Source organism: Tauraco erythrolophus, chromosome 1 (assembly GCF_009769465.1).
Source record: "Tauraco erythrolophus isolate bTauEry1 chromosome 1, bTauEry1.pri, whole genome shotgun sequence".
Taxonomy (NCBI): domain Eukaryota; kingdom Metazoa; phylum Chordata; class Aves; order Musophagiformes; family Musophagidae; genus Tauraco; species Tauraco erythrolophus.
In genome coordinates this window covers 2,151,489-2,212,436 of record NC_141465.1, presented here as the reverse complement: position 1 = coordinate 2,212,436, position 60,948 = coordinate 2,151,489, and the positions used below count along the sequence as shown (strand labels likewise).

General features: G+C 44.5%; 2 protein-coding genes across 2 annotated transcripts; one reads left to right on the top strand and one right to left on the bottom strand.

Moving 5' to 3' along the window:
* The first annotated feature begins 1,839 nt into the window (after nt 1-1,839).
* On the top strand, nt 1,840-10,046 carry GSTK1 (glutathione S-transferase kappa 1). Its single transcript, XM_086616788.1, is given in 9 exon segments — nt 1,840-1,905; nt 2,719-2,800; nt 3,583-3,633; nt 3,636-3,710; nt 4,418-4,518; nt 4,795-4,830; nt 7,636-7,752; nt 8,284-8,377; nt 9,563-10,046. Coding segments are annotated over 9 exon segments (672 nt in total). The 3' UTR covers nt 9,613-10,046.
* Nucleotides 10,047-11,028: 982 nt separating this feature from the next.
* On the bottom strand, nt 11,029-51,578 carry LOC104380643 (rap1 GTPase-activating protein 1-like). Its single transcript, XM_086622686.1, has 24 exons — nt 51,535-51,578; nt 47,507-47,600; nt 46,821-46,856; nt 43,710-43,757; nt 42,526-42,564; nt 42,253-42,444; nt 39,285-39,388; nt 38,009-38,087; nt 37,678-37,731; nt 37,504-37,587; nt 36,907-37,007; nt 36,201-36,330; nt 35,789-35,944; nt 32,124-32,195; nt 31,868-31,954; nt 31,090-31,224; nt 28,024-28,170; nt 26,666-26,769; nt 24,055-24,171; nt 19,093-19,219; nt 18,902-19,004; nt 12,897-12,982; nt 12,214-12,289; nt 11,029-11,072 (listed from the first exon to the last, which is right to left on the bottom strand). Exons 1-24 carry the CDS (start codon nt 51,576-51,578, stop codon nt 11,029-11,031), a joined length of 2,259 nt encoding a protein of 752 aa, XP_086478812.1.
* Between the last annotated feature and the right edge of the window lie 9,370 nt (nt 51,579-60,948).

Genomic DNA, 60,948 nt, shown 5'->3' with positions numbered 1-60,948 from the left:
CTGCTTTTGTATCCTGATTGAACAGTGACTCTGTAAATAATTGAAAGATTTTGTAAATCTTTGGAAGATTTTGTAAATTTTGTATTCTGTAAATATTTTGGAAGCCTGGAGAAGAGAAGGCTCCAGGGTGATCTTAGAGCAGCCTTCCAGTACTTAAAGGGGGCTACAGGAAAGCTGGAGAGGGGCTTTTTACAAGGGCATGTAGTGATAGGACACGGGGAAATGGCTTTAAACTGAAAGAGGGCAGATTTAGGTTAGATATAAGAAAGAAATTTTTCCCTCTGAGGGTGGTGAGGCCCTGGAACAGGTTGCCCAGAGAAGCTGTGGCTGCCCCATCCCTGGAAGTGCTCAAGGCCAGGTTGGATGAGGCTTTGGGCAACCTGGTGTAGTGGAGGGTGTCCCTGCCCATGGCAGGGGGGTTGGAACTAGATGGTCGTTGAGGTCCCTTCCAACCCAAACCATTCCATGATTCTATGATTTCCTGATCTTCACTGTTTAAATAAAGGTCCAAAATTAATTCCTTGCTTTTAAGAACTGCTCAAGTCATTCCAGCTGCAGTTTGCCATTGTTTCTCTACGCCTTATTACAGCACTGCAACTTTATTAAGGCTTATGAGCCAAATTTGAGATCTCAAATGATTTGACTCCTTTCTTTCAAATATTTACGGAGATTTTCCCTAAGAACATTCTACAAGAAGTTCAGGAGTGTCTGGCTCCAACGCTCATTCACACTCTCCAGATTATAAAGGCTGAATGTTATATTATATCATTGTTATTATATAATATAATTATAAAAGCTGAAGAGGAACAGGCCCATTTTCAGAGCTTTTGAGTGTTTGGAAACCCCTAACACCCAGTGAGAGATGCGTATCCAAGAGCTGAATTTATCCCCACGTATTCCATATGGTTCATTGATGTAAGGGAGGAAGTAAAGACCACAGAGCTGAGTCTGTAGATGCACCTCAGTTACTTCAAAGAGAAAATACTCAGTGGTGGAAGAAGGTGGTAGGGGAGCATACCACACTTTGGATCAGGCAGCATGGAGACGAAATTCCCTTTGCTGAAGCCAGATTGTGATTGCCTCCGAACATGAGGAGTCACCTGCAGCGAGAGATGATGGAATCAGCCCAGTGCTTTTGGAGGAGCTGGCTTTGTGCTTTGTGTGTGCACAAGCCATGCTGAAAATCGTGAAACAAACTCACGGAGTGTGGCAAAAACTCACAGGAAGCAGCAAGATAATATTTTGCCACCGTATGCTGTATGCTTCAGTGGGAGATTGGAATATTCTTGACGGGACTTGTACATGTCATGAAAGGAAACAGCAGCAGAGTTACAGATTATTTGATTGATGCGTGTAGCGTAATACAAAAAAAAAAAAAAAAAAAGAAACAAAAAAAAACACACACAAAAAAAGAAAAAGCGGTTCTTTGCTTTAGATGGCAGCGTAAGAAAAGTCTTTAAAATAACGTCAGCGTATTTAGACAGAACGGTTCGTAACTGCACCATTTTCCTGGCCAGCAAGAGCTTCAAAACTTTTTTTTAATTTTCTTTTTTAAAACCCATTTTCCATCCCCTCCGCGGGCTCCGGCAGGGAAGCCGCGCTCCCGGGAAAACATGCCGGACCGCTCCGTCGGGTCAGCGCCCGCCTTCCCTCCGCTGGAGCCTCCGCTGCTGCCGCCCGGCCACGGCCAAGGGCACGGGCTGCCCCCGGGCTGCCGCCCCTCCGCCTCCGCCCGGGGCGGGCACCTCGGGGCGGGCACCGGCGCAGGGGGGCGGCGGGCGGAAGCGGCGGGCGGCGCCGGCAGCGGAAGGGCGGAGCGGCGGAGCGGGAGGCGCCGGGATGGGGCGGACGGTGGTGGAGCTGTTTTACGATGTGGTGTCGCCGTACGCCTGGCTGGGGTTCGAGGTGAGGAGGAGGAGGAGGAGGAGGAGGGGAGTTGTTCGGGAGTTACTGCCGAACGTTTTGGTGTCGGGACAGGGTTGATGTTTACCAGGCGCACGCGAGCTCCGTCTGTTCCTTATTGACCCCCGCTTAGAGTTGTGGAATCGTGATACCAGTGCAGTCATAGAGTCGTAGAGTCATGGAATGGGTTGGTTTGGGAGGGACCTCAAAGATCATCCAGTTCCAACCCCCCTGCCATGGGCAGTGACACCCTCCACTACACCAGGTTGCCCAAAGCCTCATCCAACCTGGCCTGGAACACTGCCAGGGATGGGGCAGCCACAGCTTCTCTGGGCAAACTGTGCCAGTGCCTCACCACCCTCAGAGGGAAAAATTTCTTCCTTATATCCAACCTAAATCTGCCCTCTTTCAGTTTAAAGCCATTGCCCCGTGTCCTGTCACTACACGCCCTTGTCCAAAGCCCCTCTCCAGCTTTCCCGTAGCCCCTTTAGGCACTGGAAGGCTGCGATAAGATCACCCCGGAGCCTTCTCTTCTCCAGGCTGAACAACCCCAGCTCTCTCAGCCTGTCTCCATAGCAGAGGTGCTCCAGCCCTCGGATCATCTCCATGGCCTCCTCTGGCCCCACTCCACCAGCTCCATGTCCTTTCACTTTTCCTGAGATCGGAGCTGTCTGGCAGCCTGTAGGAAAGGATTTTGTGCCTATCGCTGCTCGAATAAAAAAGTATTTACCTCTGGTGTCTGTTTCATGCCTCGGCTTGTTTCCTGGCTGCGCACATCCCCTCTGACTCTTAATCCATCGCTGCTCCACGTTGCAGGTGCTCTGTCGGTACCGGCACGTCTGGAATATCGATCTGCGCTTTCGTCCGGCTTTCCTTGGGGGCATAATGCAGGCAACGGGTAAGCTGTGTGGGGAGATGAGCTCTGTAGGGAAATACCTTCTGCCCTGGAAGGACACTGGTGGGCAAACTCTTAGTGAGTGCAAAGCCCGCGGAGCCAGCAGTAAACTCAGCTTTGGCACCAATAACAAATTAATTTGAGGATTGTGGAACTCGGTATTTCCCGAGAAGTCGGCCACAAAGAGTCTCAGATTGTGGCCACTACACAGCCCCGTGGTGTTTGTCCTGTTTGTGGGACGTAGGCCCTACCAAAGTTCGTCAGTTCTAAAATAGGACAATAATAATTCGATACAAAGTGTTTTCCTAAAAGTCTGGCGTTGAGTTCGAACTAGAATTAATTTGTGCTACGCTTGAAGTTTGTGATATGCACGAAGGATCCAAGCGCGCCATAAAATAGTACTTGTGGCCTAATTAGGATAAATTAATCACTTAGGAGACTTACAACTCATAAATCACAAAATTAACAAGTCTCTACGTTTGTTTGCCTGTGCGTTAGCAGTTTAGCTTCAAGGTCATCTGTCTGAAGCAATAAAAATCCCTGCCAGGACGTCTGTACCTTGGTTTAAAACTGGTTCTGCTAAACTTAAAGGGTTGATCTGTGCAAAACCAAAGTAAATCATCAGTTCTAGTATTATCTTTGGAAAAGCTGTGTATGTTTCAGTAAGCCAATATGAAATTTTACTCTTCCTTAGGCACATGTATGGATGAGGTGTAATTTGTCCAGTTTTGTTTTGTTCCAGTGTTATTATAACACAGCTGAAAATCTCAAACTTTTCCTGAAAGGTAACAAGCCCCCAGCAATGTTACCCAAGCGTGCGGAATACATGCTGAAGGACATAAAAGGATGTCAGAATACTACCAAGTGCCCCTACGAATTTCAGAAGACAGCTTGCAACATGTCCTTCGTCAAAGTAAGTAAGAGACTTAGCTTAGCTCGTGTCTTTCAACTCTGGCACTTCTGGTTCGAGCTGTCCGTAACAGTGAAGGTAAAGATTAATTTGCTGTCCACAGCCTCCTCGTGTTCTCTGAGTGTGTTTTGAACCATAAACGGAACTTCTGGGGAAAAATGCTCATGAATGATGTTAGCGTGGAAGATACTGCGAATCAACATAAGCTTTAATGTTTGGGGACTGTTACAGATGGGGTGTTCAGCCTGGAGAAGAGAAGGCTCCGGGGTGATCTTCTAGCAGCCTTCTAGTACCTGAAGGGGCTACAGGAAAGCTGGAGAGGGGCTTTGGACAAGGGTGTGTAGTCACAGGACACGGGGCAATGGCTTTAAACTGAAAGAGGGCAGATTTAGATTGGATATAAGAAAAAAAATTTTCACTCTGAGGGTGGCGAGGCACTGGCACAGGTTGCCCAGAGAAGCTGTGGCTGCCCCATCCCTGGAAGTGTTCCAGGCCAGGTTGGATGAGGCTTTGGGCAACCTGGTGTAGTGGAGGGTGTCCCTGCCCATGGCAGGGGGGTTGGAACTGGATGATCTTTGAGGTCCCTTCCAACCCAAACCATTCTGTGATTCTAAGACCATGCTGTTCTTAGGTGGCACTTGTGCAGACCATCTCTGTTCCTGATCCTGTGCCTTTTTCAGTGCGTTTCTCTGTCTCCCCACTGATCCCAGGCACTCTTGGGGCTATGCGCTTTATCACAGCCATTGATATGACACAACCTCAATACCTGGAACCCTTATCTAGAGAATTCTGGATACGTTTTTGGTCACAGGTCAGTATTTTGTGAAGCAAACTTCTTGATCCTTTCTCTGTCACCCTTCCTGTCCCACTTCATTCAAATGTGGAATTTAAGCAAGAGAAAGGAAATGTCTTTTCACTAGAAGTCATAGCAGGAAACTTAATGTCATAGCAGTTCAGGAGCTATTACAAGAAAAGAACTAGCTTATAGTCAGCTTTAATTTGCCTTTTTCTTTGAAAAATTGCTTTTAAGACCAGAGCTCAGCTTTTGCTCTTTAATACTGAATTACTTATTTTATTCTTTTACCAGCATGAAGATATCAGTCAGCCGGAGAATATTTTGGCTGTAAGTGTCTCCTTTTTGTTACAACTTCTGCATTTCTGAGACAGATTCTTATTGATGGTTTGGATAAGTAACAGACATGAAAACAGCTTAGTCGAAGGATCACTTAGAGTTTTGAAAAATTGCAGCTAGAAAAAAGTGGATTTGATTTCCCTAGCAGCTCTGAAATGATTTTTTTTTTTTTTTTTTTGGCCATACTTTGAATGACACTCAGAACCAGAATGTCCTTTTTTGTTAGTTCATATGGTGAGATACCCAGGATGGACAATGGATTATCTGTTGATACTGTTTTATGAGCAGCAGTGAAGGTATGAGCAGTGTCTCCAGAAGGCATTGAGATTTTGCTGCCATATGAAATCTTCAGGTGAAATGCAACACTTTGGGGAAGTTGACTTTTCTTGGAGTGATGAAGCCAGCCTTACTATTAAATTCAGTGCTGTGTTGCCCTTTTGGAAATTGTACTATTTTGATGTATTTTCTTTTGCTGTTTGGATTACAGTAAAAGTTGTAATGGCGTGTAAGTTAGCATACCCTGAAATCCTCTTTAAGGGCTCCCATTTCTACATTATTTTATTTTTTTAAGTTCTTGGAATATGAAGAAAAGAGAGGAATTGTCCATGACTAGTCTCTGCTATCCAGCATCCCTATTTGAAACCTGAAACTTGTAGTCTGGCTGTTTCCCTAGAGTCTAGTCCTTGCACTTCAACTTCATCTTAGTGCACCTTTTTCACCAGAATTTCGGCAAAAGTTTGCATTTCATCTTTTCAAGAGGCAAGATTTGAAGGATGCAATTAAACCATGGTGCATTAACCCTGGTAGGCAGCTCAGCACCACATAGCCATTTGCTCACTTCCCCCCACTGCCCCATGGGACAGGAGAAGAGGAAAAAAAGAAAACAAGAAAACTTGTGGGTCAAGATAAAATTGCTTAATAAGCACAGGAGAAGTGGAATGCCAGAGAAAGAAAACAAAAGAAGTGATGCAAAGGCGATCACTCAGCACTTCCCACAGGCAGACCAATGCCCAGTCAGTGCCCAAGCAAAAAGTGGCTAACCTCCCCTGAGGCTTTAAACCGAAAGAGGGCAGATTTAGGTTGGATATAAGGAAGAAATTTTTCACTCAGAGGGTGGTGAGGCAATGGCACAGGTTGCCCAGAGAAGTTGTAGATGCCCCATCCCTGGAGGTGTTCAAGGCCAGGTTGGATGAGGCTTTGGGCAACCTGGTGTAGTGGGAGGGTGTCCCTGCCCATGGCAGGGGGGTTGGAACTAGATGATCTTTGAGGTCCCTTCCAACCCAACCCATTCTGTGAATCTATGATGCTGTGTTATATGGCATGGAGTGTCTCTCTGGTTAGTTCTGGTCCTGTGCCTTGTTGTGTCCTCTCCCAACCTCTCGTGCACCCACAGTCTATCCACTGCAGGGGGAGAGTGAGAAACAGAGAAGGCAACAAACACTGTGCAAACACTGTTCAACAACAGCTAAACCATGAGTGAGTTATCAGCATCGTTTTGGTCACGGATCTAAACCACAGGACCATACAAGCTGCTGTGAAGACAATTAACTCCATCCCAGCCAGACCCAGTCCATAAATATATACAGAAAGTCCTTGCGCAGACTCTGAATCCATCATTATTTAAATAAAGCAAGGACATGCTCCTTCAGAGAAATAAACTTCATACTCAAAAAGATCTGTGTGTGATTTAGTCACTGTTTAGTGGTCTGGGAGGATCTACCTACGTTCAGCACGGCAGAGAGGTAGACATCTCCTTGTTTGCTTGTGTCTGTCATCCCTGCAGCAAGTACTAGACCTTCCTCTCTTGTGGAAAAACACCATCCAAAGCTGGGTGAGGGCTTCAGCTCTTTCACCTGAGTGTGTGCAAGTGACTTTATTTTACACATCAATTAGAAAAATTGAGTGTTGTTTACTTGATACTGTTCCTTAGTGGTTTTTCTTTTTTTTAACTTCTTTTTTTTTCGGTGAACAGTAACTTCACATAAATTACTACACAAGCAAAGTGTTTGAATCCTGCCCCAGTCCAGTTAAATACCTGAACACCTGCATGTGCAGGATTACTGGTCTTTGTGCAATATTTGAAACATTTTTTAAGGTTTTGGGGTTTTTTTAAGGAAAAAAAAAAAGGTGTGTCATTCAGGTAGATGGCATGGAAGTTAACATTTTTTTTGTGAAATACTTTATTCACATAGGTACTTGTAACTTTGATGTTACCCAATAGACATTGGACCTTTACTTTTGGCCACATTATCTCATCCCTGTGTGGCAGAGGTACAGAGGAAGCTAAAAAAATAGAGTAATAACACTAGCAACTGTTGAACCTCTTTGAGTTACAGTCTCTTTCATGCAGTATCACTTAAACTTCCTCTGTGACCACATTTGTCATACAAACTGGTTTGGTTTTGCTGGGCTTGTACAGTAAGATTTTCAGAACAATTTTTTTTTTTTCAGTAAGTTATCTCTTAAGTAATTGGATCAGAGGTTAAACTTTTTTTTTCCCTTTGTCTTTTTTTTTTTTTTTTTCTGTTTAGGATCTCCTGGGGGGGAAAAAAAAAAAAAAAGTGCAGATTTGGGCTTGGAATTTTAAAATATCCCTTCTGCTTTGTATCTGAGAGTTGATAAATTACGAATGGGTTGGGAATACAGCAAGACAATTGTGCGAGAAGTGCTTCAAGGGTTGTAATTTCTTTGCTAATAGACCTTGAGTGCTAACACTGAAGATGAAATTAATTAAACCACAGTAGGAATTAGAATATCTAGCATTAGAGTACTCCTAATTATATCATCTCTTCTCAGGTTGCAGGACAGGCTGGGCTATCATCAGAGGTTGCCCAGAAGCTACTTGAAATGATATCATCCCCTGCAGTGAAAAACCGACTGAAAGAGACAACAGAAGAAGCAATAAAACATGGGGTGAGATGCTTCCAATGCCATTTGGCATCACAGCTGTGCATTCCTTCCCTATTAAGAATAGTAGGAAGTAAGGAACAATGAAGGTGGTGATTAGAAAGCACTATATTGCCCGTCTCTCTTAGGTGGTCTTTGCTTTTTAGGCATGTGAATGCCAACTCACTGGTGGTGGTAGTTTATCACACTGTCACCTGGGAAACCCAGGTTGACCCATTCAGCTCATCTCAGCTGGACAACAAGGACTGGGAGCTACAGGACCAGTACCAAGTGATACCAGGATCACTACTTGACATAAAACTGTGAATTTATGAGGTTGCTTTTTTTGCTCCTTCAAAGGGGCACACAGGCTCTGGAGAGTCCCCTACTTTCTGATGGCTCCATTAGACTCATCTTTAAGAACGAAGAAGGTGGAAAGAAGGGGAGGGGGGGGGGGAAAGTGAAAGTTTTTGCTTTTTATTCCTGAAGATTGATGATGCATCCGCAAAATTTTCTCTCATTGTAACATTCTCTGTTTCATCTCCGTGGTGTCAATAGGCATTTGGGATGCCAGCTGTTGTGGCTCATTTTAATGGGGAAGCTCATCTCTTTTTTGGCTCTGATCGTTTAGAGCTGCTGGGCAGCATTATAGGTGAGTAAGAACGTAACTTTTTGTTTCATGCTTTCACCTTCTTTTAATGAAATACCTAATACAGCTAAATAAAACACTCCTAATGTGTTTCAAATATTAAATCGTGTTGGGTATCCTCATCGGATGAAACTGCTGGCTGGAACGTATCTCAGTACAGTCAGAGTGACCAAAGATGCAGTCCTTTTCCAAACAAAAAGTAACTTGAGCTCCTCATCGTCTTCTGATATGTTTCAAGGCTTTGTGCTCCACATGCCATTCTCAAATTGCTACTGAAACCCTTTAGTTTTCAAAAATGTTCATGTGTAACCTTTTGGTACTGGGCATCTTTTCATTCTTCTATTGATAGAATATGAATTTTAAATTTTTAAAGAGAATTGGAATAGGTTCTGATAGCTGATAAAACTCAGTCACCTGCTAACATGAGTTAGAGGGTGTTTGACTATCTCAAGATTTGGCACTTGAGAGAGTTTGTCACCAGGAAGAGTTATGCACATAATTAGCTCTGATGCATCTTGTTGACAAATTTCTGCAGAAAATTAATGTAAATTAAAATCAGTCATAGGCTTAAACATAAGGTTTTTTTGAGGTTTATTTTCCTTTCTGGATGTGTTTCTGATTCTGTGGAAATATCCTTGATGAAGATCAGAGGGAGGAAGATGAATACCCAGCACTCACTATGATGGTCACTAATCCTAATAGGAATGTTATGGCCTGGTTTCTAGTCTCAACTCCAAGCAGATTTTCTTTTTGTTTCTCTTACTCTCCAGCCCCCCACCCTTTTTCTCCTCCTTACCCCCAGCCCCTCAAAAAAGGAAATCAGTGGAAACGAAATGCTCAAAGCCTTAGGTAATAAAATAGTAATTAACCACTACTGAGATAAGGAAAATCAAAAAAGGAGAATTGGCTTCACCTTCATGTGGAGTGCCCCAGACCTGCAGAGTCTCTCACCTGTGACCAAGGAAAATTATTCTAATTCTCATGTGTAGCTTCAGTTGTGACTAGACAGTGAAGGATTTATGGAGCTGGCTGAAGCATGCCAAACGAGATAGAAATCTGTATTACATCATCCGTGGTGACTCTTCAAAAGAGGAGTAGGAACAGTCATCCTGCTGCAGAAATGTGACTGGCCAGTCACTTCTAGGTATTAAATGTTAACTTTCTCTTCCGTGCTGGTTTGTCTTGCAGGTGAAAAGTGGCTGGGACCAGTTCCAACAGTACCAAGCCCCAAGCTGTGAAAAGTCCTGGGGAAATATTTAAATGAGTGAAAATACATATATACATGGTCAAACTTTGGTGATTACCTGACTCTATCCAATTTTATGGAGAGATGCCTTTCTCATCTTTAACAGTGACTTCACAGTTCAGTCTCATCTATAATATTACGAAGAAGCTCGAGGTTTGCCACTATTATGAGTCTGGTGAGGTCTTTACTAATACAAATGTGCTTCTTTTCTCTCAACAGATTGATGATTAAATATTAAATATTGAACTTCTGACAGATTAAACATTCTTCTTTCCTGATTAGTTCTCTTTCTCTTACCCTAAGAGCACGAAGATTAAATTGTTGTGGGACTGCAGTCTCTGGATTTCTCATACCTTCCTGCTTGTCCTTCAGAAACACACACACGTACAGCCTCAGAGAAGCTGGCCACATTCTCCTTTTTTTTATTTCAAGTCCGAGATACCACATAGACACTAGAAGCACAGGACAAAGTTTTCATTGCTTGCTTTTACTCTGCAGCATGGCAGGTGGAGGGGACACGAGAAAGAAGAGTGGAAGAGAGAGGGACAATTCAAGCCCAAAGAAAAACCTGGAGACCCAATCAGGTATTTCAAAAGGAACTGTCCCGCTCCTGGACAGTATTTTGTACACTTTGCTCTGCAGTGCCTGGCATTTGAGGAGACCATTACACACATGCTTTCTCAGGCACCAACCCCAGACTTTGTAGGAGTCCTTAACTAATGCCAGTTTTTCGGTAATGTCATAGAATCATAGAATGGTTAGGGCTGGAAGGGACCTTCAAAGGTCATCTAGTCCAACCCCCCTGCAAGGAACAGGGATATCTCCAACTAGATCAGGTTGCTCAGGGCCTCGTCCAACCTGGCCTTGAACGTCTCCAGGGATGGAGCATCCACCACCTCTCTGGGCAACCTGTTCCAGTGTTCTACAACTCTCATGGTAAAAAATTTTTTCCTAATATCCAATCTGAATCTGCCTCCCTCTATTTTAAAACCATTACCCCTTTGTCTTTGGAGAACAGTGGTGAAATCCATGTAGGTTTAACTGGTAACTGACCAAGACCATGTTTTGCTTCCTCAAGGATGGCCTAATTGCTGCCTATCCAGAGGTGGTTTGGATATGGCTATGAGGGACTTCCCATCGTATGGTCTGCAGAGGGAAAGATATGCAAACAATAAAATTAAAACCAAACCACTTCATTTTTCACTCTCATCTCTGATGACAGTAGTTAGAAATTTCACACTGAAATAGTTTGAACCTGGCCCTGTACTGGCTGAATAAGACACTCAAATTAATTTGGTTTGGATGAGGCTTGATTTCTCAATGATTCTTGGCTGTCTCTGACGCATCACTGAAGGAAGCAGAAGAACTAGCAGCAGCTGGAATTCCGTTTTTTGTCTCTTTCTGGACTTCAAGGTAAAGCATATTCATGCTTGTTCACTTGAACAGCAAATCCTGGAACAAAAGCATGAGAAAAAAAAAAAACTTTCCTTCATGTTCTTACAGCTGTGTTGTGGGAGTATAGTTTGTTCTCCATTTCAGAATTTTTCTTTCTTACACCTCTTTCAGCTCTTCAGGAAATATCCTATAATTTGAGAACTCCTTCCTCCTTTTCACCAGTGCACCTATTAGTCTTTGGGCAAATTTAGCCTGGAATTTAAGGAAATCTTTGTGAGGCCACATTCATTTAGGAGTTAGAACGACAGGGAAGTTGTTATGTACGTGGATGCCATATGTTTTTTTGAGTCCCCTGAAGCCATATCAGAGAAATTTTTTACCATTTCCCCCTCCGAGATTTTCTAGTCTCCAGGCTGTGCTGTCAAACTGATCCCAAGATTGTCATAGAAATGGAATGACCGAAACATCACTCTAAGCCAGATCACCCCAGTGACCTGGGGCCACTGCCATAGGCAGTGCTGCCTCAGAAATGGGTAAAATGCACCTTTGTGGAGGTGATGAACTCTGGTGGGAAGGTGGGAGAATGCGAGGAACATCTTGAAACAGTCTCATGGTGAAAGCCAGGGTCTCATGGAACTTCATCCTTTGACCCAGCTTGACTGAAAAAAAAAACAAACCAACCACCAGCCTTTGTGACAGAATGTTGTTGATTTGGCAGATGGACCAAATGAGATGGATCTTACCGACTGCTGTATTTCCCAAAATGATGTTAAAGGCCTTTAGACCTACTTGAAATCGGTGGCAGTGAATGGCTCTGAATGCCACCAGGTGGCAGCTAAAAGCTCAGCATTACTTGAAAAAACATCACAGGTCTAAGCTGTTGTGGTTTTTTACCAGGCATGAAGGTAGATGCTCAGCAGTAATAAGAACTGCCAGATATTTAGGAATAGCTGGAAAATTCTGTTACAGATAGGTGCTACCTCTTCTACTTAGCCATATACCAAATAGTTCCTGAGAGCCTCACATCCACATCACTTTCAAGGTGGCACGCTGTTTAACTGTCCAGCCAGAGAAGATGCTGGGCAAGGAGAGGGACTTTGAGCTGAAGGAGAGACCCAGCGACGCACGCCAAACTGGACTACGAACTCTAGGGAGCAAACTTGGAGTTGTGTTCCCTTTGCTCTATTACAGACCTCACCAGGAGATCCAGTCCCACTTCCTATTTCTGGAATATCTGTGAAACTTATGGAGAAGTAGGTCCCACGAATGCTAGGCTGAAAGCAAACAAGCAAGCATCTAGAGAGGCACAAAGTCACAAAATGAGCAAAAGAAAGTGTTTCAGTCAAATAACGAAACCATAGGAAGCAGAGGATAGATGCAGAGAAAGCTAGGTGGCATCTGAGCAAAGGAAAATGAATGATGAAAGGAAAAAAGAAGAAAACTGAGCATGGATTAGGGCAGACAGAGGTGTCTTAATGGGAAATGCTGTTCCCTGAGAAGGAGCAGGCAGCCAAGAAAGGCAGAGCTTGGGTAGATGAAGCAGGCCAGAGTCAGCCAGCCATGGGAGATCATTTGGGGAAGAAAGGATAGGATTAACTCTGTTTACTGTGAAGCTGTACCCTCCACCCTGAGCCACTGGCTTGGGGATGCTCCTCACCTAGCGTGTGCCAAGGCTGTCCTCCAGCGGTGACCTCACACGCAGCACAAAACGGAGACCTGCAGAACAAGGCAGTTCTTTAACCTTCCCCTGCAAGCACCTTCTTCTTGTCCTTTTCTTGTCCTCTCAACCCTCAGCAAGCAGAGCCTGCTGGATTACGTCTCTTATTTTCTCATCCTTACCTCTGTGCAAGTGAGAAGGAAACGTTTTATTAAAGCACTTACTGGATTATGGTGCCGAGCATCTGCTTTGCTGCCTTTTCCTTTTCCAGTGGAGCCAGCAACACTGCTGGAAGGAAGCAACCTACTTCCTAGAAGGGAACCAAGCACAGAACAATAAAGAAATAATCAAAAGAGGGTATCCCAGGAGCTGCACACATAGCTGGTTTTACCCTAAACTTCTCAGAGATCTGTGCCTCATCTACAGGTAAGAGTGAAAGGGATGTAGCTACATCCAACTTGACTAACGTTACCTGGACCTACTGGATGAAATACTTTGCAAAATTCACAAAACATCCTTCTGCTTTCTGTAATCATCTGTTTATACTCACCATACACATTTCACAAGAAATTAGTATGATGTCCTTAACACAACAGCCCTCTGAGACAATTCTAGTTCATTCTGAGGCTGCTCTGCATCCTATGCACTAAGGATGGTTTAACATTATTAAATATAATTTATATTAAATATAAGTTCTGGGAGTTTATGCATGGCTGTATTGCCACAGTAAATATTATAACTCTTTCCTTTGAATCAGAGGAAAATGGAAAGAGTGAACGAGGGAGTTGGTGTCAGTGTGGAATGTGCTAAGGGGGCAGAAGGAGCAGACGAATTCCTTTGATGACATACCTGTCCACCAGTCAACCAGGAAAGTTAAGCCAGCTGTAAAATTCAGCTAATGAGGGATTCCTGCAATCAGATGGCAAGCCAAGATCTTCACAGGAACATTTTTTTTTTTTTAATTTTGGAACTAAACAGGATCATACCAATATTTTCTAGAGAACAGATGAGATGCAACTGTGCTTCAGCAGTTTTTCAAAGGCAGACTATCCCCTTTCCCAGTTTCGTGATGTCATTTAAAACTCTGAGGTTTAAAACCCAAACTGGTAAATCACTGCCATTTGTTGCTAAACTGTGGCTTTAAACAACATGAATTTGCAGTACCATGGTTCTCCAATTTGTACACATCCCAGCTGCAGTACTCTGAAGTTTAATTCTTGTGTATGTTCGTAGGTAGTGACTGCATTAAAACCACATCTAAACCAACTATGCATAGGAACTAACCTAGAAGTGTCTTACAGAAAGGGTTAAGGAGGGTTCTACCTGAATTTATATCCTGGCCTTGAGGCTAGAGGAAGTCCCCTCTGCCTCATGTGATGTGCACTAGCATATGAGATACGTGTTGTGGCTGCCCCATCCCTGGCAGTGTTCCAGGCCAGGTTGGATGAAGCTTTGGGCAACCTGGTGTAGTGGAGGGTGTCCCTGCCCATGGCAGGGGGGTTGGAACTGGATGGTCTTTGAGGTCCCTTCCAACCCAAACCATTCTATGAGTCTATGACATGTTAATGCTTTAAAACCAACTCAGAAAAATAGCAGTTTTGGCACTGACAGCTCTCTGTGTCTCTCTAGCTCTGGCAGCACAATGACCACAGACTGCTGCCAATTATTTTTTTTGTCTTTTCAGTAACTTTGCTCTCACAGTCTGAATGGCAATTTGAGGAATCCAAGAATGTGTACATGGGTTAGGAATTCTAGAATCATTCAGAGTTATGGTGGGCATCCAAAATGCGTTCGGTTTCTTCATAAAAAATCAGTTCAGTCTGATTTTACACAGCACATTCACTGTGGCTGAGTAGTTAATGTATAGAATCACAGGATGGTTTGGGTTGGAAGGGACCTCAAAGATCATCCAGTTCCAACCCCCATAGCTCGCTGAAGGGCAAAACTGAACCACCTGGATGCCTCTCTGTGCCCCAAGATGTTTTCTTTGTTTTCAGTTTAGCTTAACTGTGGCATTGCTTCAGTTTGCTGCGCTTGGTTATGGATAATTACAGTTCTTCCTTGCTTCCTTCCTTCCTTAGAATTAATTCTAATTAATTCGGATTAATCCGAATTATCAAGGTTCATTTAAATGTAATTTTGTCTTGGACTGTTAACATATATTGCCAGCCTTGATCTTTTGGTGATTGGTCATCTATCAGGACTGGCAGTAGTACATGAATAGAAAATTTTTTAGTATTTGCAAAAATCAAAATAAATATATCATCCCTGTTTTTTTCCCTTTTTTTTTAATTTTTTTTTTGGCAACAAATTGCTCTTAATCCTACCTCTTTCTAGCTCAAGAACTATCAGAATTTCTGGGAAATAAATAAATTGCAAAAACTTTGAAACTCCTAAGGACAAGATTTCACTTTGTGCTTAGAAAACGCAGGCTCAGCTCTGCTACCTCATGTACCTCGCACGCACGTGTAACCTTTGATTTCCTTCCTCTCTGCCCCTTCGTCTGTGACACAAACACGCTCTAAATGGTGTGGATGGTGACATCATCACGCTTTCTTACACTCAAGACTACATCTCTGCAGGCTCCTGATGGCAGCTAGTCAGAAAAGTATCCACTATGTTTTAACCATGGCTCTCCAGGCATAGTCCATATAGAAACCTGCCTGTTTGTTGGTGTACCTTTATATATTTTTTTAAATTTTTTTAAAAATCTCTGCACTGAAGATTTAAGGGTACATATGGCATAGCAAAAAGATCACCTCTCCTGCAGGGTGCAGCTGTCTTCCCATGCCAAGGTGCTGAGAAACCGCAGTGAAAGTTGTGCAGTGCCAGTACCAGATCTCTGCTGTTGACAATGGAGCGTACAAAATCTCAGAATTATGTTGAATTTTACATCACATCCTCTGTAATGATTATTCTCAGTGCTGTGTATTAGTGATGCATGTACCTGTGGGGCAATAAGGAGTCAGCAGACAGGAAGAACTATCTGGGAAGAGCAGCAGAGGCCACTGGAAAGCACGCCTGCTTCCAGTATCCTTAACAAAAGGGGAACAGCTAGGTGGAATAACCCAGCACTTTTCTACTGGAATGTATATGGAGCCAGCAGCTTTTCCCCATGGTGGCAAGCTGGGAGCCCAGAGAGAGCTGGGTCTGTACTATCAACCTAGCACCTGGATCTGGATCAGAACTTTCATAGCTCAGCTACAGCTCTACAGTCCAGGGGGATTTTCTGGAAACAAAAAGAATGCAGGAAGGAAAACGTTGCACAAGGGGTAACAGAAGAGAGAACTCAAGCCAATGTAATACAAGTCAATAGTGGATCTGTTCCACTGGGCTTGATGTGATGCAGGTAGGTGGGAGTGATAAGTGGATTTGTGGAAAGATCACACTTGGATTAAACTATGGGCTGTGGTAGGGAAAGCGTTAACAGCTGTTAGACAGCACTGCAGTACGTCTGTGCCTGGGAATGCTCTTGGAGAAACGGAGGGCAAGGGGAACTGCAGTTGCCCACAAGGTCAAAAGAATGTCAAATCATAGAATCACGGAATGGTCTGGGTTGGAAGGGACCTCAAAGATCATCCAGTTCCAACCCCCCTGCCATGGGCAGGGACACCCTCCACTACACCAGGTTGCCCAAAGCCTCATCCAACCTGGCCTTGCACACTTCCAGGGATGGGATCCATCAAATCCTTGATGACAATTGGCCAAGATGGCCAATAGCATCCTGGCTTGTATCAGAAATAGTGTGGCCAGCAGGACTAGGGAAGGGATCGTTCTCCTGTACTGGTGAGGCCACACGTCAAACACTGTGTTCAGTTTTGGGCCCCTCACTACCAGAACGACACGGAGGTTCTGGAGCATGTCCAAAGCAGAGCAATGAAGCCAGTGAAGGGTCTAGAGAACAAGTCCTATTAGAAGCAGCTGAGAGAACTGGGGCTGTTCAGCCTGGAGAAAAGGAGGCTCGGAGGAGACCTTATCACTCTCTACAACTACCTTAAAGGAGGTTGTAGCCAGGTGGGGGTCATTTTCTTCTCCCAAGTAACAAGCGATAGGATGAGAAGAAACGGCCTCAAGTTGTGACAGGAGAGATTTAGATTGGATATTAGGAAAAAAATCACTGAAAAGGATGCCAAGCATTGGAACAGGCTGCCCAGGGAAGTGGCTGAGTCACCATCCCTGAAGGTATTTAAAAGACGTGTAGACGTGGCGCTCAGGGACATGGTTTAGTGGTGGACTTGGCAGTGCTAGGTTTACGGTTGGACTCAATGATCTTAAAGGTCTTTTCCGACCTAAGTGATCCTATGATTTGTAACAGATAATTTCTGACACTCAAGTAAAACAAACTAGTTTTCATTTACACTAATTTTCCACTCCTGTTAATGTTTCTCATCACGAGTAAACACAAGCTCTTCACTTTTGACAGAGGACCATCTTTCACACCTGCTTGGTCTCAGTGCAGTGCCATGATGGCAACAGGAGTGAATAAAGCTCAAACATTTGTGAGGGGAGCTGTGGCCTGCTCAGGATAAACCCAGACCTGTGGAGATGGTGGCCAGGACAATGCCATGGTGATGCAGTGAAAACCCTCGTGCCACCAGGCACAAAGCAGCTATTGCCTTTATGGTGTCATTTCCAGGTCCCTTCAAAAAGAGACAATTTCATGGTGTTGGGCCTCCTGGCCTTCAAGTATTTCTTTATCCCTCCTGCTCTGAGCTGATGATACTGGACTCCTTCTTCCTAGCCTTCAACAAAAGGATCTACAGAAGCTCGTTCCCAACTTCTGCCCTTTCATAGCAGCTCATCAGCTGTCTTCTACTCTGAAGGTTCCTGACATGCTGCTTTTTTATGAAAAAAAATCCCATGTTTAACACCAGGCAGGCTCTGTATACAGGACCCCACTTACTAATTACAACACACAGCATGGCTCTCTTCTTCCTCTGCACAATCAAAAACTCCACTTGTTTCTCCTGTTCTTCCAGGGTTTCAATACCAGCCCCTTGGGTTCTCCTCTGCCTCTAAGTATACAAGCACTCATGCTGTGAGTTGTTCTGCAGAAGTGGAAAAATCTCAGAGAACCTCTCACAGAACAGAGGTCTCTGCAGACCATCTCCAGTATGACGTTTCCATTCCTGTTGCTGAGATACAAGGAATTTTAAGCAGGGATCTGATGGCCATTCTTGGTATCTCACACTGGGCTGCTGCAGAGATTGAGACCTAACTCTGTCTTTCAGGTAGACTGTCTCCACTTTCTGACCCTTGTAATCTTTTTCAACAATCCCTTTTCAAACCATACCTATAAAAATTTTGCTGTTCTTTCCAACTAACTCTCTTCCTTGCCATCCACGTAATCCACATTTCCACCTGCTCCTACTCCAGAATCTTTTAGCAACAAATGTTGTTCCACCTTCCACCGTTCCTAATGACTTCCCAATCTCAAAAGCTTAATTTTTGTCCATGATAATTTCCCAAGACCTCACACAGCCCCTTCAGCCTCATTCTCAAAACCAGAATGAAACTGATTTAAGTTTTCCGTAATTTTAAGCCTAACTTTAGGCTGATGCTCAGCAAGAAATGCCTCAATCCAAACCAGTTCATTTTAACAAAGTGAAACACAACTGCAAACAGGGTCTGAGATCAGGGCAGCTGCTAGAACCTCAACAACAGATACTCCCATAGTTCTTTCTGCTACGGGACTAAAGAGAATTTACAATTATAATCTGCACTGTGAATGGATCCAAGCTGGCTCCAACTACTCCAACTTCAATCAACTACTACCCGAAGAGCCTAGTCTTGCCAGTCAAAAAGCTCAGTGCTGGCTAGCTACCTGATTACCCACCTTCTCAGGTGTGCAGGAAGCACTGTTTCCATAATTCCCACATCCAAACTATCTCGTTTAGAAAGGGGTATGGGCACTGCATTCGGAAGAGCAACCATTGAGACACACGCTCTCCACAAAAACACATTAATTCTTTGCCATCTACTACAACTTCTCCAGTGTGTAGAGCACTATTGATCCGTGCTAGTGAAACACACTTCCCCTTCCCATTCTCTCTCCGTTACAGCTTGCACACTAGCTTCTCTCCTCGTTTTTCTGAGCTGATCATCTACCTATGCTTCTCAAATCGCAGCGTACAAAAGGCTTCGCCAAACGAATGTGGCTCAACATCACGTATGTTTCTAGAAGCATAAGCAGAGGATTTTTTTTCGGTGGTTTTCTTTCTTTTTTTACCTGGTGAGCTGGAAGTACTGGGGGTGCAGTCACTGTCATCCAGCCACATACTCTGAACCATTGAATCCTGTTTTGGAGGGCCCTCAAGAGAGCACGTCAGCTCCTGGAGAGGGCAAAGAAGACGTGTTTTAATAATGCACTTGGTAAAATCAGGGAGGGGAGCCCGTTTGTTAAAGAGATCATACACCCACCCTGTCATTCTCCTCTTCCTCAGGTGTCTCATTTTGCCTCAAACCACTACAACAACTGCTTATACTGGATGAAGAACGTGAGAATGGCTGCATCACACAATATCCTGCAGGGTGACTCCTGAGCATTCTGTGAAATGCAAGCATTCAACATCAGCGTGCTTATTGTTATACGGAGGCTTGTGCTTTTGCTGACACAGCTTTATTACACAGCAGGCAGAAACAGGAAGAAGAAATTATTCATCCCCAGCGAGTTTTCCCAGCTCAGAACAGAATTCAGCTGACCTGGCTTGCATTCCTTAATTTCTAGTTGCTACTTCATTTAGTAGAAATGCCATTTCTTGTTTCCCTTCTGGGTAACTGTACGAAAGGACAAGACTAACCGAATTTTTAAGTCACGGACCTCAGTGTCTTAAAGCAGGGTGAGTCGAACCGCCTGCGTTTAAGCACTGTTTACCCCTGGAGACCTTCATTAAAATCAGCAGATGCCTTCGTTTTGCAGATCAGAGAGATTTTAGGAGCCTAAATACAACACGATGAGGTATTAAACTAGTGTAAAGGGAAGGCACTACCCAGCCTAAGCCACCCATTCCCACAGCCACTCTCAGCCTATCATGTTTGGTCTTCTGTGAAATTCCAGACAATTCCAGAAATTCCAGTACAAGGGGACTATAAAAGCACATTTTTCATGTCATAGAGCTTATCAACTGTTAGTGCTGTGTTTCTGGATGGTCGTTAACGGGAGGAGGAGTCATGAAAGCACATAGACATTAATCAGTGTCACAGAATGGTTAACCAAGAAAGTTTAAGGAAGCAATAGGGAGGTAGAAACAAATTACTGAGATCCGTATTATTTTAGGATGTCTCAGTGTCAAACTATCAGGATCAAGTGCCAAGCTCTTGCACAGACAGGTCAGAACCCTCCTACTGCTTACAGGTAGGAACATACCTAGGTAAAGATGCCCATCCTGGTGATTTTGCATGTGCCCAGTTGCCAGTAGACTGGCTCCTGTAGGTCCTTCCCACTAGACTTTTAGCTCCCACAGGGTCATTACGAAGGGAACATTCGAAGCAAACTGTATTGGACCACCTGACCACTGCTCTCTCAAATGTCATGGATACCGAGGTAGCCCGGTGCATGTATCATATCTATCAAGACAGACCCTGAAGGTCGGCTTCTCCCAGCTCAGAATTTGTGACCACGGCTTGCAGTCATCTAGGAGAAAGAGCAGCCCATGAGGCTGATATGCTTACGTGGTGGAAGGTGCACTGTGCACGTAAGCCTAATATTTATGGGGAAATACTCACTGCCTGCACAACAGACCAGCCAACAAGAGAGAGAAGAAGTGATTAAAAACGTTAAGGAACCCAAAAAAGCTAAGAGAGGCAAGAAAGATAAGACACCTTTAACATACTAAATATATTTATTCCTTCAGAAACACTGCAAAACGTGGCCAGTCTTGACCTACAAGCAGTAATGAAACCTAAAGTCCCAGGCATATTACATGCCAGCATGCAACAGGAAGAACGGTAAAGATAGGGCCAGGATAGGCCAAAGATATTTCCTCAGGAGATTAGGAAATATATTTTGGAGGAAATGAAGGCCAACATGCTTCTCCCTTGGCAGAGCAAATCAATACGTAAATTTAAGTGAGCTGGGACCTAGATTTCCACAAATCATCTCCTTCTCAGCATCCTTCCTCAGCAGGTTTCTCCATCCTCATTCTCTGCACTGTCCTTCCTGACCTATATCATCCAAAGGCACTAGACACAGAGGTGGAAACATGTTCTTCTGCTCTTGCTTTCTTGCTTTCTGCAGGCCAAGCTGTTCTCTTCTTGCTCATCTGAGCGGATGGGAACGGAAGGGGAGGCACTCAAGGTGGCCTCCTTCCCCCATCACTAGATGAGGCTGGTTGAGTGGCTGCTGATTGGGATGGGAAGGGCAAAGAGCCAAAGTGCTCCAATACGAGCTATCTGTCCATCTCCCTCTCCCAGGTTTCCTGCTCCAGGAACTGCCAGTGGAGCGTTATTTGGTGCCACTTGGTCTCTCCACAGTCCTTGAGGTCCTCTAAGTAAGTTCATGCTCCTCTTAGCCAGGACTCTCATTTCACCCCAAAAGTCTTGCCATTATCTTCAGTGAGGTAACCAGTGACTGAGTAGCATCCGGTCCACTCCTGATTGGCTTCGTGTCCCCACTCAGATGTGTCTGAGGAGGGAAAACACACACACAAAAAACCCATGTACTTCTCCTAGGATTTGGACATACACAGTACAGTGCTTGATTTTTCAGATGCAACCCAGAAAGCCGTCTGACCCTGAGGAGGTTTGCTACCTGGTTACTTAGGCTGGGCTCATTTTTTTTTCCTTCCCTCCTTGGGAAGAAGGATTATTTGGAAGGCTACCTGGACAGCAGAGCAGAAAAACCAAAGACAATTGTCCCTGCATGTGGGAGAGAAGACACCGCAGTTTTATGGATTTTATGATTTCTGATCACCACAGAAGGGCGTGCTGGAAATCAGCGTGCGAGGAAAGAAAGTAAGCGCTGATTTGTCTCTACTGTGAAAGAATTAATCTATTATTTTTCTGTTTCCTGTGCATTTATTTCCAGGTTGGTTTTAGTAGAACGTAGATGAAGAGTTTGATCATTCAAGTCTGGAATCTGAAAGGACTGGACTTTTTTGCAACAGAGAAATTTCCTGTGATGCTACTCCCTGGAGGGAACCAGGAGCAGACTGATGACATAGTACGAGGGACAACATTTTTAATACAGGCTGCGTAATTTACTCCAGCTGGAACTCTTTTTGCATTAAAAATATGCCTATATCATGATCCTGATTTGTGGTTCCATGATTAATGAACAACAGATGATTTCAGTAGAACTTCAGTAGAACTGTCTCTGAGACAGGTTGTTAGAATTACACTTCTGGACTGTTCCTGCAACACTGTGCTTGGTGAAAACGGTACGCTTTACGTGGTGGAATTACGTGTCCTTGATTCCCTGCCCCAGATAGGATGCAGAAGGTATGACTGTACATGGGCTGGTCCCTAACTCTGAAATCACGACTCTAACTCTGGCTCATCAGTTGTGCAAAACTCCATGCTGCATCCCACCTCGTAAACAACCCATCCAGGAATGGGCTAAACCACCACAACTGTGAAAAGACTTTCTGGTCGTCATACAAGTGGTTTTGAGTCCATGACTGGAAAAAGATACATAGAGAGAATCCTGGGGCAGAAGTAGACAGACTGCCAAATCATACAGGTCATGCCTTATGCACACAAACAATACTCATGCAAGTATTGTTGGTGAGATCCCATGCTACGTTTGCTTTCTGAAAGCGTGTGAGATCAATTTGAAACAGCCATGGATTGCAGCAGGCTCACCTCCTCAGCTGATGAATGGAGAATGAAGGTTGGGAAGTGGGAGAAGCCCACAATCAAATGCAGAAATCAGAAACAGATGTCAGGAAAGCTTCGTCTTTTTTTTTTTTTTTTTGTCGGGACATGCACACATTCTACACCGGGGTCGTGAGGACTAGCTGAGTTATGAGATATTGTCTTACTAGACAGAATTCTTGCTGGTTATGCAAGGTGACTTCAGCTGCCTAATCAGAGCAAGAGTCCCTCACATGTGCCTAGCCAGGAACTTCTAGTTCACTAACAAGGTCCCAGGCAGGGTGAGGATGGGGAGGTAGAACGCTGAAAAATAGGGGTTGCTGACCACTCAGCAGTGCCATGTCCTGCATTCTCTCTTGTCCTTGGCTGCCAGGGCTATCTTGTTAAATGGGCTGATCTCCTAGCTGTGCTCCCATCCTCCTCTCCACCAAAATTTTGGACACCCACCCAACCCAAAAACTAGTATCACAAAAACGTACTTACCAGAACTCTGCACCTTAGCTGTGACAAAATTCTGGACAGTCCTACAGCATGCCATTGGGTTGCTGAACTATTGCAGATAGTCACCAGCCTGGAATTCTTGGTTGGAAGGAAGGCCCTTCCTTGTCAGACCTGGCACCGGGAGCAACTACAACCATAGAGGCCTGGCTCTGGGGCACCTCCTGAAATTTTCCTAGAGCACCCCCAGTCCTACAAAAGGGACATGCCCTACTACAAAGTACTCGGTGCCCTTTTTGCCGCAGTTGTCAGATATCAAAGATCAAGTGTGGCAAGCTGTTCCAGAAAGTCAGCTGCAGTCTTGGATTTAGAGACAGGCTGCTCTGGAATCTTGGAAATGCAAGTATGTGATTGCCATGAAGTCCTGAAGTATCCAAGATAGGATCACATCTCAACATAATACAGCTTAGCAACAGCGAAGCTGCACTACCAGGAAAGTGCGTTTTTCCAGTTTTGACCACCAGAAACTGGAGAACTATTTTGCAGACTACTACATGGAGTGTTTTGCAGGAGAACACTGGCTGTGGTATGGCGTGCTTTGGCAATGGAACACTGGTGCAAGACATGAGACCCTGATGTAAGACTTTGGGAGGACTGAAGACAGGCTAGTTCACGCTGGTTGGGAGGAGCAGCATGAATCCTGCTTACAGGGGCAGAACTTGAGTACAACCCAACATTCCAACATACCCTTGTCCAAGCTTCTCCATGAAGCTCCAAAATCACTCCAGAGCAAACTATAGAGGAAACATATACATGAGTAAGCATGGATAATTGGACAGCTAGGGCTACGTGTGTTCTGTTGGATGCAAGCTAACGTTACAGTAAAGATATAGCCAAAAATCACCTTTAAGTGGTCAAATCTTTCTTCACTGGCTGTTTGAAAAAGCTGAGTTCCTTCCTTACATGCTCTGAACTCCTGTGCCACGGCCAGACATCTAACTTTTAAGATGCTGCAATGCCTGATGTGGACAATCTCAGTAATGCCTCCAACAGAGCAAGACATGCACCACACTTAAGCCAAGACCAGACACAGTGAGCATCTTTCAAATACTAAAATTATTTTTGTCTCACTTGCTCTTTCTGCTGGGGAACTCTGGGGAGCTGGGACTAGATGATCCATCAGACTTCAGGTCAAAGAAAGTTCCTGGACTGTCCAGCACCTTCTGTATCCTCTCCGCAGTGTCTCTGCTGGGACAAAAGAGAAATCAGCTATTATACTCCAGGGTTTGGAATACTCCATGTATTCCAAGACTTCCCTACAAGCCACAATTGAAAAAGGTGGATGAACTACTTAGGGATATGGTTTAAGGGGAGATTAGGGACAGTTGGACTGGATGATCTCTAAGGTCTTTTCCAACCTAGAAAATCTATGAAATCTATGAAATACAAAGCTGGATCTCTCGTATCTACGTGAAAGGGAAGCAAAGGCAGTTGTGTTGAAAAGGGCAGACTCCTTAGATGCAACCTGTTGAGGGCAATATATTAAAAATGGCCAAATTTAAGCACCTTTTGAATGGATATAAAAGCCTAAATTAATTTCAGTACTCTCCTTCAATTCTTGTACTTTTCTTCTACCCATTTCGTTGGTCGTACGAAGCTTTAGGACTGATTGGAGAGTTTATCTATTTATTGCATAAAGAAAAAGGATTCAGCAAACGTCCCTGTTTCAGGATGGTTACAATAGTTTTATTGCTACTAGTACCTGCAAGATACTTCCGAAGAAAGCTGAAAAGTGAGTAACTGGAAAGTGGGGTATGTTTAATTAAGGATTGGAAAACTCAGCTTTTTGTTGGTTTCGGGGTTTTTTTTTTGTGGCTTCAGTGATGGAGTTCATAAAGTTCTCCTTTGCTGTCTTGGTCAAATGTTCCTACCTGTACTCCTCCCATGACAGTTCCTCATGCCCTCACTTGTGCTGATACAACCGTTTGTGAGACTGGGAATTATCCTGACAAAAAAAAACCAAATCTGAAACTAAATGCCTGAAACTTCTACGGCACCTGAACAGGCAGGATGGACTGGGTCAGCTGTGTCATCAAAGCATGCATATCCTTAAACTATGGGTGAAGCTTCAGGGTGAAGCCACACATGAGATGTTGAGCTCTCTGTTGCCAGGGAGAGAGCCCGCTCCAGCCTCTGCCACTCTTGCTGAGTGTACCTTCCATCCATCCCAGTACCCATCAGACTTCTCCATGAGCCAGTTCATGGCAGAACCTGGCAGACAACCCAAGGAAAGAAAGTGGACACTTTTTCTGTTAGATTAATGGGCTGAATCAGTTCCACGAAGGGTCCACTAAGCACCTGAGTCATCGTAAGGAATGGGACAGGGACTGGGCAGTTGAAAGAGACACTGGGAGGGGGAAAGTACAATATCTGCTTTCAGCAGCAATGAACTGTTAGGATAGACCAGTTGCCAGTGAAACTGCACCTTCCAGAATCACCCAAAAAGTCTTTCACAAAACACAAGATGAGGCTCACTGTTCCTCACGTCTAAGACTGCAAATATGCAAAAGGAAAGCTAAATTAACCCAATAGCTACCCAACTCCCTCCTAGCAAAATGCAGGAAAAAAAAAAAAGATAATAAATCCAGGGTTTTTCCTCGACGTAGAAGACTTTTACAGATCTTTTAAGGGGTCAGTGAAGGATGTTGTACCCAAAGTAGGGGTGCAGCTGTGTAAGGTACACAACTAAAGCAGTGAGAAGCTGTGGCTACTGTGTTGGCTCAGACTGTTACAGGGAAGTTGTCTCAGAAGATTTTCTTTTCCTCCAAGAAAGTTCTATACTATTTTTCTTCAGATTAGGTCACAGGTACCTCATTAAGGAAAGGTCCAAGAGAATAACTGGAAAGAAGGGAATATGTAGTAATTCTCCCTGTTGTGGAATCACTAGTTTCCGCATTAAAGATAGCTTTTCCCATTTTAGACTGAGTCTTTAGGCTGTTCCCTGGAATTCTTGCAACTGGGAAAACTATATTAGATGCAGAGCACTCGTGACTTTTGAGAATACAATGTTAAAAAAGTGTCTCAGCTAGAGCTGAGACGAATTTATTGATTTAACTAAATAACCTCTTGTCACCAGTAGATAACTTCTGAATGGTTATAATTCCATCCACTATGCCAAATCACTCCTTGAACCTGTATGTTAACCCTTAATTGTAATTATTTCTCAGATCATCTAACTTAAACTCGAGTCATTTTGACTTAAAGCCTTTTTTAAAAAAAAAATAATTTCTTAAGATATCAGAAGTTTTGTCTATTTGAACTTGTTAACATGAAAACAAGCAAACGAAGAAGCAAGCACCCAATTCCCCCTTCCCAAGGAAAAGCCTTTCATCTGACTCTTATCCAAAAGTGGTAAATACAGAGCAGGAGAACCAAGAGTCCCAGATCATACTGCACAAAGTTTAAGAGCAATCTTACTATGTTCCTCCACCCATCTCTTCCCTTCTTCCCCAAATATTGATTCTCCTTGTTTCCAAATGTCCTTTTTATTTTTTTTTTTTCCTGTCATTTGTCCATTTCTCCATTTGCCAATGATCAGGCTTTTCTTCCCCTTCCAACCATTTCCATTTCAGTTCTCATTCCTGTTGATCTCCCTTTTCTGCCCTTATCTCCTTTCTATCTCCCTTTTCTCATCTCCTCCTGGTTTTTTTCTCTCTTTGTCTCATCTTCCCACGGCTCATACCTCTTTTCCTCCTGTATGTTCTCAATGCCAATGGCACTACTCCGTCGCCCATGGAAGCGGCTGGCTCGAGTATGTGATGGGCTCCTACCAGGCAAGGCAAAAGACTAGAAAAAAGGGAAAGTGTGACAGAAAGGAGGGAGGGGAACAAGACAGGAAAAACTGGGGAGAACTGGAAGCACGGGAGAGGGAGTTTGCGATGTGGATCCAGATCTTCTCCTTTACTCTGCGATACAACAGCACGGCCCAGCTCCACCGGTGCGAGGAGGAGTACTTTCCGTCGGTGAGGAAGAGAAGCTAGGGCTTGCAAAGGTGGTATGAGACAGAGAGACATAGAAACAAAGGCAGAACAAGACACACAGCCAGTATACAGAGAAAGAGGCTCGGGAAGGGAGGTATCCCCATGGGATGAGAGAAGGAGAGGCAGAACCAGAAAGGCAGAGAAAACTGGAAGTTAAAGGAGAGGAGGAGGCAGCAAACTCAAGTCATGGCTGTTCTGCGACTGTGTTGTGGTGACATAAAGCATACAACTGAGTAAACTGTCACCAAGAAACTTCCACGCTGAAAGGGACCTTCTTGGCTTACTAAGGTCCTTTTCTTTTGTAGTTTGCCTGTATGGACATCACTGGTGCAGAGACCATAATCTGCTGGATGCACTTTGGCCAAGGTAACTACAATTCCACTATCAGAAACATGGATCCTTTTGTGGAAACGTTTGTCATGCATTGATTATGCTCACACTGATCAGGTATGTTTAGCATCCCTATCAAATAAGAAAGGCTTTGATGGTGACTAGAAACATTCTTTTCTCACCCCAAACTTCATTAATTCTGCTGTTTGTTCCCAACATGCCAATTCCAGTTACAGCAACCTTGAAGGTTCAGTTACCTTGAATAAACACTGTGCACCCGTTTATATTACAGAAAAAGAATATGATTGGTGAAATTGAAGAAAACAAAACAGATTTAGGTCCTTAAGTTCTCAGCTCTTGCCATACGACAATACAGGACCATTGTATTTGACTGGTTTGACCAGTCAAACCACAGTGCATGCATTTTTTTAAGCTATGGCCACGTACAGGATCTAATCCAGGATAGATGTCTGATGTGGAATCATGTTTGGCTTTCTTCTCCCAGTCTGCACCAACCTCAGCTCTAGTTTACGGATGAACTGGGGCTAGAGACAGGCACAGACAGAACAGACCCCAACACGTGCTGTCACCGCTCATGGAATGGGATGACACGACAGAAGGAGATTCACAGGAGGACAAGAGGGCAAACAAACAGGGAAAAAACAAAAATGTATGGGTGGGTCATGAAGGTACGCCAGGTTTCTTCTTACTGCCCCCTCGAATACCTTACCGCAGCGATGGCCTTGGGGCCCTCGGCGACGCTCTGGCTGAGGGCAAGGCCAGCTGTAGGTGGGCGGCTGGGCAAGGAGGCTGGCTGCTGCTTTCTCATGGCTATCCCCATGGTATCCAGGCTCTGGCTGCGGCCTCTGATCACCCGCTGAGCAGAAGGGAGGCAGGGAAACAGACAAACACAGGTACACGTGTAGACATGTGCACAGCAGGGCGGTACGAAAAGCACCACGGATTGGGTGGAAAGTTGGGACAGACCAACAGCAGAACCACAGAAATCCTAACTCCCAGATGGCAGCATCTTAGATACTACACACTTTTGGTCCTCACCAATTCATGGAGCTCGCTGCCAGGAAAGAACTCTTCCTGAAGTATAGACATATATAGACATTCCCTACCAGCATCCCAGCACACTGGATAAGATAGCATCATCTGGAGCAGCCCTACCCAGCACAGGCTACAAAACACAAAATCAAACTCCTGTTCAAGTCTTGCATGAACTCAAGTGCTGGTTCCAAGAGGAAACGGCCATATCAAAATCTGCAGCAATTGAAAAAGCCATTTTCTGAGTTTGCTCAGCCTTTTCCAGCCAAGGCCATCTGTGTACACGACATGCAAATCGCAGCAGCTGCTAGAAGCCAGAAAAGGACATTTTGGGACAATTCGTGTAAGACATGGATGGGTATGGAATTCCTGGTTAGCAGCAGAGGCAAGTTTAGCCACTTGTACATAAAAATACACCTCATCAAAGCGTGCCAGCTCTGCCCAAAACTACACATGTAGCTACCAAACTTATATATTAATGGATTAGTTTCACAGCCCTTAACGACTCTAACCAGCCCACTACACAAAACAGGTGGGAGTCATCTGAAGAAATGCTATTTATAACACACCTCTGTCCACACAGATACCTGGTTATGCAAAAGAAGTGTCCTCACCATCCATGTAGTAAAGAATTTCGTCCTTATATCCAATCTAAATCTGCCCTCTTTCAGTTTAAAGCCATTGCCCCGTGTCCTGTCACTCCATGCCCTTGTCCAAAGCCCCTCTCCAGCTTTCCTGTAGCCCCTTTAGGCACTGGAAGGCTGCAATAAGATCACCCCGGAGCCTTCTCTTCTCCAGGCTGAACAGCCCCAACTCTCTCAGCCTGTTTTCACAGGAGAGGTGCTCCAGCCCTCGGAGCAAAATCCCCTCCCTCGCCCTGCTGCCCACGCTGCTCTGGATGCAGCCCAGGACACGGTTGGCTTTCTGGGCTGCCAGCGCACGGTGCCGGCTCATGTTGAGCTTCTCATCCACCAACACCCCAAGTCCTTCTCCTCAGGGCTGCTCTCAATCCATTCTCCACCCAGCCTGTACTTGTGCTTGGGATTGCCCCGACCCACGTGCAGGACCCTGCACTTGGCCTTGTTGAACTTCATGAGGTTCTCACAGGCCCATCTCTCCAGCCTGTCCAGGTCCCTCTGGATGGCATCCCTTCCCTCCAGCGTGCCCACAACACCACACAGCTTGGTGTCATCTGCAAACTTGCTGAGGGTGCACTTGATCCCACTGTCCATGTCTCCAACAAAGATGTTAAATAGCACTGGCCCCAGTACTGACCCCTGAGGAACACCACTCATCACCGGCCTCCACTGGGACATTGAACTGTTGATTGCAACTCTTTGAGTGTGACCATCCAGCCAATTCCTTATCCACCGAGTCGTCCATCCATCAAATCCACATCTCTCCAATTTAGAGACAAGGATGTCATGCAGGACAGTGTCCAATGCTTTGCAGAAGTCCAGGTAGATGATGTCAGTTGCTCTTCCCTTATCCACCAACACTGTAACCCCATCATAGAGGGCCATCAAATTAGTCAGGCAGGATTTGCCCTTAGTGAAGCCATGTTGGCTGTCACCAATCACCCCCTTATTTTCCATGTGCCTTAGCACAGTTGCCAGGAGGATCTGCTCCATGATCTTGCTGGGCACAGAGGTGAGACTGACCAGCCTGTGGTTCCCTGTGTCTTCCTTTTTTCCCATTTTAAAGATGGGGGCTATGTTTCCCCTTTTCCAGTCTGTGGGAACTTCACCAGACTGCCACAACTTCTCAAATATGATGGATAATGGTTTAGCAACTTCCTCTGCCAGTTCCCTCAGGACCTGCGGATGCACCTCACCAGGTCCCATGGACTTGTGCACCTTCAGGTTCTTTCGATGGTCTCGAACCTGGTCTTCTCCTACAGTGGGTGGTTCTTCATTCTCCCAGTCCCTGCCTTTGCCTTCTGTGACTTGGGCTGTGCAGCTGGAGCTCTTGCCAGTGAAGACTGAGGCAAAAAAGTCATTGAGTCCCTCAGCCTTCTCCATATCCCGGGTAGCCAGATCTCCTGTTTCATTCCAGAGAGGGCCCATGTTTTCCCTAGTCCTCCAGTCCTCCTTTTATCACTGACGTACCTATAGAAGCTTTTCTTGTTGCCCTTGATGTCCCTGGCCAGATTTAACTCTATCAGGGCTTTAGCTTTCCTAACCTGATCCCTGGTTGCTCGAACAATTTCTCTGTATCCCTCCTAGGCTACCTGTCCTTGCTTCCACCCTCTGTAGGCATCCTTTTTGTGTTTGAGCTTGTCCAGGAGCTCCTTGTTCATCCATGCAGGCCTCCTGGTGTTCCTACCTGACTTCTTCTTTGTTGGGATGCACCACTCCTGAGCTTGGTGGAGGTGATCCTTGAATATTAACAGCTTTCTTGGGCCCCTCTTCCCTCCAGGGCTTTCTCCCATCGTACTCTAGCATGAAGTGCTTTATGCATGAAGCATAAAGAGTTTGACTTCTCAGGGACAGATTGGAATTCCACCCTGGACCACCCTATAGGTCTGTAGAAAGGAGCACAGGAAGCAGAAAAAAATGTCTTTTCTTGAGAGATATGGTAAAGCACAGTTGAAGATGCTCTGAAGAAAGGCTGCTGAATGGAAGACTTTTATTCTGTCTGACCCTACACACAGCTGTTCAGCAGGATGAATATTCCTTAGAGGGACACACAGTGAGCTTGAGAAAAGCACGAGTAACTGGGTAGGGAATAAACTATGGCTCACCTTGAAATTCTCGAGGAAGCCCCCACTGCCATTCTCTATCTTGTCGTCCTCCCCTACGGGCAATCCCATCATACTGCGGCTGCGAAGCTGCAGCTCCTCAAAAAGGCTTTCCAAGAGGGCACTCCGGGTTCTTTCCTACATCAACATTGGGAATGAAAACACAGCTCTTATTGGGAATGGAGGGATTTTTATTTTTTTTCCTGTTTTTGCAGTCTCTCACCAAAAAAAAAGCCACCATGAAAATTAATTTAAACAGTATAAAGTAGGTTTAGCTGTATGGTTATGGAATATATTTCCGTAATACCCAGCCCTTTTAAACTCTTCCCAAAGCAAGTCATAAAGGGTATCAGTACTTTTCTACAGGTGATGAAACACAGGCATGGATTGAAGGCATTTTTTTTCTAGATCAGGCAAGCAGCAGAGTCTGGAACAGAATTTTGGTACTTTTAACCAAAATCAGTGTTATGGGTACGCATCCTGGAGCATAATACTGAGATTCAGTTAATACAGATTTTCCTCCAGCAAGATATATGCATCACATTCCCATTCTTACTTGAGGATTAGATCTGTAGCTTAGAATGTACCTGTTCATATTCTATCACACCTGCTGTGACACACCAAGTATCATAGACCAAAGCATCATCACATTCCATCTTCCTTTTTGAAGCACCACAAAAGCAGAAGTAGAAGAAAGTAAAAAAACATAACTGTGTTTTCTTAATCTGGTAGTAATATAGTTTCATCATTTTTAATGGCAGGAACCAGGTAATAGACCCACCTCTAATTTTGCAAATTTCTCAGCTCGATAGCAGCTGTACTCAGCATTGATGAGCTTGACCAGGAGAAATTCACGAAACTCTGCACTCTACAAGACAAGAGGAAGACTAGACTGGACATGAAAACAGTAATAAAAATATCCCATGAGAAAAGCTTTGCCTTCCTACTCTTTAGACCTCCAAAGTCATCTAGCCAGACAATACTGACTCAGAACACCATATTGCCCTGCCATCTAACACTGGACCAGAGAAACAAACCTTTCTAAATATGGCTGGGTTTGGCAGAGGGGGTCCAAAGAAAGGGACATCATCTCGGGCTGTGACTGAAACCTGAAACAATACAAGGGGGAAAAAAAATAAGTGTCATGACACAAGTGAGACTATCAAAGCCTTCGAACGACTATGGTATATCTGATCTCTCCTGAAGCATTTCCATGTTCAAAAGGGATCTAATATGCTGTCCCGTGCATCCTTCTGTTTCTGAACTCAGAGAATGGATGTGCTGCTTTATCTCCCAGAAATTCAGTCAGCAACATGTGCACACAGTGAGAGCAAGGAAAATAACTGAACCAACCACTCTCTAAAAAATATTTTCATGCTTTTTTAAAGTAAGGACCAGTGTATTTAGAACAAAAACCCCAAGATGCTTCTATTCAGCCTGCAGGATTTACCTCCACGAGAAGAACCTTTGTCAATATGGTTGTACTGACCTATTTTTTTTGACAGTGACTCCTCGGTGGAGATACACTGCACACTAAAAGGATTATCTCAGTGACACCACCTGAGGCACATGTGGTAAACACACAAAAGCACTTTCCCAGTAAGAGATAAGGAAATCTGTGCCTTTTTGTTTGGTTGTTTTTAACATACTCTTACCTGACATACCAATGCCAAAAAAAGTAACTGTAATGCAGTCCAGTTTTCACATACTGGCACTTGGCTCTTCCCAGCACTTACCTATAATCATATGCAGCTATCTTACTAGATACATACAGCACTTCAGAACATTTCACAGTGATGCCATGTTTGAGATGGAATAATACCATTATTTGCCATTTCATAGAATCATAGAATGGTTTGGGTTGGAAGGGACCTCAAAGATCATCCAGTTCCAACCCCCCTGCCATGGGCAGGGACACCCTTCACTACACCAGGTTGCCCAAAGCCTCATCCAACCTGGCCTGGAACACTTCCAGGGATGGGGCAGCCACAACTTCTCTGGGCAACCTGTGCCAGTGCTTCACCACCCTCAGAGGGAAGAATTTCTTCCTTATATCTAATCGAAATTTCCCCTCTTTCAGTTTAAATCCATTGCCCCGTGTCCTGTCACTACACACCCTTGTCCAAAGCCCCTCTCCAGCTTTCCTGTAGCCCCTTTAGGCACTGGAAGGTGCTGGAAGGTCTCCCTGGAGCCTTCTCTTCTCCAGGCTGAACAGCCCCAACTCTCCCAGCCTGTCTTCCCTATTTCATACAACAGGGAACAATGTCAGAACAACTTAAGAGCAACTGCCTCAACACAACACTCCAGTGTAAATGTAACAGAGCCAATGAAAGGTCTGAGTTTAATGAGGGGAAGAAGGAAAGGGGCCCTCGAATTAATTCAGATTTCTCATACTGTAGACCAGCTCGCCTAATTACAAGGCTTCCCTCTCCCTCCCAGTAGACATCTACTAGTTAAAACCCTGCTTTTCATTTTTAATTTTCTGATTGCAAAAACTCATTCAAAGAAACAAATGCCATTAATAGCCCAATTTAACCACTAGGCAGTAAAGCTTAAGTAAATGGAACGATGGATGGAAAAAAGTCTTCCCAAACTGCAGTCTCTTAGGTACTAGAATGCTCTCAAGGCAGAATGAGTTAAAACACCTTTGGCAAAGCCTTTAGAGAAAGCTCTGCACTGGCTCTAGGATCCTGACTGAGGCTGCTTGTTTTTCATGGAATTATACAGGCAACCCTATTACACTGACAAAAACAAGGGCATTGCAGACAGGCAGAGTCCTACAATAGTGGGAAGAGGCAAGACAAATGGCAAGCTTCCCCAGCTCTTTCTCTTGACATTAAAAAAAAAATCCAGGGAATTTCTGTGATCTACAAAGCAGAGAGTGAGAGGAGAACTGGAACCCCGTGCCCCTGATTAACGTGAGGCTATTGTGTCATTACAGACCCGCTGCCCATAGAATCATAGAATGGTTAGGGCTGGAAGGGACCTTCAAAGGTCATCTAGTCCAACCCCCCTGCAAGGAACAGGGATATCTCCAACTAGATCAGGTTGCTCAGGGCCTCGTCCAACCTGGCCTTGAACATCTCCAGGGATGGAGCATCCACCACCTCTCTGGGCAACCTGTTCCAGTGTTCTACAACTCTCATGGTAAAAAATTTTTTCCTAATATCCAACCTGAATCTACCTCCCTAGCATTGTTCCCTATGCTTCCCATAGCACAGGGAACAATGGAAGGTGGTTGTTCTGCTCCCAGCACCCTCTTTGGTGGGAGAGGAAATGAGGATCCTGTTCTAATTTTTTGTATTCTTGATGTTCTCGTAGACCTCTGAGGCATAAGGATCACCAAATCAGAATTCTTATGTAACACAAGACATGGCACTTTGATTAAAACATTTCTACAATGGAAAATGCATCATGGAACGCAAGCTTCTATGTATTTTCTGCTCTCTCAGCATGACTGAAACTTAAACATAAAGTTGTATAGACATTCACGTAGACATTCAGTCGCGTGACAGAGAAAGAGCTGTCTCCAAAGGCTGCAGAGAGGGAAGCTCATTCTAGTAGGGCTCATCTCAACTGGAGGGCCCTAACAGGCAGCACTTCCCTGCCAGATGGGCATCAGTTCTGGAATCTCCCAAAGCAGATGTAGCTGGTTCAGATTCCATAGATTAGGCCAACCAGCTGTACCTCCCCTGCAGTCTCAGGCTGTGCAAGCTGTCAGCACTGTGCTCTGCAGGCATGGCTGTCCATCAGGTGAATGAGTTTTACCTGACTTATATCATGCAAGACATTCCCCCAAAACAGCATCAGTTGTTCCTTGTGCTCTTTGATGTAAGCATGTTTTTATCTGATTTTGTCCTGCTTCAATTCCCGAGCTTTGAACTTCAGAAACCCATCAGCTACTTTGAAAGACTTACAGGCACATTCATGCATAGATACTTAACAAATTGATCAAATTGTTCTTTATCCTTCTATTTGCTAGGTAGAGGCAGGAAGCAGTCCTGGACTCCTTTCAGTAAAATACTTGCCTTCCAGAATTTTAATCATTCTCAGCCTCACCTCCCAGCCCCGTCCAGCTTATCAATCACAGAATCATAGAATCATAGAATGGTTTGGGTTGGAAGGGACCTTAAAGATCATCTAGTTCCAACCCCCCTGCCATGGGCAGGGACACCCTCCACTACACCAGGTTGCCCAAAGCCTCATCCAACCTGGCCTGGAACACTTCCAGGCATGGGGCAGCCACAACTTCTCTGGGCAACCTGTTCCAGTGCCTCACCACTCTCAGAATGAAAAAATTCTTTCTTATATCTAACCTATATCTAACCAATATCTTCATGGAATCTGAATGCTCAACAAACATGAACACAGATTGAATAGGAGCAACCACACCAAACAGACAGGACCACTGCAAACCTATAGAACAGAGATCAACACAGCAGGGAGGAGACTCCTGGTCAGAGATCAAAGAGCAGGAGAAGGAGAGCTGGTGGCAGCTACTGGATTTCTAGGTTTACTGGTAATAAATCTAATTACTGCCTTTCACTGAAAACATTAAATCGGGTTTGCTAACAGAGCAAGCAAAGCTGTTAGGATGACAGCTGGGTTTGCCTATGCCTCTACCAAAGTCCCAAACCCAGGTTTCCACTTCTAGGATCAGCATCAGTGAATCACAACAGAGGGACCTGTTGGTTCCGTTTACCTTGTAGAGAGTGTCCCCAGCGGTGCCATGAGTGAGCTGAACGACCACGTAGGCGTGTAGGAAATTAGAAGCAATCATATCGGGGACAAAAGGCGTGCTCTCATCCTGGAAGATGATGGCTACAATGTCATTCCCAATGTGACGCTTCCGCTGAAGCTGGAGAGGAAAAAAAAAAAGATAAATGGAGAACACAGGTGAAAAAGAGCAGAACGGTAAAATGAGGCCTCAAGCACCAGTCTGTCCAGCCTCTCCAACCCGCCTGGTCAACCAAACCCCCCATCACTACTGTCACCATTACTCCAGCCATAATTCCCAACATACAGTTAGGTGTTCTCCTCTCTAACTGGCCCCCCATCAGATACCCCTCCCCTCTTTGCCATGCTGTTGTATTCCATAGTTCTCCTTCCAGTACCTGCTGGGAATCTCCCTCTGTGAAGGGCAGCTTTGTAGACACATGAAACATGATCTCCTTGCCCCGGAAATTTGTGTAGACCGACTCAGTGCCCGTTTGACCTCTAGTGACATCCAAGCCTCCCCGGAACCTGAGCAAATCCATACCACGCCATAGGTCAGGCAGGACAGAGATTGGAAAGTGGGAAGAAGAAAGACAACGCCAGTAACATCAACATTAGCAAAGGTAATTTTTAAGGAACCAGTGATAGTGGAGCACCAAATCTTCTCCAAACAAACGCACTGACTGAAGCTGCACGGTGTTCCAGCTGATGAACACACTTGCTTACTAAAATCTGTGAAGCTAAACCAGGGATCCTAAAGGATCCTACATTATTTGGGATTCTTCTGAGAAACACAATCCATAGTTGAGCACTACTGAAAGGATGGGCTGCCTCACAGAGAGACTAAAACAATACTGACCCCTACCACTGTGAAACAAACTTATATCCACACAGTCAAATAACATTATTTTTGGCTGATACTGTGGGTTTTACATGAAAATACCAGCAGAGACCTAAGCTCCCACTGGTTCCCAGACAAGGTGGTTGACAAAAGCATTCTGGGCTTATCCAGCTGCGCTGGGATTCAGAGAAGACAGCACTCTTCCTCTGAACACACTGCGTTTCCCAACTCAATCTGACTTTTCGACTGCCGTAGTTACGCACCCACGGAAATCCTGCAGCTGGATCTTGTCACCAAGGAAATCCAGAAACTCCAGGAAACCCAGACTCTCCTCTGTGTTACTGAAGACTTCTTCTTCGGTTGTCTTCAAAAGGAAAGGAGAAGTCATAAGGAGCGCAAGCAGCACAAAGAACAGGCAATAATTTCTCTACACAGCTCAACCAGCTTTGAGGACCTGCACAAACAAATCGATCACTGAAAGAGGGGAGATTTAGATTAGATATAAGGAGGAAATTTTTCACTCTGAGGGTGGTGAGGCACTGGCACAGGTTGCCCAGAGAAGTTGTGGCTGCCCCATCCCTGGAAGTGTTCCAGGCCAGGCTGGATGAGGCTTTGGGCAACCTGGTGTAGTGGAGGGTGTCCCTGCCCATGGCAGGGGGGTTGGAACTGGATGATCTTTAAGGTCCCTTCCAACCCAAACCGTTCTATGATTCTATGATCAACAGAAGGCAAGCTTCTATCCTTTCTCTTCACAGCATCTGTATTTTTCCCAGGATAGTACAGATCTTGTTGTTGCACGCAAGCTAAGAGAACCGACCCCGAGTTCTGCTTCAAGTATGGCGAGATCTGAGGGAGCTTACCTGCCCAGGTTTCTGGTAGATGACCCCAAATTTGAAGTTATTGCTTATGACATGTTCATCAAATGCAACAATAAGCTGCGAAGCCTGAGGTAATGAAAATATAAATTATCGGTTGGATGTCACTAGCCAGACCTTGGTGGAAAAGGGACATACAGACATACCACAACATCATACCTTGGGGTAGAGGACAGGAAAGAAGCGTTCGACATTCACATCCTCACAAAGTAGCTGCCAAGTGAGAGAGGGAAACAGAAGTGTGATTAGCATGTGCCCTGGCTTGCTGCAGGCATGAGAGTGTTTATAATGACCTGACAGGAGTCCCTTCAGGCAAAAATTCTGAGGTGAAATTAGAAGAGAAAGAAGAGAAGCTAAATGGAGGTATAAAAGAGAAGTATATGACAGCACTACTGGGGAATAGGAGAAAAGAGGGAAATGGGAAGACAGAGATGTGAAAATAACGTGAAGATTGAGGCTGTAAAAGTGAACAGGCAAGCATGAATCTCACCTTTGCCATCTGGACAGCATTGGGAAACTCATTCAGACACGAAATGGGGATCAGGTCATGTTTGGTGCCAGTCCTTGTCCTGACACAAAACAAAATGGCATTAGAGCAAAGGCTGAAGGGAGACACAAGCAACAATGGCTCTTTAAAGAAAGAGGAGCCATTCAGATTATCCTTCAAGCAGTTAATTCCAGAGGATTAATTTTAAGCCTGGTGCAAAAAAATTACTGAAAAAAAGATGGGTCTTACTGCCCATCACTTCTTGTGGGGAGCACAGGAAGACAAAACAGGGATGCTTAGTCTCTTGCTCCTTTGCATCCTTTTCTTTTCCATCATATTTTGCTTCCCCCTCCCACCATTCTCTTTCACAGAAATCCAAACATCAAAATACAATTCATGGACACAGTATTATAACAGATTCATAAGATCACACCATGAGGGTTTGAAAGGCTGTTAAAAGGGTGTTAGAGACAGTCTAGGAGAGCAGATCTATGCAAAGCAGAGGAGGTAGAAACTGATGTAGCATTGTTCCAGCAAGGTGATGAAGAAAAGCTTCCTTTCTCTACATACATATTAAAAGGACAGATGTCTTTCTAGGGGAGAAGAAATATTAAGCTGTCAGAGTCCTCTTCAAACCATTATAAACAAGCTAAAGGTGCTGCAGCAACTGGACGTCCGTTGGTTCCAGTAGCACATTGCCTACTGGAAGTGCACCCAGCCCATAGTGTGGTAAAAAGCTTTTCTGCAGCGTGTCTCTCACCTATGCAAGGTCCATCTCTGTTCTTCCTCTAGTTCATTCAGCAGCTCTCTATGGGTAATGGCTCTCTGTGGAAGCCCTAAAGGTTATGGCACTTTGTAGACTGTCCTGGGAAGCTAAGGAATGTTCTAGCTCACCTTCAAGGGAGCCTTAGTCTCAAGTACAAAGTCCAAAGACAGGCCTGGGCTAGGCTGCCCTCCAGGAGGGAATCCACATTCTCCTCGAGAGTACTCACATGTCTCTACGTAAACAGAATAAAAAGAAGAACTTTCTTTTTGAGGAAAAAACAGATGTTCTTCACTCAGGAACTACAAAGATGCACCTACAAACACCACCTCAGCTTCCTGAAGGAAACTGCTGAGAGAAACTGAGAGAAGGCAAGAAAAGAAGGCTCGAAGGTTTCTTTGCAGCCCTCTCCAGGAGAAAGACATGAGATTCACACCCGTATCTATGCAGAGGAGGCTCAGGGCAAGATGAGAAAGACAACACAGCAACACACACTTCAACAACCAGCACTGTTACCTCAGCAACAGGCGTAGATTTTCCTGTTTCTCGATCTGTTCATACTTCACAGAAAGTACCAGGTAGCCCAAGGACATGTCATTGGAGTAAAAGTTCTGGTGCTCCTGAAAACAGCAAGCCAAAACGCATTATTCCCAACACGGCTCCCAGAGAAGTCTATCAGATTTTTGGCATACAAGCTGTCACTCAAGGTTAGCCAATTTTTTCTTTAACTAGCAACGGCACGCTTGAAGACACGCATGTGCTGTCTCCCAGCCCCATTGGTGATCAATGCACGATCACATCAAAGTTCATCCACGGTCAGTTCAGTTCCTGCTCAGCTGTCCGTCCTTCCTGAGAAGGAACAGGATGAGAACATTCAGGAACGCATTTTGAAGAAACAGGAATTTATTTACAAGAAGCTCTGTCTTTCATGGACTTTCCCTGGATCCATTCAGACTCGGCGTGACTAAGCAGTGGTCTCCAGCACATCCAACTGGATGTGGTCACGGGAATTTTCTATACAAAGAGTATAGCTCGTTCTACAGCTGGATCATTATACCAAATGGGTGACCTCCAAGAGCACTCACATCTCAGGGAGGATGCAGTCAGAGCTCCAAGGTAACCGTTTTGCAAACGAAGCCTGTTCTCAGCAGTGCCACTAAGGGCTGCTTGAGCTTCAGTGGGGTGTGCCTCCAACAGAGAGAGTCCTTCAGTCAAACCATGAACCACAATGCAAACATTTTCACAGGCTCTGTATGGAGGTGGCTGTGCCCCTATATTTCTTCTGAGTATACAGCCATGTTCCAATGGCCTGGGTAAATCAATATATATTTTATCTTTTGAGAGATATACATAATATATATAACCTCTAACCTCAAAAGGTTAAAGCCTTTTGACAAGGGATGCAAATGAAAACCTCTAGCACGATGAGAATACTATATGGATGGAATCATCCAGGAATGCTTAGATCATTCCCATCTTCCTAGTGGAAAACCACTTTATGGCCAGTTTTTGGAGTTGGCTGCTACATAAACTCTGTTCAAGCAAAGAGCTGAGACTGAACTCATGCTTTCAGCAAACAGCCCAAAATTATTTGGTTTAAGGTACAAGCAGGGCAGACAGACCAATGAGAACGTCATGCAGGGGATCCAATTCTGTTTGGATTAGATTTGATTAGATTACAGCATTCCTCCTACAGGCAAAATTAATCTTACTGTGTAATCGTCATACAAAACAAAGACCACGAAACAAAGAAAAGGAACTGAGCTTATGTGTCCTAGCACTCTTTTTTTTTGGGATTGTTTTCTAGGATCTGCTGTAAAGTATTCTGCAAAGAGCATCAAAAGACTTGTCCCAGTTTGAGTGACCCAGTATATGCACACCCACAACACAAGACATGCGTGTTAGGTTTGTAATTCCGCACATATTCTAATCTCCCATCTTTCTTAAAGGATACTCTTAAACCACAAGCTATGTCTCTCCCATCACATGATGCTTATGGACTCTTCCTCAGCTAAGAATTGTTCACAGTTACTCAAAGCACACAAGAGACCCTTTTTTTGCCTTTCTGAAATAACCTTCCCATGCTACCAGCAAGACGAACACCCAATCCACACCGCATCAAAATCACTGGTCTCTCAACTTCCAACTGAAGGAACACTCTCCTTGTGGAAAAACTCTGAGCTTTCTCCTTACCTAAGCCTTTAAGCCATGAGTAATGACACGGGAAAAGTTTTCTACCGACAGGTAGAGTTTTCTGTGACCAGAATCCTGTTCACTTTGTTCTTTTCTGACCCTGGCTTGCTCAAACACTTGCATGTTTAATGGAACACAGACACACATTCACGTCAATTAAGACAAAGAATAAAACACTGGATACTGTAGAAAGGGAAAAATATAGGTGAGAGTTTTTCTGTAGTACTCAAGCACCAACGGTTGGGCATTTTGCAGATGTATAAAGCCGGATGGAATGGGAATTCCTGGATCTCACTTGGAAGGAACAATGATGATATGGCCCTGCTTGGGCAGGGGTATGGACAAGATCAGCTCCAGAGGTTCCTTCCAGCCTCAACCATTCCGTGATTCTGTCATATCAGGTCAGCAGTGAATCCTACAATCGGACCGAAAAATATCATATCCCAATTTGCCTCTCAGCCTAGCTGGCTCTGGAAACCTTCAAGCACAATCCTACACTTACCAAAGACAGAAAAATACAGTTGGCACACTGAAGGCTTCCAGAATGTCCCAAGATAAGTGTCCATTAACAGATTGCACAGCAGATCTATCAGTCTAAAGAGGAAGCCTCCAGGAAGGGTACTTTACATAGAAATTATATTAACATTGGTTTCTAGTGTCACATACTACACAAGACCATTCAGACAAGTCCAACTACTGCAGAACAGGTCCTCAGAATCGCCCAAAGCTCCGACTCTTCCTGGTTTTGACCTTTAATTAAGCAGTTGCAGAGGGAGACCACTGAATAAGATGCAACGTGAGTAAACCTGTCAGGCTTTCTTATCTCCTTATGCCGTGAACTGAATCTCAGAAAAGATCAGGGGTTTGTTCTCACTTGTCCTTGATGGCTAATGTCATCCTGAGATCCAGTCTGCGAGTCAATCAATTCCCTAAACAAGCCAACCCAGATGGACCTTAATGGCCAGCCAACAAACAGCCACTTACTAAGGCCAAGGTTGGTATCTGTCCAGAGGCCTCAGAAGAGCTTCTTAACCAAACAGAAGCCTTTCCTGTGCAAACCCATCTCTTCTGTCAATGCACAGGATGATGTACATACCACAAGGGGACAGGACCGACCTAACACACTGCTGGCCATATGGTAGTATCTACCTCATCCACATTAGTCCAAGGCATCATGGGGAACTGAAATGGAGTGGCTGTGCAGTTCTTTCTAAGTCCATCAGGAAAAGTCTGAGCTACATCTCAGCCTTGAGGCTGGGTGGACGGAGAAGGCTCTGAAGATCACCCTTACCTTCCCCAGAAAGTGTTTGCGGTACAGTTTGGCTGTGGGGTCACTCTCCAGTTTCACTTTACCACTCCAGGCAAAGGGTACGTCAGACAGAGTTGGACTCAAGCTGGAGAGGTTGTGGCTGGTCCCTTCAATCCAGTAGCCCCCAAACTGGGGTAAAATAATGAGAGGATACGGCCACCCCTTCTGTAATACCTATTTAGAAAGGCAAAGGACATGAAAGCTGAAAGGCCAATAAAGTCCAAAGGAAAACAGAGGAGAGCAGTACTAACTCACCTCGTGGATGCTGGGGTAGGGAATATACTCCTCTTCTGTCTGAAATCAGAAATGCATGACATCATTTACAGCGTTACGCTCTCGTGATGGCACAAGCTGTGCCCTCAGCTTCCACTCTGCCCTAGTCCATCTTTGAAGTTTTACTTCAGGATTGAAGGTTAGACTCCATTGCCCGGGCCTCAGCATTATAATATAAAACTTTGAGAACAATAAATTTAGGAGTCAGATTTCCCCCACCTTCCTCCTTGGAACTGCACAGAACACAGGCATGCAAAATGAGGAGGGAGTCAAACTACGGGCAAATTGGATGAGGTTAGGAGTGAGAGCTTCTCTCCTTTCCATCCACACGGTGGTAGACAGCTGCTGATCTTCTGCAGACAGAGATGACAGTAGGGATGGCAGAAATAGTACTGTATTTAGGGAGTAAATATATACTGTATTTATCTATATCTATCCCTATACTGCAATGGGGAGATCAAGGTTGCATCATCTCCATAGCTAGACCTGTGGTATACAACTGAGCAGTGCTGAGGCATGACTGCAAGAACAGCAGGAGTATCTGAGCCATTTTATGCCAGTTGGATGCTCCCTTGCACCACCACAAAGAGCACTGACTTACCTCTGCCAGAATTGAGTTATCTCAATTCTCTACGTGGCATTTTTTTATTTGTTTTGGGTTTTTTTTTTAAGGTAACTCCAAGATTGAATTCAAGGTCAAGGCTGATTTTAAGGTTACCGTGCCTGAGCTGAGACTGAAAGAATGGAGAGGAAGAGTTAAGAATTTAAAGGTAGGAATCTGTTCTTATTGGCCCAATATTGAGGGAAATAGACCAGCTTTCTGGTAGCATTTATGAGTTCTCAAGCAGACTGCTGAAATAAATGCAATATGGTTTCCAGGAATATTATCCTAGCTCTTAAATTGCATAAAATTTAAGAAATTATTTAGTCAAAACTAAGATTGTTAACAATATTAAACACATCTTGGAACCACTTAAATTTGAAAAAGGGACGTTCAGCCACATAGTTTCACTCTCTTGTGCAGCAACTAAAAAAAAAAAAAGACATGTGTTCTTGGGCTGTTTGTGGGCTCCCTGTTTACTCCAAGGTGAAAATACCCTGCGAGCCAGGTCAGGAGTTATCTGCCATTCTCAGCAACTTAAGAGGCAACAAGGACTTGGCCTGACCTTGAGAGGAGCTGGAAGGGAACATCTTTGTTTGTCCAGACGGCTCCCCTGGAAACAGAAAGTCACAGACAGTGAATCCTGTGTTTTAGCATCTCTGTTTTACTTACCCTCTGTGTCCTTCTCCATATCTCCAACGTGCATATTTTGTCTCTCGCTGTAATCTTGTATTTTATGCAAGTTTGGAAGTTTGAAATCAATAGAAGGAGTAAAGCTAGAACTTGGCCAGTCCTCTAATTTGGCATTAAACCAGAAAAGCCCCCCCACCTTCCATCTCTTAACAAGCAGAAAGCTGGCAGAAATCAAAGGCAATCTCCCAAACTGATTTTCTTCTTTAATTCTCTAATCTCTTCCAGCTACTTCACTTCTTATCCCAAGCAAGAAAAAAAAGGAAAAGACAGAATGTGAATGAATAGTATTTTGGACCATTCGTTCCTCTTCCTTCTCCTGTGAAGATACTGTCAGGCAGAGCACTGAGAACCTCAGAGCAGGGTTAAGAGAAGTAACAAACACTTGTTTCGAGGATTAGGGCTAGGCAAAAGGGCTTTTAACCAGTTTATGTGCCTTGCACCCATCCACACAGGGGAACCTCTCTTGGAGGGGAGACACAAAATCAGAGCTGCTCCCCATCCATACATCTGACTTGTGCAGCAGGTTCCTGCAGGCAGCGAGGAGCCACGCAGCAAAGCCCTGCACATCTGCTGTCCTACACACCATTACCGTGAGGTGGGCTGGAATGGCAGGGCAAAAGACCACTGGATGCCTAGTTTCTTCCTGAATCAGCAGCTGGCATCCAGACTTGATTCTCATTCTTAAGGCTGTTCCATCCTCTGCCTTCTCACCACGGCAAGACTAGCTCACTTCCACCCCACTTCTGCAGCAGAAGCACACAGGAACAGCAAAATTCTAGTGAGGACAGCTCCAACGTGGACCGAGCAGAGGCCCAGAACAAAAGAAGCCAAAAAGATACGGGGCCAACAGACTCTCATAAAATACTGGACATAGTTCAAGCGGGCATAGAATCACAGAATGGTTTGGGTTGGAAGGGACCTCAAAGATCATCTAGTTCCAACCCCCCTGCCATGGGCAGGGACACCCTCCACTACACCGGGTTGCCCAAAGCCTCATCCAACCTGGCCTTGAACACTTCCAGGGATGGGGCAGCCACAGCTTCTCTGGGCAACCCGTTCCAGTACCTCACCACCCTCAATGTAAAGAATTTCTTTCTTATATCTAACCTAAATCTGCCCTCACAATGGTAGTTGTGAGAAAATAAGACTGAAGAAATTTTTCCCTCTGAGGGTGGTGAGGCACTGGCACGGGTTGCCCAGAGAAGTTGTGGCTGCCCCATCCCTGGAAGTGTTCAAGGCCAGGTTGGATGAGGCTTTGGGCAACCTGGTGTAGTGGAGGGTGTCCCTGCCCATGGCAGGGGGGTTGGAACTGGATGATCTTTGAGGTCCCTTCCAACCCAAACCATTCTATGATTCTATGATTCTATATGTTGAAACGGTGTGAATGCAGGATAGAGGTAGTAAACATCACACCCTAAAAGACAAAAGCAGGTGAGTGAAGAGGAATTGGTTACCCAAGTATGTGAAGACCTAAAACATCTGGGTTTTTTGGTTGAAATAAGATTTGCTTGCTCTTCAGCAGCTTGCACTGCAGAGCAATGGAGGAACAGTGTATTCCTAAGTGTCCTTAACAAAGTATTTTCTGTGACATCACCACATCTGTACACACAGACCAACGCAGTAGTCTGTGTGTACAGATGTGGTGATGAGCAGTAGCTCATTTACTTCAAGTAACGATTATTAAGATTAAAACCAAAAAGGCAAACTTAATTCCCAGATCTCAGCACAGGTTTTAGTTTAAAAAGAGAACACGACTTTATCTGTTAATTCATCACACATGTGACATGGCTATGTTAATTTTCAAACAATTATACTCCAATCTGATTGTTAAAGTACTCAAAACTGAATTCTGTCCTGTGGCTTTGTTGTTGTTATTTTACAGGGGAAATGTCCCAGTCTCCTGCTTTGCCTTTTGCTCACTTGATTGCTAATGAAAATCCCAGAATTCATTTTCAAGAATGATTCAACAAACCTAAAGGATAGCCAGAGTCAAATGGAAGGAAAGGGAAAGCAAAAACAGACACACACAAAAAAAGAATAAATAAAGAATTAATAAAAATATAAAGAAAGAGCAAAACAAACACAAAAAGAAAAATTTTAGAGGGGAAGTTTTTTCTTTTGGAAAATACCTCTCTTCCCGTCTTTCAAAAAACTGCTCTCAAGCAGCAGTTATTAATTATCCTAGTGCAAGTCACGTGACAAAACAAGCTGAATTTTAACAAATAAAATAAACTATACAGTCTTAACAACGGGCAGCTAAGAACCCACTTCTCCTTTCCAGTCTGCCAAATAGCACCAGCCTCATAACTCTGTACTCGGTGTTTTGCTGCTGCCTCCCACCTCCTCACCTTTACAGTCCCACCAAAAAGTCCTGCATTTTTCTCATATCCATAATTTGATCGCTCAAAATTCCAGGAAAGAAGTTAACAATCTCTCTAAGTTTAATTCCTGCACATAAAAAAAGGCAGGTTACATGTCAAGTTAGGGCAAAGTTAACCACAGCATTGCAGAGGAGGTGTGGACCACTCCGAGAAAATATTGGTAGTCTGCAAGGATGCTCTGAGAACAGATCCTCTGAAAAATTTAGTTTTAAGGAGCTTGTTGTTAGATATATAACATATTATTATATTACCACCTCTTTATTTTTGTAGGGCTCAAGGTTGGTATTTTTCCCTTTCCCTCTACTCTAATTACATTCAATTTTATAATGTAATATATGCAAATAAATGCACAGATTTCCATAAGAGAATGAAGCCAGAGTCCTTCTTTCTCCTGCAAGTTAAAGACAGGGTCTACAGTAGTTATTTATTAAAAACTGTTTGACCTTGCTAAATGCAGCTACGTTAAAGCTGGAAAAGCTGAACATTCTGCACGCCCAAATTAAAAGGTATTGGGAGTGAAGTGACAAGACAAATAGCAGCTGATTATTTATTTGGCTATGAAAAATCAAGAGATCCCAAAGTTTGACAGAATAACTTCTTACCTGCATTTTTTCAATCATCTCAAACAAGTCCACGGTCTATGAAAAGGAAAAGACAACAAGGAAAAGAATTTAACATTGGCAGAAGGTAACGTGATCTTCTGTGGTAACCCAGATACTGAGGGAACCAATAGCTCCTTCCTCATCCAACCTGGCCTTGAACACTTCCAGGGATGAGCACTCCCATCCCTGGAAGTGCTCAAGGCCAGGTTGGATGAGGCTTTGAGCAACCTGGTGTAGTGGAGGGTGTCCCTGCCCATGGCAGGGAGGTTGGAACTGGATGGTCTTTAGGGTCCCTTCCAACCCAAACTGTTCCATGATTCTATGTTTTGGCACAGAAACTGCTTTCTCCCTGAAGACAAGATGGAATCCTTCTTCCTTAATGAAGAGCATGAACAATACAACTGGCCAAATTGTCTTCAGCTGGTGTTGCAAAAGCTCGGCCTGGAACCTGAACGAGCAGGTATCAGGAATTTCTCTCTTTCAATGGGTCAGTCTTCTGACGACACCATATAGCATAAGAAAGGATTAAATGAACAAGTTTAGGACTCTCAGACAGAACTGGGCAACTAAACAGCTACATAACTATAGCTACAACACGTGCACGAGCTTGCTTTCAGCCATTTCTTCTGCTTCACAGCTCAAGGCGCATTCCAACCCCAAGCCAGAGGAACATGGACTTCCTTTACCTTGTCGGGGACAGCAGGAGCGAGAGCACATGGAAAGCCAGGGGTGGGAGAGTCTATAACATCACTGAAGCAGTGCACCCCATCATCAGACCTCCTGTAAGAGACACAGGCAGAAGCGGGGGGGAGGGGGGTAAGAAAAAAGAGAAGCTTCTTACTCTTGGAGAACTTAAGACACCAGGGCTTGCCTGCCTCTGTTCACACACACTGTTCTCCTCACAGCTGTCATGGTGGTGGTCATGGTGGTGGTTCCACCACCCTCACAGCTGGGTGGTCTTTTTGGCCAAGTTCCTTGGCTATCACCAATTCGTGGCAGAATAAAGACAGGACTCACGGGAAGCGTTGGGATCAGACCTCAGAACTCAACCATATGAAAAGATCTGCAAGTTCTGAAATAGTGCTGACATCAGCACCTAAAGGACACAGCCTGGGTATTCGTCTCCAAGACAGGAAGATAACAGAGAAGGTCCCAGAACAGAACGGATACACCCTGCAGGAGAGATGCGGGCACGATTCTGTGCTACCACTGCTGGTGAAGCCAGTGGGCACTTAGATGGGCTTCTGCCTGCACATCTTCTATCCAAAATATAAAATTACTTTGGCCCCTGCTGGAGCAGCGGGGCATACGAACAGCAGCAGCACTTACTTGATTTCATAGAAGAGAAACCAAAACCAACACAAACAATGCACTGTAGCAGTTTAAAAGATAAATATTGCATTGTTCATCGCACAGTAGACAGCCTCACGGCTAGCTGCAGCTCTCCTGCTGGTAGCTAATAAAATTTCCATGCCATCCACAGTTTTTAGTAGCAGTCACAAGTGGGGTTTAAGCCATGGGGAAGGTCACATAGGTGGGGCTGGGAACAAAGCTTCAGCAAATAAACCTTCAGCAAGAATATATTTCCATATACCTATTCCTTTCCCAGTCTGCAGAATTGCTTTTCTTTTTCAGAAGGTGATATTCTGCTTTTCTGTGGTCAGAGAGTTCGAAGTTCCAGTTTGAAAGAAGTATGTTCTCTTTCTAGAAATAAAGCTTAATGCTTTTCATTCCAGAAGTTCAAAATTCACAAATGGATATTCAAGCAATAATTACATGGCGCCAGATTTTCATGATATTTTGTAAAAGCTAAAATAAAATCTAAGTCACTGTCCTGAATTTTTCAAGTCCCTCGGCACATGTCTAATCTGGGAGAATTACAGAATTGAGAACATCTCTAAATGTATGATGAGACCAGTGATTTTGGCATCTACTGGAGTAATTTTGACATGAGGACTGTACATGTACTGTATGACATATTTCTGTAATCATGAAGCTACACTCTACTACAAGCTCCAAGAATCTCTACGCCCACCAACTCTCTGACAATTCACAATTTATTTTGGTAGCTCCATGGCATCATGTAAGTTGTATATAGGCTGATCTACACCAAGTAACACAATGCTTCCACCCCACAATTTTCTCCTAAAACTCGAATGAGACCGCTCTGTGTGATGCATTTAAAGATTAAATCCATAATATATATGAGAGGGAAGATGTAGGAGTTAGTCTTGACATCCTCACATATATATTGGAATAGTTAGATGGCAAATGTATTTTAATAGAATACTAATATTATACCAACACATGCTTTACTTACAATTTTATTCATTCATTTGAAGCGTGTTTAAGACCAACACAATTTATGTCCAAGGCAGTACATGAAAGATTTTCATTGTTTCTTTTAGAAAGCTGTAGTTTCTATTCTGTGAGCTCTAAAAAGGTAAGAGCTTAGTTTGATAAATTCTCAAGCCATCTCCAGAGAAGTGCCATAGTAGAACCTTTGTGCAACCGGATGCCCCAGAGCCTTGTTGCACGCGATAGTGCTTTTTTTTGGCATGCCACTGGTTTGAATCCTGAATCATAGAATCACAGAATGGTTTGGGTTGGAAGGGACCTCAAAGATCATCCAGTTCCAACCCCCCTGCCATGGGCAGGGACACCCTCCACTACACCGGGTTGCCCAAAGCCTCATCCAACCTGGCCTGGAACACTTCCAGGGATGGGGCATCTACAACTTCCCTGGGCAACCTGTTCCAGTGCCTCAATCATTCAGTAGAAAGTAAAATACACCCCTGTATCACGGAAATCTGGCAGCTCCCACACGACATCAGTGTGCCCAGTCCTGCCCCTGTTCCCTCACCATAAATTCATCTCTACAATTTGGACTGACCAGATCTGTCACTTGCTGCAGCCACTGCTCCTTACCATTCAATCCCAGTACAGTTCTAATGTCAAAATTACCCCAGTAGATGCCAAAATCACCGGTCTTATCATACATTTAGAGATGTTCTCAATTCTGTAATTCTCCCAGATTAGACATGTGCCGAGGGCCTTGAAAAATTCAGGACAGTGACTTAGATTTTATTTTCTCTTTTACAAAATATCACGAAAATCTGGGGCCATGTAACTATCGCTTGAATATCCATTTGTGAATTTTGAACTTCTGGAATGAAAAGCATTAAGCTTTATTTCTAGAAAGAGAACATACTTCTTTCAAACTGGATCTTTGAACTTTTTGACCACAGAAAAGCAGAATATCACCTTCTGAAAAAGAAAAGCAATTCTGCAGACTGGGAAAGGAACAGGTACATGCAAATGTATACTTGCTGAAGCTTTATTTTTAGGAAATGGCAACTAGGGAAAGAAGCAGAGGGCCTGCAAAATGCTAAAGACCAAACCAAGATTTTACTTGTGACAGTAACCAGCGCATTGATTTCAAGCAGGTAGCCAAACTAAAAGTAGGCACAGCTGATCCACTGCCAAAGATGCCACTTTCAATTCCGAAACGGTGCAAAAAGCACCTTTGCAGAGCACCTCTAAGCCACTGTCTCCGCACACACAACTCTGCTCGTGCCCTGTACTCCTGTCTCGCAGCATCCTCTGCTATTTCAGCCCTGGGATCTCTCTATACAGCTCTCTCAAAATCATTTCCACCTGCTATAGCAAAGCCAGCTCAATAACCCAAGCCAACGCAAATATTTGCTCCGAGAAAAACTCAAATCGGCCTTCACGGATTTCATACATCCCTTCATTCATCTTCCGTAAGTATTCCAGAGGGAAGAGAAGATACCTTGCACTCTAAAGAGACAAGTGCCTCAAATGCTCAGGTAACTGTTTTCCTAAAAGTTCAAAGGGAAGCAAGTGTCTAGCTATTGTAAAAACCTTTGCAAATCTGGAAGCCTTCCTGTCAGAGGAACACTACCCCATGATTCGTGGCTAATTATGGAATGACAGCCAGCATACTAACTGGCATCCCTGCCTGACGAGTGATTCTTGCAAGGAGATGCTGATGTGTTTTTGAAATCCCTCACCAGAAGGGAAAAGCAGTTCAGAAGAACTGAAGGTCATTTGGAACAACAAGAACAGGCCTGAAATGCTCGTAAGGAAAACTCTGGGAAACCACTTTCCTTGAGCAACAGCTTCTGCTCTTTCACTCCCTTGTTTCTCCCTTAGGGAAATGTATTTGGTCTGGTAAACACGATTTTTAGGTATTCACTGAAGCCAGCTGACAACATGAGTCCCCATCCCTGGATGTGTTTAAGAATAGGGTGGATGAACTACTTAGGGATATGGTTTAATGGGGGATTAGGGACGGTTGGACTGGATGATCTCTAAGGTCTTTTCCAACCTGGAAATCTATGAAATCTATAGCACGAAGAGCCTGACCCTACTCCTAACACCGGCACGTATAGAAACTACGGCTTTGGATTCGGCTCACGCCCAGGTTCCTAAAACTCAAGAAAAGCAATTACCAAGCCAGAACTAGGAAAAGGAAGCAACTCCTACAGATAAGACACGGTTTGCTCTCAGCTGGGCACCAATTTTCCTGCCCAGCCTCTGGCGTCCATTTAGGAACCTCACTTCCAGCCGCGGAGCCGGAGCTCCTGGGCTGGGACGCGGCCACCGCCTTCCCCTTCCCCGCCTTTTCGGACAGCCCCGACGGGCTCTTCCTCCGCTTCCCACCGGGAACGGCACCGGGATCGGTACGTACCCTCCGCGGGCTCCGGCAGGGAAGCCGCGCTCCCGGGAAAACATGCCGGACCGCTCCGTCGAGTCAGCGCCCGCCTTCCCTCCGCTGGAGCCTCCGCTGCTGCCGCCCGGCCATGGCCAAGGGCACGGGCTGCCCCCGGGCGGCACAGGGCGGGCAGCGACGGGCACCGGCGCACGGAAAGATGGAGAGAAGGAGGAGGAGGAGGGATGGAGGAAGATGAGGCAGCGGGGGGATGGAGCGATGATTTCTGCCTCTCCACCCCTGCGGAAGATCAGCTCCTTCGAGGTTTCCCCTTTCCGAGGGATCCGTGGGCAGGAGCTCCCTACCGGGATAGCCGAGCCGAGGATGCTGCGCTGCTGGTTGTCAGTAAGACACGCAGTTTTGGACAAGGACAGCAGAGGGGCTCCTCATTCAACTCTTCCGGGTAAGATCTCACCCCGAGCTCTCGGTATCCAGAGGGAATAGTGAGCATCGAGGCAACAACCTGCTATTCCCTGCCAGGGAAGACTAAGATGCCAAACCCGCTGGCCGTTGGTGTTTGGAGCTGATGTACCTCACGTGCCACAGAGATTTGGCTCTACGTCCCCCTTCTGAAACAGCTCACTGATCAACTTGTAAGCTGTTACCTAAAGACACTCAAATTTTGAGGAGCCACAAACCCCTTACCCACGTGGAATTGCATTCCCTCATCAATAGATCGTCATTCCTGATAAAAACTGAGGATGCAAACACAGTCTTCCATTGCAAGTAAGAGGAAACACACAACGAAAGACACAATTGGGCAGAGGAGCTGCAGAGCTAAAAAAGATGCAAAGGGAAGTGAAAGCAAAACGTGGAGACCAGACAAAAAAAATATATGATGCCTTCTTGCTTCCTCTGTTTTCCTTTCTGAACGCCTATACCAGCTACATCAAAGTTTTAGGGATAAGAGTGCAGCAATGTCATCCTGATGCTTCCTATAAATCCTACTCATGAGAGACCTGGATAGAAATTATTATGGGGACTTCAAGGGTCTGTGGGTGGGAAAAGAGTCTGTAAGGAATCAATCAAGGTAGGTGACAACTTTGAATGAAGAAAGAAAGGATCCACTTGCTGGTTTTAGGAACTTGGATGGAGGGCAGGTGCTTCCATTTCCTCTTGTCTACCTCTTTTTCTTCCCCAGCAGATCTGATGCTGCAGCATGGGCCAACTCCTACAGTCCACCACCTCACTCCAACCCAAACACCTCCCAGACCAGTCCACTGGCACTGAAGAGCGCCGCTGGTCTCTGCACGAGCAGTCCTTGCTCATTCACCTAAATCTCTGAGCAGAGATGCGCCGGGGCCAAGGCAAAGAGCCAAGCTTGCTGCTCCTGCTGCATCCAGGAAGGAGCTAGAGATGTTATTTTCTGCTGCTAGAGAGGGCTGCCAGCAGTACCTCCTGCCCTCCCCCATCCCACGGTCATTATCAGCAACAATAGCAAGGCTGGCCATATTAAAGCAAAGTATATAGACTTCCTATAGGTCTCCAGGTCCTTCTGCCATTCTTGGGCAGCTTCCCACTCCGGGTAAGAGCTGACTTTGCTCACACACAAAACCACCCCGGGCTCAGCTTTCGCTGAACTGCCTCACAGCTTTACCTAACCTCCTGTGCAACTCCAGCTGTGTGCAAAGCCCTCAATACTCCCAAGCAAACCAGTATCAAATACCCTAATTACCGTTCTAATTAGCCTCCTTTAGCAATTAGCATATGAATAAATCGCTTCCACACGTAAGCAAATCACAGGCCCTCTTTCCCCTTACTGCTCCTCATCTTATAATCAAGCCAATAATTGTTCCTATTTACACAGCTGATGCCACAGTATCACCTAATACAAGCCTCTAGTTGTACTAAGAAGATTCAGTTCCTACTGATACCTGCATTCTTATATGACTAACTCTGTGTACTTATAGTCTTACATCATAATCCATATATTTGCATAGATTGTGATGCATTTTCTAGTTATTGTGTGTTTTAGGGACCGGCACACACGTTTCTGTTCTTTCAGGTATCCCTGTAGGTGTGTTAATATATGTCTTGCAGTAATTGATGTCTATATGCCTTGCTATGTATTTTCCCAGTTTTTGTGAACGGATTTTTTTTTCATTCTTACAGCTGCATTAGCATTTTCTCTTGCTCACATTGGAAAAGCCTGTGTTAGCTGTAACTCAGAAACGGATCTCTGCAATTTTATTAACTATTTGAATTGTTGTAAGAACATCAGAAGCTGTGCAGTACCACATAAATACAGCAGCATATCTTTCAGCAGTAAACTCTGCAGGGCAGAAACTGTTTTGTTTTTTTTTTTTTTTTTAATGTTTTACTCCAATATTACACTCGGTCGTCACAAACCCATACATGCACCCGGAGACAGAAACAAACACGATTTCCCATCAGCTGTTTCCACGGATCTGTGCACACAGCTTCTAAATAAAGTACTGCACAGGCAGCACCTCCCACTGCCCGCTTGGACGCGTGTTATGCCAAAGGGTGACGGAATCAGGGTGGGATTCCTTTGAGTCTGGACAGACCCTTTTTCATACCCCCCCCCATCTTTTCAGTCTGCCTCATTTCCAACACAGCCATCTGCTCCCCCCATCTCCACAGTCTCTCTGCCCCCAGTTGCTTCCCAGCACAACGTCTTTCAAAAAGCACCCGGCCACTTTCCCTGCGGAGGCAGAAGCTGCCCCACGCTCCATCCATTACACAACGCCACGCAAGCAGCGGAGAAGATCCGGATCAACCCTTCCCCCCGCTGTCTTTGCTCCCATTCCTTCCCGATGCAAAAGGTATTTAACTGGCGTTGCAGGCAAGATGAGAATAAAAGCAGCTGAGCTGCTCATCCCCTACCTGAGCAAGGATCTCTCATTCCCAGCTGGGGAGCGGATGGAGACTGGGAACCCAGCTGCTCTCCTTCCCTTGCACTATCAATTATTCACGTAGGTTGCAGTGTCCTCCCTCCCTCCCTCTTCCGCTGCCCCCACCTGCAGATGAATGGAGAGCAAGCAGGTCAGTGCTGTCATACTGGGAACTGGAGATCAGTGTCGGCTGAACAGCAGCTGGGCTCTTAAGCAGAGAAGATTGGTCCTAGGGGAAGGGACCAGACTGGCAGCTCCATAGGTGGGGCACGGGCAGCACTGTACACCCAGATCCTGCTTCCTGCACTTCTCATCCCAGACCTGCAGGGATGACCTTTAAAAATGACAGGTTGTTTTTGGTTTTGTTTGTTTTCCACAGAAAAGCATATTTTTTTTTAGTCCTCTCAAGTATAATGACAGCTATTTGGTGACAGCGAACTAGGTCGTGCAGATTCACGTGCATAGATCCCAGTAGGAAGGGAAAGTAGCAGACTGGAAAAATCTGAAAAATGCTTACCTAGTAATGGCTTAGTCCCGTAGCAAAGGCACTGAAAGAAGAAAAATCTGGGATGACACGTTACTTTCTGCAAATGCTTTTGGTAATCATGAGTCATGAGACTGACTTGTGGATTGGAATGATTGTTCAGCCACAAATTTGTAGATAATTAAAGAATTTCCTATGTGGTACCAGTCTTAGGCAATGGTAAAATGAGTTCTAGCAGACCTAGGTGAAGGTGTTTAAAACATTTTGCCTTCGTAGGGGGCTGCTGCCCACAACTGGGTGAGTGCTTTAGATCTGTCTCAGAGCAAAATTAGGTTTAATTCCCAAATTAACCACTCTATTTTGCACTTAGCCTGACTCATTCTGGTCCCCAGTCTGCTGGGGGACCTCCTACTAGGTCATCTCAAACATCACAGTAATTTCTACTGTTCATTCTTCCCATGACCACAGCCATGGCAGAGGCACCACAGAGACAAAAAAAAAAAAAAAAGCATACTAGGGTGTTCAAACAGTAAGTCATAATTGGCTTTTCTACCCTATTTAACTTTTCACACATTCTGAAAAAACATCTGTGAGATTTTTACCAGAAGTAATAAAAAGTGTCCTGAAATTAGATTAAAAATGAAGTGCCTAATAAAAAATTGTTGGTGTTGTGACCTCAGCTGTGAGTAAGGCTCCTGAAAACTGGCAACTCTTTTTAAGAGGGCACTGTGACTGTTTGCATGTACAATTGTTTTAAATTATGTTCTTATCTTCTTGTTTTCAAAACCTCACAGATCAAGCTTTGTCAAGCTTTTCTCCACAATTATGCAGGCTGGAAATTCTTTATTTAAAAAAAAAAAAGTTTATAGGAACCTTTTATCTGAGATAAGAGAAAAAATTCTCTTTGAGATAATTATCAAAGATATATCAAAGAGATAATCAAATTATTCAGATATAATTTTAATAAAATTATCAAAGGAACAAATTATCTTTGAGACCTTGATCCCCTAATTTTGGTGGAAGATGCTCAACTGTTCCAAAGGTTACTAAGGGATGATGGTGTACGGACACAGCCACACAGACTATCTGGAATATGTTTTGTTTCCAGAAAAGTATCCTCAGAACAAAGTATGGTAAAAATCAATACAAGAAAACTTGCATTGTAAATCTTAGAAAAGCAGTCATGTTTGGCTTTTCAGTACACAGCAGATACCCGTATCTATATCGTGGGTATATCTGCCCACAGATGCAGAAGCATAAATTTATGCATTTTATTCTGAATATTAGATTCATAATGGACATATTGGGTGATTATTCTGGTATCCTGCAATTTTAAATTAGTGTTATTCATGACCTGATTAATAAAATCATAACATCCTGCAATTTCTACAAGCCTTTAAATCACTCTTAGATTATAAACCGACCGGGTCTTCACATTCATCTCTAAAGAATCTAGAAAAAATTGCTTCCATCTAAGTGCTAACACTTCATGTCTCCGTGCCACCTGTATTTGAAGATCTCACAATATGTCATTATTGGTATTGGTTCCCATCATTACGGCTATTCCACATACTGGAATGACAGTGTGGAATGACAGAAGTGGCACAGACAGACCAACCCTCACTGTCACCCAGGGCCAGGAAAAGGAACCAGTGCTCGGAGTCTGTTGGTACCAAAACTGCTCGGGATACCTGCGTGTACCACGCTGGCTCCAGGACAGTCCCACTCCGGTCAGCCGGCTGATCCTGATCCAGCCACATCCTCAAAGTGCTGGTGCAATGAAGAGGACTGGGATAAGTGGCCACGAATGGAAATGGGATATGGCAGGACTCCCTTTTTCACGAGCAACAGGATTTTAAACTGGCCCATGAAACTGCATTACCAGTGTCCTGGCAGGGCCCCTTGATAACAAAGTTCGTTTCCAAGCTTTGAGCAAAGTTGCTAATAGAACTTCATGACACAAGAAATATTTATTAATTTATCTGGCTGTCAGCACTGTATGAATTGGGGGAGATTTTGGCAGCATAACTCTGGATATTTGTCTACAGGGAAAATTCGTATGGACAGAAATTATGGAATTACTTGCGAATTTCAAAGACAACTAGACTGGCCACAATTCAGAAAAGAAGCAGCAGCTCCTCCACAGAAGTGACTTCTAGGTTCTCACATATGTGCACAGCAGGAGGACAAGAGGTAACATTCAGGTTGCACCAAGGAAAATTTCAGCTATATGTAAGAAATGTTGGTTCCTCCTATGAGGGTGGTTCAGTACTGGGAAGAAGCGCCAAGAGAGGCTAAGTTATCTCCATTCTTGGAGGTCTTCAGAAGATGTACAGACAAGGTCCTGAGCAACCTGTTCTGGCTTTGAAGTTGTCCATTTTGTGCAGGGTAGTTGACCTAAACGAGACCTTTCCATCCTAACTGACTCCATGATTTTACTCACTGAATGTCAGAACACCTGTGGCACGCAATGTTCAGAAGCTCAAAGTTCATCATTTCAGTATGAAACGTAAGAGCTTCAAGTTCTGCAGTGTATCAGAGACCATAACCAGGTTGAAATTCTTCACCACCAGTTTCCACCTAGAAGTGATCGGGGGGTCCCTGCCCATGGCAGGGGGGTTGGAACTAGATGATCTTTAAGGTCCCCTTCCAACCCAAACCCTCCTATGATTCTAAGTTTTCTAATCACTCAGCAAGTAAAAATTTTCAATTTTCTTGGCATATGTGAGAACACTCTGAAAATCAGAGAGAGTTTTGTAGCATCTGGCAAGTCTTGCCCTGGAAGTATATCGCAGGTGCTTTTATAAGAGGATGACTCAGATGAAGAACAGGAGATGTGAGGACAGCTCTAGCAGAGGGAAGCACTCTAATAAGTCCATATTTTGCAAACAGTAGTGCATTATCTATATAATAATCATGCCTAAGAGAAAGGACTTAGCTCAATTAACTAACTTCATATTTGGCTTTAACCAATAAATTTAACATAGAAAAACTTTATACTCTTGGTCAGCCCAGTCCCTCGAAACCAGTAATGTCTGGGTACACAAAGCCAGTTCACGTCCATGAACTACGTGTGAAATCAAGGCAGAGAATGAAAGGATTGCCAGGGTTATGTTACAACAGATGGATGGACAGACTTTTTTTGGCAGCAGGGAGGCAAGTCGTCGGAGTGAGGAAGAGCTGAAGAGCACGTAGTGAAGATATACTTGAGAAGGGATGGTGGGGAGGTGGGGGAAGGACTCTTTACATTAGTGATGGGTGATAGGACAAGAGGAAATGGGTACAAGCTTAGTCAGGGGAGATTCAGGTTGGATGTTAGGAAGTATTTCTTCTCTGAAAGGGTTGTCAGCCACTGGAACAGGCTGCCCAGGGAGGTGGTTGAGTCCCCATCCCTGGATGTGTTTAAGAATAGGGTGGATGATCTACTTAGGGATATGGTTTAATGGGGATTAGGGACGGTTGGACTCGATGATCTCTAAGGTCTTTTCCAACCTCGAAATCTATGAATCTATGAATCTATGATATGGGCCTTGCCTGGGCTGGGTCAACCAGTTTACCAGTATGCAGCAATGAAATGCTGCTCAAACAAGGGGAATAGCAGCAGTCTAAACCAGAAAGAACAGGGTGCACATGCAATATTTTTGCGCTCTGTATGTACCCATAAGTTTCCAAACTGGCACTGGGACTGCTGGAAGGACGGACAGGATGGGGAGGAAGGGAGGGGCAGACCTGGAGGGACGCAGTGTGGGTGAGGACAACAGGGGAATGCCGGGACGGGAAGGCAATCAGACAAGTCGGTGTCTTTTGCAGAATTGGGCGTAAAGCTCTCAATTTCTCTGACCTAGCTGGGATTATTCCCCACAAACTTCTCCTCTCAGCCTGAAACTCTGAGGGAGCGGAAGGGGTTAAAGCAGCCTGCAGTACATGGGGTGGCAGGGAACGGCTCCTGCCAGGCCACCTCCAGCTGGGGACTCCCCGGCAGTGGGACACCAGCAACCAGAGCCCCCCTTTTTCTGGCAGGAATCCCCTCCTTTCGACGGGCTCCTGGGAAACCAGAAAGAGGCCGCGGCCCCTTTAAGAGCGCGAGCCGCGGCTGATTAGTGTGGACGGCACGATCCACTGCGGCTGATCGCGGCTCCCGACGGCCCCGAAATGCCCCGAAAATGCCCCAAAATCCCCGCGAAACCCAACAGGACTTGTACCCCGCGGCACGAAAGGTCACGTATAAATACACCGGGGGGGCTGCTCATTTCTCAGGCTTCGTCAGCACCCGAAATGTGGCGAAATTATGTGTTTTGCTGAAACATTTCTGGGTTTTTTTTTTTTCCCTATTCTTTTCTTCTATTCTAAAAGTGAAACATTTCTATTCTTTTTTTTTCTATTCTTTTCTTCTATTCTAAAAGTGAAACATTTCCATTCTTTTTCTATTCTTTTCTTCTATTCTAAAAGTGAAACATTTCTGGTTTTTTTTCCTATTCTTTTCTTCTATTCTAAAAGTGAAACATTTCTATTCTTTTTTTTTCTATTCTTTTCTTCTATTCTAAAAGTGAAACATTTCCATTCTTTTTTTTCTATTCTTCTATTCTAAAAGTGAAACATTTCTATTCTTTTTGTTTGTTTGTTTGTTTGTTTTTCCTTGAAGGATGCTGCAGGATAGCTCAGTAAGATCTCGGCCCTGCTTGCAAGTCGCAAAATAAGAGCGAGTCTCGGTTCTGAAAAAAAAAAAAAAAAAAAAAATTCCAAGAGACCTGTGTGAACCAAGGGATTTGCTCAAAGTCACCGCCCAAAGGTTTGCAGCAACTGGGAACTGAGCCGAATCAGAGAGCAGCTCCCCAGTTACAAGAACAGTCTCCTGGCTTCCCCTTTCCTTGCTATTCCTCCTCAATAGAAGAAAAGCCTGGAATACAGTGTCTTTCCTTAATTACAGGAAGGAGAGGGCATTGCTACTTACTCAAATCAGGACAATATGCAGATTTTTACAATTACTTCCTCAAGATAATATAATCAAAAAGCACCTACCAATTATTCCGCAGTGACAGGCCACCAGGAAAGTGGCAAAGATGCTTTATGCAGAGCATGAGGAGACAAAATAATGGATCATTTATTTGTTAACCAATGAAGACCCAAAGGAGAGTCTAGTATTTTAAGCCTGTATGACAGCAGAGGACAGCTGACACTCACTTTGGCAAATACTGAGCATATAAAACATCTTAAAAAGAATCACTTCATGGTGTTCAGTAAGAAAACATCCACCACTTAGGAACCAGACGCTAACTCATACCCAGAAAATCTATTAATGCAGAATTTGGGGAGCATTTGGCTTGTGTGAATGGCTAAATACATATCCTACACTGTTTGTACAGTGCATATCACAACAGGACACAGTTCCAGTTGACATGTGTGGGCTCTACAGTATAGATGCACATATATTTATAAAATACATAAAATATTCTGTCTATGAGCCCTGCAGTAAAAACTGAATCTGTGGTTTAAAGTTCACTTATTACAGAGAAGTCCCCCCTAAGCCTTTTGGAGAACTGTCAGACAACATGTCTCACAAAACTGTTTCCATATCAAACTTAAAGGACAGAACAACTAAGGAAAAATGATTGTGTGGACCATTTTTTAAGCACCTCACTGGCCTGGAGAGCAGTAAGAGGACGAACAACTGAGCACCACTGGAAAATCAGCCTGCCCATAGCACTGTGGATAGTAAGAATCCAGAAAAATTCCTAGACTGCAGGGTGCTGAACTGCTCCAACAAAAAAATCCTAGCAGATTGCAGTGAAGTCAGCATGGGATAAAAGGCATCTAGCCATTCTTCGACAGCAAGTGACCACTTGGCTGGAATAGGAAACATCCAGCAATTCCTAAACTGCTCAAAATCGTAGACCTGAAATACAGAGTGCCAGAAATGCTTTGGTGACACATCAAACTGAGAATGGGGAAAATCCAGCAATCTTCTAACAGCAAGTAGAGCTGCACAAACTAAAACATAGTGAAGGGAGAGCAAGATGTTTACTTCCTTCTCAAAGAATATTAAGAATTGATAAA

What these genes read in the sequence shown, in the direction of transcription:
- LOC104380643 (XM_086622686.1), bottom strand. Translation starts at nt 51,578, where the DNA reads ATGTTTTCCCGGGAGCGCGGCTTCCCTGCCGGAGCCCGCGGAGG. An exon ending in ATGCTGTCCAGATGGCAAAG is followed by an intron (nt 37,732 to 38,008) that starts GTGAGATTCATG and finishes CTCACTTGGCAG; the next exon opens with CTACTTTGTGAGGATGTGAA. An exon ending in TCTACCAGAAACCTGGGCAG is followed by an intron (nt 37,008 to 37,503) that starts GTAAGCTCCCTC and finishes TTCCTTTTGAAG; the next exon opens with ACAACCGAAGAAGAAGTCTT.